Raw genomic sequence first — 63,623 nt, forward strand, 5'->3', positions numbered from 1 at the left:
TAGGTAAAACGTACAAGATTTCCTTCTGAGGTGATGAAAGCGTTATAAAATTGACTCTGATGATGATTATACTTATCTGTAAATATACTACAAATCATTGAATTATACAGTTTAAATGGGTGAATTTTATTTATGTGATTTATATCTCAGTAAAGCTTTTTTTTTTTTATTTTTTTTCTTACTGTACTGAAAGCTGTTTTTAAATTTTTATTTATTTTATTTTTGAGGGCACACCCACGGCATGTGGAAGTTCCCAGGCTAGGGGTTAAACTGGAGCTAGAGTGGCCAGCCTATGCCACAGCCACAGCAATACCAGATCCGAGCCACGTCTTCAACCTACACCACAGCTCTTGGCAATGCCAGATCCTTAACCCACTGAGCAAGGCCAGGGATCAAACCCAAGTCTTCATGGGTTCTAGTCGGGTTCATTAACCACTGAGCCATGACGGGAACTCCTAAAGCTGTTTCTTCTTCATTGAAGACACTTTATGTGTTCATGGTTTTTTCCTCCCAACCTATACCCTCTTGAACCTAGAATTCTAGTGAATTTAGAAAAATTATTATTACATAAATTATTATATTACCTGTAGTTACTTTCCTTGTCAAGGTTTGGTTTGTACTTTAAAGAATACATTTTTGTTTTGTCACAATGGGAGTATATTTAATGCCCTAACACGAATAGTAATATTTGTATATAAAGTAGGTGAGCCCTACTTTTTGTTTTTAGAACTAAGGAATTACTATTGGATTAAGACATCGAATGTATAATCTTCATGGATCTAGTATTCTATTATGAAATACACATTTTCTAAGTCTAAAAAGCTAGAAATGCCCTAATGTTCCATTTAAGTCTCTCTAGGACATATTCTTCAGGTGTCACCATTCTGGTTCCTGATCTGTCACACCAAGAGGCCGTTCAGGGATAACAAAACCAAGCACTAAATGCCACTATCCTCTAACCTACAAATAACCTCCTGTTATCTCCATGTCAACCTGCTGTTGGGAGTATATTTAATCCCCTAGTATGAATACAGTAGTATATGTATTTACTTGTCTAAAAGCAGGTGTGTCCTAGTTTTTTTTTTTTTTTTTTTTTGTCTTTTTGCCACTTCTTGGGCCGCTCCCGAGGCATATGGAGGTTCCCAGGCTAGGGGTTGAACCGGAGCTGCCAGCCGTGTCTGCAACCTACACCACAGTTCACGGCAATGCCAGATCGTTTAACCCACTGAGCAAGGGCAGGGATCGAACCCACAACCTCATGGTTCCTAGTCAGATTTGTTAACCACTGCGCCACGACGGGAACCCCCTGTCCTACTTTTCGTACTTAGAACTAAATAAAGAATTACTCTTGGATTAGGACATTCAATGTGTAATTTTCCTCCATGTCTTCTATTCTAGTTACGTCTGTTGCAACAATGACTCACAAACACACCTAGTGCTTTTCATGGCTCTGTGCTTTGGCTTACCCTGATGTGAAGTCCACTTCCTCCCTTTCATCCTTTAAGACTAAGCTTAAACAACTTTTCTCTCAGTAACCTATCCTCCCAGTCCAGTGTACACCATCAGTTCATCCTCTGTGCTCCCACAACCTGTGACTTGTACCTGTTTTATACTGCCTCATATTAACAATAATTGCTTTACAAACATGGTATCTCTTAAAATCGTAGGGTGCTTGAGAGGAAAAGGCGATTTTTATATTTTACAATTTAAAATTTCTTTAGCTAAGAGTGTTATATTCAATAACTTGCTTAGAAATTGTGTATCACTATATTGTATACTTGTAACATATAATATTGTACACCAACTATACTTCAATAAACTTTAAGAAAGAAATGTCTATGAGCCATCTTACTAGATGAACGAATTACAGTTGTGTAAATATTACAGGATGCCCAGTCCTTCCCTCTACACCAGCTCTGAGACAAATGGCAGATGCCAGCAGACTGCCAGATAGGGGTGTGTGTGTGTGTCGCACCTATGGCAACATGGAGGTTCCCAGGCTAGGGGTCGAATCAGAGCTGTAGCCACTGGCCTACACCACAGCCACTGCAGATCAGGATCCGAGCCACGTCTGACCTACACCACAGCTCACGGCAATGCCAGATCCTTAACCCACTGAGCAAGGCCAGGGATCAAACCTGCATCCTCAAGGATACTAGTCAGGTTCCTTAACCACTGAGCCACGACTGGAACTCTGCCAGATAGGGTGTAGATACAAAGAACCAAGGAAAGGAAGAGTGGTTACAGGGTCACTCCAGGCTGCTTTACTCTGTGCTGGGCTCAGCTAAGTAGGTCAGCTACCAGACAAAGGATGCTTTCAAAGAGTTTCCAAAAGCTTTCCTTCCAAGTGCCTCTTCCATATTATACTACTACTAATTGCAAAGTTACCACTGTTAGAGCTCACCCAGCTCTATTTAGAGCTCACCCAGCTCTATCCTCTCTCAAAAGGCAAACAGGCCTGTGGGGGTGGGGTGGGGGTATGGCTTTCAAACATGCCAGCCAGCTGAATGCAGGCTGATAAGCACAAATAGTGCAGTGAGCCAACAAAGGGCAATGCCTGGATTCACGTCACAGGGAAGTCAGGGGAGGTTGTGACCAAAGCCCAGTGAAAAGAAGACTAGAGCCAGAAAAAGCAATAGGAAAGAAGGAGGTGCTCCAGGAGAAGCAGCTGAGTAAGAGCCAAGTTCACAGGCTCTGGCAAGGCTCTAATCAGCAGCAGAGTGGCTGGCAGTAGAGACGGGGCCATCTGCCACTGCACTGTCAGAATGGAGTGAAGGTGTGTATGGCTGCCACTAATTACGGCAGATGTTAGGGTGGGGGAACTGAAGAAAACCAAAAGGAAATAGAATTAGGACTTAACAAGGAAGTGGCGATGATGGAACAGAAGCTGATATCAATGAACTAATTCAGACACTCCTGAGAGAGGAGACAGGTAGGGAAACAGCCAGAAAGCAAAGGGACAGAAGATAGACTGGTCCCAGGGAAGTGGCCATCATGTGCCAGAAGTTAGCCTTTCCTTATCTCCTAACACTTTATCTTTCACCTCTTTGCCTTTCCTTCATCCTTTCCTGCATCCACATACCACTTCATCTCAATTCTTAGCTGTCTGAGAGGCAGAGTCAAATAAGACATGTGGTCTCATGACTGGCTTCATGCCAGTCTTGGCCTGTGCCTCAGCCTTATCCCAAATTACACGAAAATGAAGAAATGATTTCATTTCTTTCTTTATTCTCAAAATATGATAGTATAAAATTCTAAAAGGAGCTATGGGCTGTTCCTTGTGTGGTCTCCGGTACTTTGAGGGGGAACAATGGAGTCCTCAGGAATGTGAGAGGACCATCTCAAAAAGCTGGCAGTAGTCCGATGACCCCAAGTCAAATCCTGGGCATATCTGGGGATGTGTGGTCAGGCTTGAGCTTCAGTTCTTGAAGAGGAATAGGGGTAGATATCATTTTTGAGGTGACAATTGAGAAAAAGAGGACCCAGCATCAGAAAAGTCTGGTGTGAGAAGTAGGAAAAGTGATGAATAGGAATCTTCCTCTCCTTTTTGCCACTACCTAAGGGCAGAGGCCTGTGACCACAGTAAGAGGCCAAAGTAGGTAGCACCTCCTTGGGTCCCCTAAGGGAGAGGCCAGACCACTCTAGGGCTGGTTAACTGGCCTTAGGCGGTGGAATGCCAGCTATAAGGATGGAGACAAACTGTTCCAATTTCTGTGCAGCTTGTTTCCCAGCCTCTAGCACTTCCTCATGATTGGCCTTCTTCTGGCATTCATAATCCAAGATGACCTTGTTAGTGATGAGAGAGAAGCCAAAGACTCGAAGTCCACAGTGCCTTGCGACTATAACTTCTGGTACTGTGCTCATGCCTGATGTAGAGAAAGATGGAAAACAACCATCAGGGTCTGCAAATGACTCTCTTCCTCATTCCTTATTTTTTTACTTTTTTGTTTTTTTGGGCCACATCCATGGCATAGGGAAGTTCCCAGGCTAGGGGTCAAATCAGAGGTGCAGCTGCTGGCCCACACCACAGCCATAGCAACATGGGATCCGAGCCATGTCTGCGACCTACACCACAGCAATACCAGATCCCTGACCCAATGAGCAAAGCCAGGGATTGAACCCGCATCCTCATGGATATTAGTCAGATTCGTTTCCACTGAGCTACAACAGGAACTCCCTTCTTCACTCTTTAGACTCGCCTCCATCCATCACTTCATTGAAAATTTATATCAAGAAAACATCCAAAGACGTTAATGTCTAGCTTTGCCTAAAAGAGTTGGGCCTCAGAGGGCTTTAATGTAATTTCTTATAAATATTGCCATTGCAATGTTTTCTTTTTATATCTGTTTGTGGTCAGTCTCAAGTCAGTTCTAAGGATGCAGTTCTATCCTCCAGCCAGAGGTATAGAAGGTGGCTATAATATTTGTTAGAATAATCCTTAGAAACAGTCATCAAATTATGTTGACTGTCATCAAATTATATTAGGTCATTAGCATTACAGTGGTTAAAAGCCTTGGTGCAGGGTGGTGGGTTAATGCTACAAAGCACAAGACTTCCCACCACCTTTAAAGTCAGTTTAATTCAATCTTCCCTTAAGTCAGACCCTCTTTCGATTTACGGTTTAGGTCTATAATCTTCCCCTCCTCCACATCCTATTTTAACAGAATAGCCTCTTTAAGCCTCCCTCTTTAAGCCTCCAGCCAAGTTCCCCTTCTCACCAACAGCATCTGCTCCCAGCTTCTGCAACAGACGACACTCTGCCACAGTCTCAAAGCTGGGGCCTGCCACCATCACGTATGTGCCTTCCTGTAACTCCCTCTGCTCCCCCATTTCTTTCCAGGTACTGTGAGCCTTCTGTCTCATGTCCCGGTCATAGGCATCAGACATGGCAGGGAAACGAACTCCAAACCTAGGGCACAAGTTGGATTATCTCAGATTGATGGAATACAGTGAGTGCTCGCCTAACCCTTGAACAAGTCCTTAAAGCCTACCTAGCTATACAAAAAGGAACAGGATAGGTACCTTTCATCATTAGGCCCTCTGAGAGGGTTCTCACCGCAGAAACCGGGCAGGTTAATGTGATCGCGGATCAGCATGATATCTCCAACCTCGAACCTGGGGTTCAGTCCTCCAGCTGCATTGGTGACCACCAGGGTGTCCACACCCAGAAGCTGAAAAACCCTTACTGGGAAAGTCACCTTAGAAGCAAAAGATAGAAGATCAGGGAGTATTCTTTAAAATTTCACTAATCCACCCATGCAGATGAACATGATACGCACCATGAAAGAAGAGAAAGGAGGGGACCAAAACTCTACCTCAACCAGGTAGCTAAGTAACAAAACAGGATAGAGAGCTCTCTCTCCCCTCTTTCAGATGCAATCACTCAGGTGCAGGATTTACCTTCCAGAGCGGGTAGCCTTCATACAAGTGGAACCTGCCCTGCATCATCACACAGGCTCTTCCATTCAAGATCCCAAACACCAGTCGACCAGCATGACCTGGCACTGTACACACAAAAAAAAGAAAGGGAAATGAATGGAATGAAGCTTCCCGATAACATGTACATACAATATAATCTTGAGCACCTCCTCTGAGCCAACTCACTGTGCTCAGCATGTGAGGGTACAATTATCAAAAAGAAAACATGGCGTTCCCGTCGTGGCGCAGTGGTTAACGAATCCGACTAGGAACCATGAGGTTTCGGGTTCGGTCCCTGCCCTTGCTCAGTGGGTTAAGGATCCGGCGTTGCCGTGAGCTGTGGTGTAGGTTGCAGACGCGGCTCGGATCCCGCGTTGCTGTGGCTCTGGCCGGAGCGTAGGCCGGTGGCTACAGCTCCGATTCAACCCCTAGCCTGGGAACCTCCATATGCCTCGGGAGCGGCCCAAGAAATAGCAACAACAACAACAGCAGCAAAAGACAAAAGACAAAAAAGACAAAAAAAAAAAAAAAAAAAAAAAAAGAAAACATTATTATTTCCACTCTCAGAAAATTTAAGTCTGGCGGGGAAGGCAGAAATTCATCATAAGCATACCTACTAGTACATCCTGAGATTAGAGCTATGGGGGTAACAACATTCAATGTGAACATACACCAATTTCTTTTTAAAGAAATTTCAAAAGCATGGGAAAACCATATTGCAAGAGAATAAAATGGGTGAAAAATAGGATAAGTGGGCATAATTATAGACCTCTTTTTCAAAAATTTCAAATTTCTTATATTTATTCTCCTAACTAAACTATACGCTTCCTCCCCCGGAAAAGGAGCTCATGGTATATTCTAGCTTCCTAAAAGAGGTAAAGGGGCTGAGGTTGGATTCCCACAAAACAGTCCTGTGGGAATACATGCCCTCGATGGGGGGGGATGCAGAGGCGTGGGAGTGTAAAGATAGCTCCCCACACAGATACGGTAATTATTATTATCATATCGCATATGTGGCATTTATCTTTTAATGGACAAGGCCAACCTATCCCTTAGGGAATGGATGGTCTGGGAGAGGGACTAAAACCAAGAGGAAAGAGTTGAGAGATACTCAGAAATTGAGGAGTTTATTTAAAAAATTACCAGTAATACAGCAGAAGCAACATAGTTAGGAAAACCCAAATGGAGTATTAAAAAAAAGTTGATAAAGTTAAAAAAAATTAATCCACTTATCACTTAGTGCAGTGCCCTTCTCCCTGGGGCAGGAGTGGCAGGTGGAGCCAATGTCACTGCTATCACCCTCAGAAAACTTTTCCTTCCCTCTTATATTTTTAGTATTTTCTTCTCCAACCCAATTCCCAACCTCCCTGCTCTGGTTTCCCAGTCTCACGCCAAAGGGTTTGAAAAATATCTGTTAAAAGTCTTAATTGTCCAAGGAAAAGAGGAAGGAAGGTAGAAATCTGAAAAATTAATAACTAAACCAAGGGAAGTAAGTTATCTGAGAAATTAATAAATAAGTAAACCAAATAAACTGTTCTTGTCCTTAACTTGCCCTTATTTCACCTCGCCCTCTTCTAAGCTTTGGCCTCAGGGCTTTTGGCTGCTATTAGAATGCTGGTTACACTATTATTTGGATCTCTCAGAGCTCCACTATACAGAGAGGGTCCTTTCCCCCTCCAAAGGGTCAATGAGAATCAAGTCTTGTGTGTTCGTGTATTATCTGGGTATTTGTCAGAACACGGTCGTCTGTATGTTCATTTGTTGCTGTGCACCAGTGTGTGCCATATCCTAGGACTGGAGCTAGAGCTAGAAGAACCGGGAATGGCAGGAACACAGAGGACAGGGGAGGCTGGACTTTGTCCTGGGAGGTTATAGGCATTGCTTTTTCCACTTAAGCTTCAGATGGAATGAGATGAGAAGGGTGTGTGAGGATGTGGTGACCTGGGTGTGTATGGGGAAACGGTGTATGAGGGAAGTGCTGTAGGCTGTTAAGGAGATGAGTCATTATCACAAAGGAAACATGTCATCATACAGTACCATTGACACATACATGTCCTGTCTATTTGAAATGTTCTACGGGGGAGTGGGGGGGACTTTCCTCGTAAAGTCATATAATTCTTGGTGGGTATCTTTTCCCCTCTGTTACAACAGCTGTCTCTAGTCAAACGCTATAGAAGATAACCAGGATCCGGTGGAGAAGCATTGTCTTCCCATCAGAATCCCATCAACAGACATCCCCCAGTCCCATTGATCCTCCCCTTTGCCAGTACCTGTACTTCTGGGAAAGTTCGGTATTTCACTGTAGTTAAAGATCTGAGTCTCAGTCAGTCTGTCAGTCAGACCTCCCAACCCAGAACCACAGATCACTGCCACTTGAGGTCGGTGCTTGGTGTGAGACAGAAGCCATTTTGCAGTGTTCTGATAATCTTCGAATGTGAATCTAGGAAAAAAAGGAAAAACCAAGGTGAGTTTCCCTTCCATCCCAAGGGCATCATAAATTAGTGACCTTCAGTGTAAAAAGGCTGGCAGGGGTACCAAGGTTGACAGGGGACAGAGAAGCTGACCAAGAAGCTGCCCCAGAGGGGAGGCTCTTCTCTCTCAGAAGAGGTCACTCAAAGCTCACCCACCCATTCCTCTTCCTGAATCAGACCTACCAGACCTACTCAAAGTCTGACATGAAATTCCCTCCTCATTTGAGAGCCTGGTGAAGTTAATAATGCCTACTTTTCTTTTTCTTTTTGCTTTTGGGGCTACACTCCGTGGCATATGGAGTTTCCTTGGCTAGGGGTTGAATTAGAGCTATAGCCGCTGGCCTACACCACAGTCACAGCAATGTGGGATCCGAGCCGTGTCTGAGACCTACACCACAGCTCACACCAATGCCAGATACTTAACCCACTGAGCTAGGTCAGAGATCAAACCCTCATCTTCATGGATCCTAGTTGCATTCCTTAACCTCTGAGCCATGAAGGGAACTCCCAGATGCCTACTTTTCCATCACCAGATCCAACTCCAGTTGTTTTTTTTTTTTTTTTTTTTTTTGTCGTTTTGCCATTTCTTGGGCTGCTCCCACGGCATATAGAGGTTCCCAGACTAGGGGTCGAATCGGAGCTGTAGCTGCCAGCCTATGCCAGAGCCACAGCAACGCAGGATCCGAGCCGCGTCTGCAACCTACACCACAGCTCACGGCAACGCTGGATCCTTAACCCACTGAGCAAGGGCAGGGATCGAACCCGCAACCTCATGGTTCCTAGTCGGATTCGTTAACCACTGCGCCACGACAGGAACTCCTTTTTTGATAATTTTTTTTTTCTCCCCAACTCCAGTTTTGCTACTACTGGCAGGTTAATATCTGTAAGGACACAGTTGGGGTTTTTTGTTCCCTTTTTTTTGTTTTAAATTATTTATTTATTTGCTTTTTAGGGCTGCCCCGACGCATATGGAGGTTCTCAGGTTAGTGGCTGAATCAGAGCTACACCTGCCAGCCTACACCACAGCTCATGGCAACACTGGATCCTTAACCCACTGAGCGAGGCCAGGTATTGAACCCACAACCTCATGGTTCCTAGTCAGATTCGTTTTGGATTCATTTCTGTGTTCCCACTGCACCATAAGGGGAACTCCTTTATGACAAAGATTTAGAGAGAAAGGGATTACAGTCTACAGAGAAGTACAGTGAAATAATCAAATTGAGGAGTGTGAAAGGGCTGGGCCAGAAGAGGAAAGATTAGGAGTACACTCAAAATGGGATTAAGGCCCTTCTTGGGGCAGCCTGATAAGCCCAATACAGTCTTCCTTAGTACCCTACCTATTTGCTAGAAACACTCAAAATGTAATCCTTGAGGGCAGAGATAAACCTAATTTTGTTTTGGACCCACTACTCAAATACTGAGAGCTAATAACTGTTTTGATTGACCGGAAAAAAAAAAAAAGGCAAACCCAGGCCACAACTCTGGTTGTCCATGGCTGGAGCAGAACTGACTGCATGTTTCTCAGCAGCAACTTGTGGAAAATACAGACTCTGGAGCCCATCCTTACAGATTGAGAATTCTGGGCAGAAGCCCCATAATCTCTATTTCTTATGTAAGTCTGATTCAAAAACAAAGTTTCAGAATTTCTGGTCTACCGGGAAGCAGAACTCAGCCTGGATTCTATTTCCAACTTTGTCTTTTTAGGCAAATAACTTGTGCTTTGAAGTCTTTCCTCTGGTATAAAGCAAGGGCATGTAATAGGCTCAGTCTGAAAATGAATTAAAAACTTGCTAACAAGCTCCAAAGACTTTGACTCCTTAAATCATGGTTCAGGTCCACAGCACTTGAACCTTTTTTGCAACTTTCCCTTCCTCCTTTTTTTTTTTTTCTTCCCTGCCTTCTTCCATCTTTCTTTCTCTTCGCCAAGGTCCAAGGTTCTTTGCCCTTCAGAGACCTAAGGCATACACTTACTGAGAACCCAGACATCCCCAAAAATCAACCAGGAATTTTTCTCACAATTTCAGCCCAATTCTCTCACACCTACCTGGAAAAACCAAGGAGAAGGGATGGGGTGGGGTTAGAAAGGGGGAGACTGAGAGCTGATCACAACTAACCAAGCCTCCTGAGGAAATCTTTTTCTTCAAAACACTGTCTTTGAAACCAGATGACTCTACCATACACCAGGCCACCCTCAGGGATGTATCTGGGTAAGGGGATGGGTGGTGGCAATAGAAATGAGTCACAGAATGATGGACAAGAGAGGAGCAGTGAGATGGTAAAAGTTAATCGAATAGCATCCCCAAGAGGTGCAACGGAAATGATGGAAGGGTGAAGCCCTGGCCACCCAGCAGATCTAACCACAGCTTACAGGACCTCCTCACAGGCCATCAGTCTCCCAAGAACACCTTAAATCCCTGGGCACCCCAAAGCCACTGTGCTCCCTAATGCTGGAGACTGGGGCTGGGATTTCAAGAACCAAAGCATTTAATAGGGGTTTTCAAAGGTGAAGTGGGAGGGAGAGGTCAAGGTCTTTGCTCAGTTCGATGAATAAGAATTTCCTTCTCCTTGGAGTCTCCATCCTCGACTTGGGCCTCCACCGTGTAGAGAAGTGACAAGGACGTGAGTAATGTCTCCTTGAAAGAGGAACTCTAAATATGGGCTCCAACAATACCTTGGGGATTTACCTAGACTGTGTAATGGGAATCTGTGATGACCACATGGGTTGAGAAAACCTCTTCTCTTTACGTGGGTGGGGGAGTATGTTCCCTCTATACTCACACCCCGACGCGTGCGCGCACGCACACGCATACCGGCTTTTTCTGAACAGACTATTCTCTACTAACCTGTTCTCTTCCTGCTTTGATGGCGCCACCCCTGCTCGATTCCCGCGCGCGCCCCTGCCAGCGCCGGCTGCCCCGCGGCTCTGTCGCCTTGCCCCTGATACCACGCTCCAAGCCAGGCCTCTTTACATCTCCGGGGCACTCGCTCCCTCTCCTGGCCCGCTCGGGGCCCAGAGTGCGGGGGTTTGCAGGTCTCCATGACAGCCATTTCTCCTCCCACGAGACCTCTGGGATTCCCTGGGCCTGGTGCCCGCCTCACCCGTTCTCCATGGTCCCGCTGACGCCCTCGCGATGAATTTGCCCTTCTCTGCTTTGATCTGCTTGGCTGAGCTGATCTGCTCGGCTGAGCTGAGCTGTAGTCCCCGGGCGCGGTCCACACAGTTAGTGTACTGTTTGCAACGCGCCGGCTTATATCTCCAGCTCTGGAGTGCTCAGCCAATGGCAGGCGAGTAAGCGGCCGGCCCGTCTCCATGGTGACACGCCCAGACTCAATCGCCTGAAGCTAGGCTGTAAATCTAATCGGAGTTCCTCCCAGCTGCAGCACTTTCCTGCAGCTCCACCCTATCCCTCGGTTGGGAGGGGTGGGAGCATCCAGCATTTCGCCTCTGCACCCATTCCCTCACGGAAGCCCATGCGGGAAAAGTGCTATAACTAGGGAGGGGAACCCTCAACCATCTATCTGCAGTCCCATTCCTGTTTGTGTCTACAGCGAACCGTGAAAGGGTTGAAAAGAGAAAATTTTAAACCTTAAACCATGCAACCCCAGAATAAAATTAAGTGAGCCGGTGTCTGAATTGCTTCTTGGACAAAAGAAGGGGGGGGGGTGCTCTAAGAATAGTGCTAATCTGGAGGTTACAGGTTTGGGAAAACATCAGGGATCTAAATCCAGTCCCAGATGGGGAGAAGAAAAAGTTCTAGGGGCAAGAATTCCCGGACTCTTGCAGCGGTTAACGAATCCGACTAGGAACCAAGAGGTTGAGGGTTCGGTCCCTCCCCTTGCTCAGTGGCTTAAGGATGTGGCGTTGCCGTGAGCTGCGGTGTAGGTTGCAGACGCGGCTCGGATCCCGCGTTGCTGTGGCTCTGGCGTAGGCTGGTGGCTACAGCTCCGATTCGACCCCTAGCCTGAGAACCTCCATATGCTGCGGGAGCGGCCCAAGAAATAGCAAAAAGACCAAAAAAAAAAAAAAAAAAAGTATTCCCGGATTCCAAAAAAAAAAAAAAAAAAGAATTCCCGGATTCTTGTGCAAGGATGCAGCAAATCCCCTTCTCCGGGTGTTTCCAAATTCTTTATAGATATTAAACTTTGGGATTTGTGAATGAGAAATGGGAATTTCTGGACATTTTCCCAGAATTCCAATTATGAGTTATTTATAAAATACTTCCATACATCCTTTACTCTTTATTATGGATATCAAACCATGCTAAATCAAAAGAAATAAACTCAATAGCATTTACAAAGGATCATAGCCTATAAAAAATATTCAAATTCTTGAGAAAGTCGGTAAGCATTATTGGGTATTATTCCAATATCAAGCCAAATCCAGGCCACAGTCTGTCTGGGTAAATAAAAGGTTTTTTTTGTTTTGTTTTGTTTTTTGTTTTTTTTCTTTTTCGGCTGCCCTGTAGCATATGGGGTTCCCCGGCCAGGGATCAGACCCCAACTGCAGGTGCAACCTAAGCTGCAGTTTAGGTGCTGCCAATTTTGTTGCCGTCACAGCAGGAACTCCAAATAAAAGTTTTATTGGAAAACACACATACACACACAACTCCTGGATCCTCGACACAGAGAAAGGATGGGGAAAGGGTGGGGAAATGAAGACAATTCCTTGATTAACACAATACTGGGTCCAAGCAATTCGGATAATGAAATGAAAATTTCTGTAACAGAACTACACAATATAACATCTTTGTAATAATTCAGCTATTTTCTACCCCTACTTTTACAAGTTTAACCAAATTCACACGAAATCACAAGTCAATGGTCTTTGCTTCTATTCTTCTGAACACTGCTTGCTGTGTTACCCTATTTCCCAGCCCTGTTTCTATCTCATTCACATAACAAATACTTCAGCTATATACCAGAACTGATCTAGTGTTAGGGACAAAAGAGTAATAACGATATATGTAAGGATGAAAATAATATATATAAATAACTGAGTCTGGAGTTCCCATTGTGGTTCAGCAGGTTAAGAACCCGATATAGTATCCATAAGGATGTGGGTTCGATCCCTGGCCTTGTTTAGTGGGTTAAGGATCTGGTGTTGCTGTGGTTGTGGCATAGGCCAGCAGCTGCACCTCCAATTCATCCTCCAGCATGGGAACTTCTACATGCTGCAAGTGCAGCTATAAAATGAAAAAAACAAAAACAAAACTGAACCCAGTGCCAAATGAATGGTTTATTCTATTGGTATTATAGAGTTTTATTATTATTGTTGTTATCCTTATTCATCTAGTAATTTTAGCAAAGGCAAAAGTAAGGTTTCACCTTAGCAATGTGACTGTACAATTGAGACATTGAAAGCATGTTTTTTTCTTTTTTCTTTTTTTTTTTTTAGGGCTGCACCTGTGGCATATGGAGTTTCCCAGGCTAGGGGTCCAATTAGAGCTACAGCTCCTTGCCACAGCCATAGCCATAGCCACAGCAATGCAAGAGCCAAGCCATGTCTTCGGCCTACACCATAGCTCACCATAACGCCAGATCCTCAACTCACTGAGTGAGGCGGGGATCGAATCTGCAACCTCATGGTTCCTAGTCGGATTTGTTTCTGCTGCACCATAGCGGGAACTCTGAAAGCATGGCTTTGAATGAAGGATGAGTTCGGCCATAAGTAAAAATCAGCCCGGATAATATCTTTTAATATTTAATTGCTGAAAAGTTCTTTTTAAACACCAAATCCAAACCAGTTTACACAAAAATCAAGATTAGAACATGATCACATCTTTAAAAGTACAAACTTAATGAATTTTAATGGACTCTTGTCTAAACTAAGTATATGTAAACCAGAAGATGTTCTGTAATATACCTGCAAAAGGAAGATTGGGGGACAAGGCTCAGTCTTCTGTAATGTTTCTCCAGTGTTATGTGGGGAAGAGTCTGCAGTATATATAATCATTCTGGGCTCTACAAAAATGCACTGTTATAAGAGGCAAGAATGGTTTACTAGACTGCACTTGGGCCAGGGTGACCTAACCTTGATAACTATACAACATACTTTATTCTGAATTCAAGTTTAGCAACCAAGCTTTTGCACATTCATTTGGTATTCAATACTTAATGGTCAACTATATGAAATGTCCATTATTTCTCTTTAGGCTATCTCAAGCCTAGTCCCCGTACTCTATGTCTTTGTGGCCATTTCAATCTGTTTTCAACACCCCAGTCCAGAGGTTCCCAGTTTCTTAGGGAACTGAGGATCTCAGCAATTTTTTCATAGCACTCTTAGGTCAAGAGCAATACCTAAGAATTTTGCTTTTTAGGTAGCTGGTGCCTAATAACTTAGTAACGATTAAAAAAACAGACAGATGTTGAAAGGAAAATTGTTTTTTTTCCCTTAACCGCAAAGAATTACTCATGGACTGCGTTCCTGTCGGGCACTACACAACTTCTCAAGCCTTGGAATCCAGCACTGCTCATATCCTGTTCTGTGCTGGAACTTACTTTTTTTTTTTTTTTTTTTTTTTAATCAGAGGGACCTCCTAAAATCCAGCTGCTTTGCAAAGACATTTTGTCATCAAAAGCAATGTAGCATAATCTAATATTCAAATTGTGAATAATCTTGAGCTAGCAGTTCACAGAGTAAACAAGAGATATTGAATATTGCATTCCCTTAAATTTTTTTTTTCTTTCTGCCCTTCAGCATATGGAGTTCTCAGGCTAGGGATTAGATCTGAGCAGCAGTTGCAACCTATGCCCCGGCTGGGGCACCACTGGATCCTTAACCCACTGTGTGGGGGATCAAACTTGCACCCTAGCACTGCAGAGATGTTGCTGATTCTGTTGCACCACAGCTGGAACTCTTCCCTTAAATTTTTAAATATCTCATGGTACCCCTGTGAATTTGCACCGTGGCACAGAGTTTGGGAACTACAGCCCCAGGTGCTCCAGATCCATGCCACCTCATTCCTAAATCTGTGTAATGTAACTGAGTGGATGCTAATCAAACTACCTGTGAATGAATCCCACCTGCACCCCTTAGCTACCAGCTGTGTGATCCAAAGCAAGTAAAATTCTTCCTATGCCTTGGTTTTCTCATCTGTAAAATGGTGATAATAATAGCACTTACTGTTGTTGCAAATATTATATAAAATGCCAGTTAAGTGTTTAGATAAGTGCCTGGATTTTAGTAAGCACACAGAAAGTGTTGGCTAATTATTATTCCCCATTGTCTCTTTTTCATTTTGATTTCTCTAGACTCAGCTAACTGAATTGGATCAGTACAAAAACTAGAGGTACACCTAGGCCATCAACACCAACTCTAATTCTGCATTGTTTAAAACAGTGGCCTAAGGAGTTCTCCTGTGGCTCAGCAGATTAAGGATCCAGTATTGTCTCTGCAGTGGCTTGGGTTGCTGCTGTGGCACAGATTCAATCCCTGGCCCAGGTACTTCCACATGCTGCAAGCTCGGCCATTTAAAAAAAAAAAAAAAGAAAGAATGGCAAGTTGAAAAAACAACAAACAAATAAACAAACACTTGTCCTGCCAAATGAAGCTATTTAACTTTAATAAAGCTGAGATAAAATTAACAATAAAAATTCAGTTCTTAGTTATACTAACCACATTTCAACTGCTCAATAGCCACATGTGACTAGTAGCTACCATACTGCATAGCACAGAAACATTTCAATCATTACAGAAAGTTGTATTGCACAGCACTGTTCTTATCTTTTCTAGTCATTGCTACCCTGTACCCACAGTTTTAAAAGCTGGAACTACATTTTATTCTGTACTTGTAGGGGTCCTATAGTCAGGAACCAAACAATCCTCAACCTTAGGGTGATTATAACACATGACTGCCTTATTACCCTTACTTCTATCTTCTTTTTGCCCTTCTTCAGGTTCTGAGGGACTCCCACATCCAGGTATACCCTCAGTAACACATCCATCCTCTACACTCAGTATCAAGGAGACTAAAGAACAGAAGCCACAGGCTCTAAGTCACTAAGTATTGCCTTATGGAGCAAGAAGATGTCTTGAGATAGTGACTCCCAATGGCAACATTTATAGAAGCAGGCTCAGCCTCTTAGTATTCTTTAGGCAAAGAATCTATTTTATTTCTGCCCTCTGGACTGAGATTTCTCATTCTCTCTAGACCACAACTATTTAAATTCTCCTATTTAAATACCTACTTCAGAGTTCCCGTCGTGGCTCAGTGGTTAAGGAATCCGACTGGGAACCATGAGGTTGCAGGTTTGATCCCTGGCCTTGCTCAGATCCGGCGTTGCCGTGAGCTGTGGTGTAGGTCGCAGACACAGCTCGGATCCTATGTTGCTGTGGCTCTGGCCTAGGCCAGTGGCTATGGTTCCGATTAGACCCCTAGCCTGGGAACTTCTGTTATGCCGTGGCAGCGGCCCAAGAAATGGCAAAAAGACAAAAAATAAAATAAATAAATAAACACCTACCTCACTGTCACCAAGAATCTTTGACTTTCCATTTTCTCCAAGTCCTGAAATTAAAATATTATTTAGTTTAGTTTTTTCCCTTCCCTGGTTTTTTTTTTTTTTTTTTTTTTCCGTCTTTCCTCGGGCTGCACCTGTGGCATATGGAGGTTCCCAGGCTAGGGGTCTAATTGGAGCTGCAGCTGCTAGCCTACACCACAGCACAGCAACATGGGATCTGAGCTGCGTCTGAGACTTACACCACAGCTCACGGCAATTCCAGATCCTTAACCCACTGAGTGAGGCCAGGGATCGAACCCGCAACCTCATGGTTCCTAGTTGGACTCGTTAACCACTGCATCATGATGGAAACTCCTTCCCTTCCCTGTTAAAAGGATCATTTTCATTTTTCTTCTCTGCATGAGATCCCTATTCGTGCCTCACTCAGTGAAGGAACAGAATGAAGACAAACAGACTGATTCAATACCTTCAATTCTCAGATAGGAAAGCTGACTACACCCTAAAGGAAGGTGCATCAGAAATGAATCCGACTAGGAGTTCCCGTCGTGGCGCAGTGGTTAACGAATCTGACTAGGAACCATGAGGTTGCAGGTTTGATCCCTGGCCTTGCTCAGTGGGTTAAGGATCCGGCGTTGCCGTGAGCTGTGGTGTAGGTGGCAGACGAGGCTCGGATGCTGTGTTGCTGTGGCTCTGGTGTAGGCTGGCGGCCGCAGCTCCGATTGGACCCCTAGCCTGGGACCCTCCATATGCTGTGGAAGCGGCCCAAGAAATGGCAAAAAGACAAAAAAAAAAAAAAAAATGAATCCGACTAGTAACCATGAGGTTGTGAGTTGGATCCTTGGCCTCGCTCAGTGGGTTAAGGATCCAGCATTGCCATGAGCTGTGGTGTAGGTCACCAACATGACTCAGATCCTGAGTTGCTGTGGCTGTGATGTAGGCCAGTGGCTATAGCTCCAATTCGACTTCTAGCCTGAGAACTTCCACATGCTGCAAGTGAGGCCCTAAAAAGCAAAATAAATTAAATTAATTAATTAATTAATTAAAAAAAAAAGGAAGGGGCCAAGCACTGGGGCATGGACAGGACATGGATCAGAAGGGATCAAAGGCTCAGAGTGATAAATAGAAATCAATCCCTTAAAACTAGACTACACACTATCCCACTCCATCCAACCTCCCACACTACCCCTCATCTTGGTTAATTCACTCTGCATAATAGCAAAAATTCTTTGCCTTAGAAATGGAGTAAGGAACCATGTTATTTTCATACAGATGGTAAACTACCACTTCAGAGAAGGGTAAAGAAAAAAATAGGATATGTGGAAAGAGAAATCAGTTGGCGACATTAGAGAGTTCCCTTGTGGCAGAGCAGGTTAAGGATCTGGCATCGTCACTGAAATGGTTTGGGTCACTGCTGTGGCACAGGTTTGATCCCTGGCCTGGGAACTTCCACATGCCATGGGCATGGCTACAAAAACAACGACAGACAAACACACAAAAAACAAGAGGTCACTGGGTCACAGAGGCCAGGAAGGTGTCTCCCACCACGGCCCCATTCTCTGCCATCTACACAGTATGGTAGTTGCCACTTGATTGGAAAGTTGAAAAAAAAAAACCTTCAAATCTTTGCAGTTTCCATCTTTTTTTTTTTTTTTTTTTTTTTTTTGTCTTTTTGCCATTTCTTGGGCCGCTCCTACGGCATGTGGAGGTTCCCAGGCTAGGGGTCGAATCAGAGCTGTAGTCTTCGGCCTACGCCAGAGCCACAGCAACACGGGATCTGAGCCGAGTCTGCAACCTACATCACAGCTCACAGCAACGCCGGATCCTTAACCCACTGAGCAAGGGCAGGGACCGCCCGCAACCTCATGGTTCCTAGTTGGATTCGTTAACCACTGCGCCACGACGGGAACTCCTGCAGTTTCTATCTTTATATCCTCCTGTTATGGACTCTTATGGACCATCTCAAAACTCATATGTTGAAGCCCTAATCCCAGAACCCCAATGTGACTATATTTGAAGACAGGATTTTAAAAGAAGTTAATGAGGTTAAGAGAGGTCATAAGGGGCCTTAATTCCCTATAAGAAGAGGAAGAGACAGCAGGGACGTGTACACACAGAGAAGAAAAGACCACACAAGGACACAGTGGAGAAGGTGGTGGCTGCTTACAAACTAAGGAGAAAGGCCTGCTGACATCTTGATCGTGGGCTTCAAGGCTCCAGAACAGTGACAAAATACATTTCTGCTGTTTCAGCCAACCAGTCTGTGATATTATGGCACTTCTAGCAAACTAATATACCTCCATAGCCTGATTTTTTTCAATCTAAGTGAGAAGACACTCATGCCTTAAGTAAGACCCTTGGGGGTAATATTGAAATTATTTACCTGGAACAGTTCAGGAACCAACTAATCAGAACCAATGCCAGCCATAAACAATTGTCAGCCACACTGGAGTGAACCAGCTGAATATCCACTCTGCTTAGAACTACAGGTGACAATATTGCTCAGTATACCAATTTACCTCATGGTGGGCCTTAAGTTAATTATTTAATTAATTTAACAGTCACACCAGTCAGAATGGCCATCATCAGTAAGTCTACAAATAGGAGTTCCCAACATGGCTCAGCAGTTAACCAAATTGACTAGGATCCATGAGGATGAGGGTTCAAACCCTGGCCTGGCTCAGTGGGTTAAGGATCTGGCATTGCTGTGAGCTGTGGGGTAGGTCCCAGACAAGGCTCGGATGGATCCAGCATTGCTGTGGCTACGTCATAGGCCAGCAGCTGTAGCTCTAATTGAATCCCTAGCCTGGGAACCTCCATATGCCACAAATGCAGCCCACAAAAGCAAAAAACAAACAAACAAAAAAACCCCACATTTAAAAAAACAGTCATTTATAAAGCAACTTTCATGTGCCAGGCACTGAGCATAAAAAGGGCTCCAGGAATTCCCGTCGTGGCGCAGTGGTTAACGAATCCGACTAGGAACCATGAGGTTGCGGTTCGATCCCTGCCCTTGCTCAGTGGGTTAAAGATCCGGCGTTGCCATGAGCTGTGGTGTAGGTTGCAGACACGGCTTGGATCCCGCGTTGCTGTGGCTCTGGCATAGGCTGGCAGCTACAGCTCCAATTCGACCCCTAGCCTGGGAACCTCCCTATGCCGTGGGAGCGGCCCAAGAAATGGCAAAAAGACAAAAAAAAAAAAAAAAAAAAAAAAAGGGCTCCATTCAGATCCCATGCATTCTGCAACATCTGCATTTCTGCCCTTTTTATTTTATTTTTTTTGCTTTTTAGGGCCGCACCCTACAGCATATGGAAGTTTCCAGGCTAGGGGTTAAATCAGGGCTACAGCTGAAGGCGTATACCACAGCCACAGCAATGTGGGATCCAAGCTGCGTCTATGACCTATACCACAGCTCATGGCAATGCTGGATCCATAACCCACTGAGCAAGGCCAGGGATCAAACCCCAGTCCTCATGGATACTAGTCAGATTCTTAATCCCCTGAGACACAGCAGGAACTCCCACTTCTGCCCTTTTTAATCTGCTTAGTAGATGATGAGTGCAAAAGCATTAAAAGTGAGTCAGAAGACATGGACTTTTAGTCCCATTTCAATCTTTCACTTAGCTTGTGTCTCTAGCTTGTGGAGTCTCAGTTTCCATAGCTGCAAAATAAAAATAGTCATGCCTTCCCTGTCCATCTCATAGTGGGTTTTGAAATCAAATGAATATGGATAAAAAGGGCTTTATTACCTGTGAGCAAACTACAATTATTATTACCATTTGCATTTCTCTGCTTAGTGACCTACTTAAGTCAGAGCTTACATACAAGTAATCTATGCATAATAATATAATAATCCTTTAAGTTTTTAAAGTTTTCTCTGGCAGTTGTGGCTCAAAGTGATTTCCTTTTTCCTAGAACTTTTACTCTGTTTAACTCATTTGCTATGAAGCATGTACAGCATTATGAATTTCTAGTATCGATATTTTTTCCCATTTAATAAAAGACTGCTAGTGTTGATATTCTATACTGTGAATTTTCATATTACTGTGCCTCCCTACCCAGAGTTTAAGTAGGAAAGAATTTATGCTAGTGATGGAGCCTAGGCCTAAAGATGCCTTGCAGCTTCTCTTTTCACTCTCTTGGATCATTTTCCTAAGTACTATAAAGAAGCCCAGCCAAGCCAGCACATACAGTTGTCATACATGTGAATGTGGTCATCTTGGACCATTCAGCTGTTTTCATGAATGAGCCTGAGTGAGACCAGTAAAAGAACTATTTAGCCCACCCACAGAATCATGAAGAAATAACACATCATTTTGTTTGGGTATTGTTCATTAAGCAGCAATAGATAAAGGAAGACCAGAAGAGGTATTGCTCTCCTTCACGCTGACAGGATTTTTTCCTATCTCTTTTGTGGACCTTCTCACAAACACCTTGCTTTCTGGGTATGTATATTCTGAGCACTACCAGACTGTAATGTCACTGAGGATGAGACAATTTGTCGATCTTAGATTTCTTCTAAATTACTGTGCCCGGAAAAGGAGGTAGTTGGTAATGAGTCAATTTGCAAAGTGATGGCTCCTTCTAAGGGCATCTTGGAACTCAAGTCCCAAAGGAGTTTACTATAAGGCAGTTTCATAAGAGAGCACTTACAAAGTCACCATACTTCCCTTAACCCTGTGTCACACCTATATGGGCGGGGACTAGTCTGACCTTAGAAGGGACATATTCAGGGATTATTCCATCACACCTTTCCTTCAGCCTCACATACCAGTCAGAAAGAATATTCTTCCTATTGGTTAACATCCACTTCTTCATTTACTTCTCTAACCACACACCCATATATTTAACCTCTAATGACAACGTCACCAAGAGACCAAACTACTAAAAAAAATAAGCCATTGTACTCATCCATAGGATCCTTCGTACTGTATCCAATTCTCCATCTCTCCCACATTTTTATAAGAATAAAACTAGATTGAAATGAAAATCAAATATGACTTTGGTGAGGGTGGGGAGAGTCACAAAAGGATAGGTTTTAGAATGCGCATGTTATCGAGGTGCAAATAACGAACGCTACTCCACCCTAGAGTAAACACTTGAGCATCTGTGTGCCAGAAACAGAAGAAAGAGCAGCAGACTGGCCTGTCCCCTTGTAGAGCTACAACTCCCTCTCTATATTTTGTATCCAGAGGTTCCTTGATTCTTAAGTGTCTATGGAACCTACCTGGCCTGGAAAAGCTGTGTCTAAAAATCAGAACCCAGGTGAAATCTCCAGCCTCTGTAGCAGCCACAAGTGCCAGGAAAGTAACAGTTTCTTTAGTATTAAATATTTGGGGTGGGCTGTACTTTCCTCAATGTTAGGCTCACTGGAGAGGCTTCTAACTAAACTAGTCATGGTCCTCGGAGTTGTTTCTTCAATTCCCTTTTTTCTTTCTTTTTTTTTTTTTTTGTCTTTTTAGGGTCACACCTCCAGCATATGGAGGTTCCCAGGCTAGGGGTCTAATCAGAGCTACAGCTGCCAGCCTACACCACAACCACAGAAACACCAGATCCTTAACCCACTGAGCAAGGCCAGGGATTGACCCCGCAACCTCTTGGTTCCTAGTAGGATTCGTTTCCTCTGTGCCACGATGGGAACACCCTGTTTTTTCAATTCCTGTTGCCTCCCAGATGTAGAAGTCACAATTTGGGCTATAATATGGGGACAACTCAAATGTGGTTCAAGCTCCTATAAAGATCACATGAGGCTGAAGAAGGAGCTGGCACCCAAAGATTGGGCTCAGAGGTTACTGATAGACCCTTAGGGTTCTGCTTTGGTTTCTAGGAGTTCTTTAGAAAAAGGCAGCCATTTCAGCATTATTCTCCATCAAGGTGTCTCTACATTTAATAGACCTGAGCTAAAATGTTCCCATTTGTAGAAATCAGGTATTTCCCAAAAGCATGAGCTGCACCTCTGTGTGCTCCCTTCTGTGACAATGAGGCCCTTCCATTCCTGAAACTGCTTAACTAAAGGAAATTACTCTAGTAACACTGGAAAGACAGAGATATCTTTAAGGTGACTCACTTTTACTCTATCATCCACCATTAATTCCAGAATAATAGTTTGCTCATCCTACACTTACATGACTAGGGAAATCCTTCCAAATCATTGCCTAACTTTGTCATCTTTCCTGCTCTATCCTGAAATAATAAAAAAGTTCCTTTCAGCTGTGGGAGGGGATCCTGCACATTTCATCTCTGAGTACCCATTTAGTAGAGCACCTTGATTGATTTGAAAAGTAGTCTTATCTGCTATGCAACTTGAATATAGATGAATATAGATGAACAGGAGAGTGGGTAGGTGGGTTAGCTGGATGTTTAAATGTTTGAACTGCTTAAGATCTTTTCCATTACCTGTCAGAATAACCTCCACTAGCTGCCTCGCGGCTGGGGGCAAAGCTGAGACAAGTCTAAAGACTCTCATATCACAAAACAAAGTGACCAAAACATCCTTGGAATTGATTGTCAAAAAACTCTTACCACGCATATGTCTAGAACTGGGCGTCACAAAATAAACGATGAGATAATTGTAGTGATAGACAGGCTCATATAATTTCGTAATTTAATCAGGGACGAAGGGAGGGTGGAGTCTGCAAGGCAGCTTCCTGGGAAAGCCAGTCCTGTGTTCTGTGACTCCAGCGAGAAAGGCTGGAGTGACAATCTTAACATTTTAATCCACTGCTTTTTTACACATCTCCACTGACTTTTTACCGGTATTCCTTTGAATAGAGTGGCTAACTGTTGCCTACCGTTCCTCCTGCTGGTGCTTAGAAGAGTCCAAACTCCCGCACTCTTTCATTGCTGCTTTTTGAGCCACGCCCCCGGGTTCCGGCGCCAAGTTCGGGGCAGTAAAGTTGCGCCCCAAGGATCGCAGGGCCAGGGAAGGGAAGCCTTAAGCCAATGAGAGGCCAATTATAACCGCGACAAGGAGAAAAGTTTTTTAGTGATATCTTTGGACGGATTCGGAGCAATGATTGTCTGCCCCCACTGGGCGACTAACACCGGGATGGGCGGCTTTCTGAAACACGTGACCACGGAGAAGCAGCAGTCCTGCTCCACCTCCTGGTCTGGAGGTAGCGCGATGGGCCATGCTTCCAATGGCTTGAAGAACTTCTCGTCACGTGCAGTTTTTGCTGGCCTAGCTGCTTCCTGAAGGTCATGTGACAGTTGATGTTGGCGCGATGCTGCCCAATGGAAAATAAGAGCTGCCTTCGCCGGACCAGAAATTGGTTTATCTCCGCAAATAACAGCACGGCGGGGGCGGGCATAGCCTATCACGTGCGGCGGGGCGGAGCGGGGCGGGGCAGGCCACTGGTTGCGGGGCGAGCGGGGCGCGCGGCGCGCAGGCGCCCTGGGGACCCGGTAGCGGCGGCGGCGGTGGCTGCGGCTACAGCAGCGGCGAAGGGAGCCAGATCCCTGGCCGAAGCGGGAGACGGCGGTGGCGGCCATGGCTGCAGATGGAGAGCGATCCCCGCTGCTCTCCGAGCCTATCGATGGTGGCGCCGGCGGCAACGGACTAGTAGGGCCGGGCGGGAGTGGGGCTGGGCCTGGGGGAGGCCTGACCCCCTCCGCACCACCGTACGGAGCGGGTAAACATGCCCCGCCCCAGGGTAAGCTGGGGCAGGTCCGAGGTGTTCCCGGGGGTACTCTACGGAGAGGCGGAGGGGGCGGGTCCGAGGGCGGAGGCGGGGCCCAAGCGCCAGGTGCGGAGCTGTTGCACCTGTGACCGGATGAGGTTTCCTTTCTCCGCAATCGCTACCGGACCTTAGGAACCGAAGGGGGTTCTGAGGGATGTGATCGAAGCACTGATTATGAGAATCCCGCTGAGCTTGGTCAGAAGGGTTGAGGACCAGAATGAGTTGCCTTACCTCGTGGGGATGTCTGCAAGTGATGCCAGCCCATCTTTTTACTTCCTCTCCAGCATTTCCCCCGTTCCCCGAGGGACACCCAGCTGTGTTGCCTGGGGAGGACCCACCCCCCTATTCACCTCTGACCAGCCCGGACAGTGGGAGTGCTCCCATGATCACCTGCCGAGTCTGCCAGTCTCTCATCAACGTGGAAGGCAAGATGCATCAGCATGTAGTCAAATGTGGCGTCTGCAATGAAGCCACTGTGAGTTATACATACCTGTGAAATGGGCCCTGTTTCTTGGATCCTCTTTCTGATCCCTTGATTCTAGACCCTGACATTCAGGCGTTAGCCAAGTGCTTTCATGAAACCCAGGTTTCAGTTCCAGGAGTCTCAAACAGCCATTTCCCCAGAAGCCACTCACTAAAGCTAATGTTGGCCATCCCTCACCTTCATACCTATCCTGGATACTTAAGCCTAGTTTTCATTTGCACATCTCATGTTATATGCTTTTCATTTGTCTGTCCTGGCTAAGACTTTATCTCTCTGATCTTTTCTCAGAAGGTGTTTTTGAAAGAACTGGAAGGGATTGGGATTAGAAGTTTGCTTACCGATGTCCCCATTATTCTCTAGCCAATCAAGAATGCACCCCCTGGGAAAAAATATGTTCGTTGCCCCTGCAACTGTCTCCTTATCTGCAAAGTGACTTCCCAGCGGATTGCCTGCCCTCGGCCTTACTGGTGAGAGGCGTAGTTTGGGGAAGGGCATCAGTGGGGAAAATTGGAAAGCCAAAAATGGATGAAAGTTTATAGAGAACATAAAGGTGAGGGAGCCTGGTTTTTATTTAGATGGAGAAAAAGCTAAGGACTGTTGTCCCTCTAGAATGTAGCATCTGAGAGTTCCCTTCGTGGCTCCATGATTAACAAACCTGACTAGCATCCATGAAGATGTGGCTTCAATCCCTGGCCTCGATCAGTAGGTCAAGGATCCAGTGTTGCTGTGAGCTGTGGTGTAGGTCACAGATTCAGCCTGGATTTGGCATGGCTGTGGCTGTGGCAGAGGCCAGCAGCTGTACCTCTGATTGTACCCCTAGCCTGGGAACTTCAATGTGTTGCAAGTGCAGCCCTAAAAAATCGGGAAAAAAAAAAAAAAAAAAAAAAAAAGCAATAGTCTGTGGCAGCCATCTTTCTCATCTTTCAATAAAAAGATTAGGATAAAAGTGGTGTGCTTCAGGAAGTCGAAGAGTCTCAGAGACTGGGTGAATTATCCTAGGGTTAAAGGGAAGTTAGCTACCTCTGAAGTTTAAGTGGTGTTCTTCCTTAAGGGTTCTCTGGGGAAGGGCTGGGGGGCAAAGTATCTTTTTTTTTTTTTTTTTTTTTTTTTTGTCTCTTTAGGGCTGCACCCACAGCATATGGAGGTTCCCAGGCTAGGGGTCTAATCAGAGCTACAGCTGCTGGCCTACGCCGAAGCCACAGCAGTGCCAGATCTGAGCCATGACTGCGACGTACACCACAGCTCATGGCAACGCCTGATCCTTAACCCACTGAGCAAGGCCAGGGATCAAACCCCCGTCCTCATGGATGCTAGTCGGGTTCATTAACAGCTGAGCCACTATGGGAACTCCAGAGAGTGCAAAGTATCTTAAATGTACAGAGAAGTAGAGCAATATAGAAAGGCAAGGAGTGGGGGATGTGAAGGAGGGACAATGTGGGGATCCTTAAGATTAAAAACTTGTAAAACGTAGTCTTTTTCTCCTGTATAGCAAAAGGATCATCAACCTGGGGCCTGTGCATCCAGGACCTCTGAGTCCAGAACCACAACCTGTGGGTGTCAGGGTTATCTGTGGACATTGCAAGAATACGTTTCTGGTGAGGAGAGGTATTGGGCAGCCCTGGGGGGGCGGGTGTGGTGAGGGGAGTGGTAGTCATGAATATATTACTGAGTTATGATAATGAATCCTGAAAAAGTCTGTTCTATGAGGATCCCTTCCCCACTCACCACTGCCTCAGGGCCCTCTTTGAAGATGGCCCTATTTCTACTATTAATTGATTTCTCCCTTTTTCTTTCTCCATAGTGGACAGAGTTCACAGACCGAACCTTGGCCCGTTGCCCTCACTGCAGGAAAGTGTGAGTGATTAGAGAGTGACATGGTTGAGCTGCTGATCCAATAATGTATAGACTAAAAGCTACAGGGCCATTGTAAGCATGCATTTCTATTTGCCTCCCCACAGGTCATCTATTGGGCGCAGATATCCACGAAAGAGATGTATCTGTTGCTTCTTGCTTGGCTTACTCTTGGCAGTCACTGCCACTGGCCTTGCTGTGAGTAACTTTGATCCAGCTTCTTTCATTCTGCAGCCTCATCTCCATAGGCTAAGATTGGGGAAATGGCTACCCTCAAAAAAAGTGAAAGAAACAAAAGAGTTTTTGGTTGCTTTGTCTTTTTTTAAATGTGTAGATGAAATTCATAGTCTTCATTGTTACTATAGGAGTAAAAGAGCTATTTTCTTTACGCAGAGGATAGAATAATGGAGAAGTGGCTTAGATTGAGTTACTATTAGGAAACCCGGCTCAGTTGTCAGATATGAAGAAAAACTGACTGATGTCTGGGATTGTTTGAGTATATTCCTGCCTACCAGAAGGGAGCTGAACAACTGGGCCTTTTCAAAGGCCCCTAGGAGTACCCGTAGTGGCTCAGTGGTTAACAAACCCGACTAGCACCCATGAGGTTGCTGGTTCGATCCCTGGCCTTGCTCAGTGGGTTAAGGGTCTGGCATTGCCGTGAGCTGTAGTATAGGTTGAAGACGTGGCTTGGATCCCCCATTGCTATGGCTGTGGTGTAGGCCGGCAGCTGCAGCTCCAATTGGACCCCTAGCCTGAGAATCTCCATATGCTGCAAGTACGGCCCTAAAAAGAAAAAAAAAAGGGTTCCTTAAAGGTGGCCACAGTGGGTATTGGAGAGACTGAAGCTTGAGTTCTGTATTACTGTTACTAGGGCCTCTGTTAAGTGTCGAGAGATCAACAGTAACCCCATTTTTCTTTTTCTTCATAATCAGTTTGGCACATGGAAACATGCACGGCGATATGGAGGCATCTATGCAGCCTGGGCATTTGTCATCCTGTTGGCTGTGCTGTGTTTGGGCCGGGCCCTCTATTGGGCCTGTATGAAGGTCAGCCACCCTGTCCAGAACTTCTCCTGAGCCCCACGACGACCCACAGACTGTGCCTGTCCCCTCCCTGGTGGGGACAGTGACACTATAAAGGGAGCAGTGGTAAAAGGCTCCCTGGGCTTCTATCGGGGAGCCAAGCAGCTGCCTTTCTTTTCCCTGGGGAGAGGTAGGAAGGAGCCAGGCCCTCACCTAGGTTTGGAGGAGTAGGTAAGACCACTACTAGCCATCTGCTTCTCTCCAACAGTTGCCGTGTTTAGGGTGAAGTAGGTGAAATATTGTCCCTAAACCTGGGTCCTAAAAGATGGTTCTTAGCCTTGTCCTTCCTATATGCTCCCTGAGAGCCATTCCTGTCCCTTACACATTCCAGGGCAGGGTGGGGGTGGGTAGCCCTGGGGGGGTCTCCCTCCCTTGTGTGCACCATTAGGACCTTGCTGCTGCTATTGCACTTCACCAGGGGCTGGCTCTGGTCTCAGCACCCTCAGTCTCCTCTCCCCCCATTCTGTGTCCTGTGGGGGTGGGGTCAGCCGCTGCTCTGTACAGAACCACAGGAACTGATGTATATAACTATTTAATGTGGGGTATGGTCCCCTGGTCCTGAATTTCCCATAATTCCTCCTTTCAGCCTTACCCCCCAGTTGAAGTATTTAACTGGGCTGGGTAGGGTTGCTCTGTCATGGGAGAGGTTAGGGACTCATCCTGTGCTTGTAAATAAATAAGGTCATGACTGTCTTTTTCCAGTTGTTAAATCTGTGTGTATGAAAACATGAAGGGAATTTGTAGCCCCACAAAGGGGTAGAATACAAAGACAGCAATGCTGAAACTATGGCTTTTTATTTTCACATGGGCATTTCAAAGGAACTCATCAGTAGTTTTTAATATTAAAAAAAAAAAAGACATCCCAACACACACAAAAATCCTTGGGTTTAAAGGAAACCTACATCTGTTACTAGAAGCCTGGTTAAAAGCTGCAGTTGAGAAGGAAAATACAGTGCAGATTTCTCTAGAGAGCAGTTTTTAAGAAGTTTGGGCGTAAGAAGTTTAAAGCTAGTTTGATTGGCTTATATCCCAGGCTCAAACTGATTTGGGGAAAGGTCACAGTGCTAGGTATAGAGTAATGGGACAGTGGTCACTACCCAGAGCCTTGGAACGGATCTTGCTGTCACACAATGCAGGCAACAGAGAGTGAGACAACAAAAAATAATCAAGCCGCCATCCAACATTTTTAGATCGCGCATTCATCATGTAGGTCCAAAAGGTGTAGGCATACGCCGTGTTGGGGTAGAGGTGCCGGAAACTGTCAGCCAGTGGCACAGCCTGCAGCAATTCCCCAAAGCCTTGACGTTCCTGTGGAGTGAAGCCAGCATTCTTTTTGTTTCCCTTTGGGTTGCGAAGGTCAATTTCTTCATGAGCCACATTAAGGTCCCCACAGAGCACAAGGGGCTTGTGGGAGGCCAGACCCTTCAGGAATTTGCGAAAGGCTTCATCCCAGCGCTGGCGGTACTCCAGGCGTACCAGACCTCGGCCTGCATTGGGTACATAGGCTGTCACCAGCACAAATGCATCAAATTCAGCCACAATCACTCGGCCTTCCTGATCATGTTCCTCCTCACCTACAGAGATGATAAAACAATTAGCAAAAAAGGAGCTTAAGAAAAGGCACAGCAGAGAACAAAGGAATGAAGAACTGGGGCTGGAACAGGATACAAGCAATTGGTTTAGAAGAGCTTGGGGTTTAGAAATCAACAAGGTCTCACCAATGCCATAGGAGACTTTGAGTGGGCACTGGCGGGAGAGCAGGCCCACACCACTGTACCCTTCCTTGTCAGAAGGAGCTGACCAGTACTGATGGGGTAGTCCAGACAGCTCTTGAAGTTCAGCTGGCAGTTTGTTCTCTGAACATTTGGTCTCTTGGAGGCACAGGATATCTGGGGCTTCTTCCTTTACCCACTGTGAGCAAAATGAAAGGTATTATCAATTCAGAAGATTTACTAAAGAATCTATGCTAAGTACTAGAGGTACACAGGTAAGACACAGTCTCTGCATAAGGAATTTAAGTCACAATATTTAAACAGTTATTAACTGCATAAGTGGCAGGGAGGCAAGAAAGTGTTACATACAACACTGAAAAGTTTGTTTTCCCTTATAGGCACTGGAGAGCTAGCTGAGGTTTTCTAAGCCTTAGTTATGGAAGAGATGACATTAAACAAGACAATGACAGTAGAACTGTCCTAATGACATTTAAGAAATACAAGTGGTATGACTTGGTGAAAACCTTGTACCTCTCCCATAAGAAAACTACCGACAGAATTAAACCTAAGTGCTGGGGACAGAAATAGGAGAAGGTAATTAAACCCCAAGATCGGTTTCTACCCTTCCCTTCATTCCACTTACATCTAAACCTTTTTTCTTAATCCAAGCTCGAAGCCCATCCACATTCCAGGAGCAGATTTTGAGTGTGGCTGATTTGCCACTGGGTGAGGTTTTCTGATCTGGGGGGTCCTCATACAGGACTGCCCCATCACCTGCTGCCTCTTTTTCGGTTTTCTTTGCTCCCGCCTTACTCTTCTTGGCTTCTGGCTCTATAAAATAAGATAAACGTTGGCGGTATTTTAACTTTGATCCGGAGCTAAATATACAGTTACTGAGAACCTGCAGTTGCCGCGACTTCTTCACAAACTGCAAAAATGAATCAAATGGTCTGTACTTCCCGCTCATCAAGGGAATTACGGAGATCTCCACCGCCGCTTAAACGGAGAGGGGGCCCATTTCACTCTCTTACCAGACTTGGGCTCATCCCCATCTTCTGCCACCGCGGCTTTTTTCCCACGTTTCGGCATCACTGTAATAAACGCCCTTCTGTAGCAGTTCCACGTCGCCCACCGAAGCAGTGTTTCTACCGCGTTGCCTACAGACGCAAAAAAGTCGTGAAACCTGCTAGGGCTGGGGAAAGACTCCTCTCTAGAGCGCCCCCGCACCAGGTCCCGCCCTTCAAACCACGTTATCTCCGAATTCTTTCCCCGCCTCCATGCACTGTCCGCCTTTCGGACCCTCACCCTCAAGACTAGATCATTTCATACTGCCTTGTACCCTCCTCACGATATTGGGCCTCAGGACAATCCAGGGACTTAATTAAAAATCCTGACTCAGGCTTGCCGATCAGACGTCCAGAGAAGCCCCTATGATGGGTAAAAGAAGAGCACCTCTGTAACTGACCTGCTTGAGTCTAGTCAAGCTCCTCCTCACCCCAGCACAAAGAATGGAACACGCTGTGTCCCCACGTGGTAACTGGTGTGGTCACGTGATCTGAGATGCGTGTCTGGAGGCGAAGGAAGGCGGATGATTGGTCTGTTAGTGCCACGTGGCCGAAAGCTCAGCCTTGCCTCAGTTCTCTGTGTCTCCAGGGCACTGAGGGCCCCAGCTCTCCGTTCTCGGGCTGTTTATCGATGTGCCAGATTCTTGACTCCTACTGCCGCCCCGACCGGAGATCCCAAAGCTGTGCAGGAGGGAACAAAATCAGTGGAGAAGGCTGGGTTGGACCATGGGAGAGAGGCAGAGAAGCAGAAAGGAATTTAACGAGCAGATGCCGGCTCAAGGTCCCTGGCAATTAAGAGAACAGGCCCTCGAGGGGACCTTGATGCGAGGGGAGGGCCCGCGCGCTAAACGCGGGACTTGTTTGGTGTCCTGGTGCGCGGTTGGTAGCCGCGAACTCGTTTTCTTCCTTTGAGACCTGGCTTCTGCATTCCAGCGCGGATTGGTGAAGGCTCTACGGCTCCAGTAGTAGCTAGGGGCCCTGCCGGCGTTTCCTCCCAGGCTCGGCCATGCCGGCGGTGTTGGGTTTTGAAGGCAGCGCCAACAAGATTGGCGTGGGAGTGGTGCGGGATGGCACCGTGCTGGCGAACCCTCGGCGCACTTACGTCACGCCTCCGGGTACAGGTACGCTAGTAGGAAACTTGTCATTTGCGGCGAGCTTCTCCGTCACCGTCCATCTTCCTGAACGTTAGTGAAGCAGGGCGTGGAGCGCATTGTCCCCTCAATTTTTGATCCGACTCTGAGATTGTGTGACAGTATTAGCATTACAAGGCTGATGGTTTGAGGAGTCACAGACACTTGGATCTGGATCTTCTGAGTTCGTTCAGCCTTTATTGAGCTCCTTTTATGTGTCAGTTGTAAACTGGCTGCTGAATACAAAAATAGATGTATAATCCTGCTGTGGAGCTGGACATAAAAGCAGAACTTACACTACGGTGTTATAAACAGTATAACGTAGATGCAATCAAAATATTCTAGAATGAGAAATAATGTAAAGATTCCCAGCTTAAGTACCAGAACTGGCTTGCTTTTCAATATTCAGTCTTTGGTTTTGGACTTCTTTTCCTTATTCTTAAAAGGGAATGATAATATGTTTCTTTGTGTACTTGAGAATTAAAACACCAGACACATTACCACTTTTAACTTTTTTTTTTTTTTTTTTTTTTTGGTCTTTTTGCTATTTCTTGGGCCGCTTCCAAGGCATATGGAGGTTCCCAGGCTAGGGGTCGAATCGGAGCTGTAGCCACCGGCCTATGCCAGAGCCACAGCAACGTGGGATCCGAGCCGCGTCTGCAACCTACACCACAGCTCACTGCAACGCCGGATCGTTAACCCACTGAGCAAGGGCAGGGACCAAACCCACAACCTCATGGTTCCTAGTGGGATTCTTAACCACTGAGCCAGGATGGGAACTCCCCATTACCACTTTTAGAAATGTTATTTGTAAGTTATGTTGTGTCTTGCATAACCTCCCCCCAAACACCTGCATACATGGGAGGTTTGCATATACCGGAAAAGTCTCTCTGAAAGTCGGGTGATGTTGTGACAGATTACTCATTTGAAATATATATGTATGTTTTTGTTTGTTTTTTGTTTTTTGGTCTTTTCTAGGGCCGCTTCCTGCAGCATATGGAAGTTCCCAGGCTAGGGGTCCAATTGGAGCTGCATCCACCGGCCTATGCCAGAGCTACAGCAATGCAGGATCCAAGCCACGTCTGCGACCTACACCACAGCTCACAGCAACACCGGATCCTTAACCCACTCAGCAAGGCCAGGGATCAAACCCAAAACCTCATGGTTCCTAGTCAGATTGTTAACCACTGCGCCACGGTGGGAACTCCAAATATATACGTGTGTTTAACACTCACTCTTCTAGACATTTTGGCACCAAGTGTACAAAAATAAAGTAGCTAGTGCTTTGAGATAATTGTGGTTAAACTGGGAAAATTACAAATAATAGTAATGCTGTGATTACTGTGTTACATGTAGTGTGTTAATACAGTGATGTGATCATGCACAGGCTTGTAGGGTCACAAGATCACCAAAACATATGAGGTAGGCATCACTTGAATTGAGTACTAAAGGCTAAGTAGGAGTTGGGTATGAAGGAGGGCATTTCTGAGAGCTGTAAGTCTAGCTGAACAGGCTGGAAAAACTATCTGAAAACATAGAAGACAGGATGCTTGAGGAAAGTGAAAGGGACTCTTCCTACCCTACTAAAATGTCTGTTTTTTTCTTTTTTTTTTTTTTTTTTTTTGCTATTTCTTTGGGGCCGCTCCCACGGCATATGGAGGTTCCCAGGCTAGGGGTCTAATCGGAGCTGTAGCCACTAGCCTACACCAGAGCCACAGCAACACAGGATCCGAGCCACGTCTGCAGTCTACACCACAGCTCACGGCAATGCCGGATCGTTAACACACTGAGCAAGGGCAGGGACCGAACCCGCAACCTCATGGTTCCTAGTCGGATTCGTTAACCACTGCGCCACGACGGGAACTCCAAATGTCTGTTTTTGACTTCTACCTACCTTTCTGTAGAAGGACCCCATGATTTCTGACTTATGTCCATCTTCTAGGATTCCTTCCAGGTGATACTGCCAGGCACCACAGAGCTGTTATCCTGGACCTGCTGCAGGAGGCACTAACAGAGGCTGGATTAACTTCACAAGATATTGATTGCATTGCGTATACTAAAGGTATGGCCGGGAGAGTGGTCAACAAAAGAAGGATATACCTGGAACCTAGCATGGTCAAAATAGGCTGCAGCCTCTATTACTGCCACCATCTCTGCTACTGCCACCACCCCACCCCACCTCTCACACCTCCTTTTCTCCCAGTTCTGTTTATCCCGATCCCTATTGGATTCTAACTCCCATTTTTATCTCCCTAGGTCCTGGTATGGGTGCCCCATTGGTTTCTGTGGCTGTTGTGGCGCGTACTATTGCCCAGTTGTGGAATAAGCCATTGGTGGGTGTTAACCATTGCATAGGCCACATTGAGATGGGCCGCCTCATCACTGGAGCCACCAGCCCAACTGTGCTGTATGTCAGTGGAGGAAATACACAGGTATTTAGAGTACTTCATTATTCCTTCTTTTTTTTTTTCTTTAGAGATTTTTGGTTATTTTTAAGATTGAAACGAAACACGTCTAAAACCACGTGTTGTAGAAAGGTTCTGGAAGAACCTTTTGTTCTGGCTGGTCTTGTATCTTTCCTCAGACTTAACCTTGGCGTCTTGTTGGGCCATGCATTTAAGAGCAGGGTCTCTGAAAACATCATTGTACACAATAGGTTTTCCAAGGGAGTATCCACAGAAGACCTGGTGGAGATGAGTTGATTATAGTTATGAACTCTCACAAAAGACTTTATCTTTGATCTCTTGGTGATTTTCTTCTTGTCTGTGGTGGATATCACTTTGTAAGGATAGCAGTCAGTTGCAACCACCAGAGCATGGCTGTCGGATTAGTCTGAGATGCTATCATCAGTATTTTCATGATGTCCAGCCAGGAGCAGCACCCCCTTCCCAGGTTTTGTGACAGCAACCACTCAGGACTACAGCACAAAAGCTCCACCATTCCTTCTTAATTTCTAAGGCACTGTATGTACCAACAACTTTCACATTCTACCTGAGTGATGGGAACTGCAGCAGCAAAGCTGGGCTCCTCTGAATCTAAAATGTGATATACTAGAAAACCCACAGCAGAGTTTGTAATACTGCGTATGTGGGCATTGTGATTAGACTATTAGCTGACTTTTATGTGTATGGTTATGTAGAGATGAGTAATTTCCAATTTAGAAAAGGAGAGAACGGTAAGGATGGAAGTATTTAAAATAATGAAAGAATTTTCATTATTTTGAAGCTTTTTTTCCTATGAACCTTAGCAGTTAAAACTAAGGGGCACTATCCCATATGTTTCTTTATGATAACTGCATGTTTGTTTTATTAGTTACTGGTGGTAAGCATATAGGAGTTTTTACTCTAAGCATGTGAAAATAGAAATAATGTTAAAAAACATTGTATGAATGGTAGAAGATATTTTAAGTTTATAGGTGAGTCCAGAGTTGTTTGGGATACCTTACAAGATCTTTTTGGGATTGGAGAATTCTAGCCTTCTTTTCCCACATAACACCTGATGAGATTATTGCCGGAAATGGTCATTGTCCCCAGTTTATGAAAGGGTTATGTTCTGAAACTTTACTTTGTGAAGTAGTTATCAGAGATAGAGCATACATTCCCATGAAAATGATTTGGGAACTTTAACGAGTAGAAGGCAAGTAACTGGTTGAGGCCTGAAGGATGTCATACAAGGTTAGGGACTTGGGGTGTGGAAAGTAGCAATGGAAGCTTACAGGAGTTAATAGAGGGAGTAGTGATGGAGTTTTCTTTTCCTCTTCCCTTTTGAAGCCTGCTTTGTTATAAAAAACGGATGATTGGGTTGGGAGGAGTGGATGACAGAAACAGAAAGGCAGGATTTTTTTCTTTCTCCGATTGTCACCAGCCTTTGACAGTAGGGTAAAATCTATATCAGAATGGAAGAAAAATCTGTAGCAGCACCAGAAGGGGAAAGGGACTTATCCTTAGGAAGTGCTGACTCTCAGAAGTACAGACATTTATATGAGTGGGTGGTAAATACTCTCTGCTAGAAGTTGGTCACATATGAAGAATGGTCATAAACTGACTGCCATTGCTGAGTTGGGTGGGCCATTAGTCTGAACCAATATGGGATTTGGGTTTTTTTGTTTGTTTTTGTTTGTTTGTTTTTTGTTTTTTTGCATTTTCTAGGGTGGAACCTACAGCATATGGAGGTTCCCAGGCTAAGGGTCTAATCAGAGCTGTAGCCACCGGCCTGCACCAGAGCCATAGCAATGTAGGATCCAAGCCACATCTGTGACCTACACCACAGCTCACAGCAATGCCAGATCCTTAACCCACTGAGCAGCCTCGCAACTTCATGGTTCCTAGTCAGATGCATTAACTACTGAGCTACAATGGGAACTCTTTTTTTTTTTTTTTTTTTTAACTCTACCTCTTGTTCCCCAATACCACTGCCCTAGTAGAATAATGTAGAACTTTGGTTCTCCGCCTCCAAGAAGGAAAGCCTGTTCTCTAGTCCACACTGTCTAGCCTGCTTTTAAAGGACTTATCAGGAACCTCCAAGCTAGAAAAGTGTGTCTAAAGTGACAGCTTGCTTCTGCCCTGACCTGGACTACCTTCTGTAGGTTAGGAATCTGCTCTGGGAATCTTTGTAGTATATAGGCTTCTCAGATCTAAGAGCTAGAAAAAAGTACCATCAAGGGTTTAGGAAAGTACTTTTTTCCTTTGCTTATTGGAAGCTCTAGTGTCCATGTTGATCCTCTGCTATGTTCTTCCCCAAAGCCAAATACTCCTCTTTACAGACTTGAGGTTTCATGGACATCCTCATCACCCTTAGGTGATTGCATATTCAGAACATCGTTACCGCATCTTTGGGGAAACCATCGATATTGCTGTGGGTAATTGTCTGGATCGTTTTGCTCGAGTCCTGAAGGTGAGCCATTGGAGTTACCGAGAACATAAGATGTGAATGAATTTCTGGGGAGCCAGGGAAGAGGAGGGAGAAAGTAGTAAACTAGCTTCTTACGATTCCTAGATATCTTACTTCCTCCTGTTTTTCCTTGTGCTAGATTTCCAATGACCCAAGTCCAGGCTACAACATTGAACAAATGGCAAAGCGGTAAGGGGAATAAGGTAGAAGGAGGCTGACTGGCGGGGTGTCAGGGATTTCCCTGTTATGTGTATTAACAAGGTTTGGGAGGGCTTTGGAGGGCAAGCAGCCAGCTGACTATAGGCTTAGTGCCTCATATACTCACTCCCACTTAGAGGCAAGAAGCTAGTTGAGCTGCCATACACTGTAAAGGGCATGGACGTCTCATTCTCGGGGATCTTGTCTTTCATTGAGGTGAGTGTGGGAGAGGTGAGGAGATGGTCACTGTGATGCTTTTTAACGAAACATATGTGTTTTGCTCACCATTGTATTTTCTGCATATAGCATAGTACTGACGCATGTTAGATCCTGAATAAATTCAGGTAGCAAATATTTATTGAACATATTCTGTGTGCCAGGCACTGTTTGAGGCAGTGGTGGTACAAGATAAAGCAAAAATCCCTGCTTACTTGGAGCTTGCATTCTTGTGGTGGGGAGATAAACAAAAACAAAAATGAATGAAAGAAAGGGGGAATATAATAGTATAAAAAGGGTCAAGTGGTGACAGGTGCTGTGGAGAGAAAATAACCAAGGTTGGTGGGGGAGTTGCCAGAGCAGACATTCATAATTATTGACTCTAGAAAGAATGTTGCTGGTTTTATAGCTCAGTGCCAGTGAAGGGCAAGGTGTCTTATGGGATGTACTAATAAGTTGAGTTGTGGTGGAACACAGTGATCCTCCAAGTGCACTGTTTTTTTTTGTTGTTGTTGTTGTTGTTGTTGTTTTTAGCATTTTAGGGCCACACCTGTGGCATATGGAAGTTCCCAGGCTAGGGGTCAAATCAGAGCTATAGCTCCTGGCCTGTGCCACAGCCACAGCAACTTGGGATCCAAGCTGTGTCTGCAACCTGCACCATAGCTTACAGCAACAGTGGATCCCCACCCCCCTGAGTGAGGCCAGGGATCGAAGCCAAATCCTCATGGATACTAGTTGGCTTCATTTCCACTGCACCATGATGTACACTAATATGCACTCCCCAAGTGCACTAATTTTTTGCTCCCATGTCATCCCCAAACCAATGTTCATTGTTTTATCTGTTTTCCCCTTTAACTATAGGATGTAGCCCAGCGGATGCTGGCCACAGGCGAGTGTACTCCTGAGGATCTATGCTTCTCCTTGCAGGTAATGGAGTAAAACACTGGGACAGAAAATTGGAGCTGGAGAAGCTCTTTTGTAGTAGACAGAACTAAGCCGAGATCACCTCTGATGTTTCCACCTTGTCTGCCCCCCCCCAGGAAACTGTGTTTGCAATGCTGGTAGAGATCACAGAGCGGGCCATGGCACATTGCGGTTCCCAGGAGGCCCTCATCGTAGGAGGAGTGGGTTGTATGTATCCTTGAACTGTGCTCTTTCCTATTGTGGGGCACGTACATCTTCTTCCTGATATTCTAAATCCTTAAAAGTTTAGAGAAATTACTAGTTCTGTCTCTTCTATGCTTCCCAGCCTTTCCTCCTAGAACCCCTACTTCATTTTCCTAAGTCAGTGCACATGAAGTGTATGGCTAAACTGGAGAAATGGCTGAAACTAGCTAACCCTACCCCTGCCTCTTTGTAGGTAATATTAGGTTACAGGAAATGATGGAAACAATGTGCCAGGAACGCGGAGCCCGGCTTTTTGCCACAGATGAGAGGTAAAGGCTCTTTCCCTTTCTTTCTTTTTTTTCTCCAGTTACTGTGATTTTCCACCCTTAGATCATGAATATCATACCTTTTTTTTCTGTCCCAGATTCTGCATTGACAATGGAGCCATGATAGCCCAGGCTGGCTGGGAGATGTTTCAGGCTGGACATAGGACCCCCCTCAGTGAATCTGGGGTCACACAGAGGTGAGTGGCCCCTTTCAGGAGGTAGACAGGATTGTATGAGAAGCAGGCCAGAGTCATTATTAGCAGGGAAGAGGATTCAGAATCATGAGGTCAGAGAAGAGTATAAGGTGCTAAGGGATAACTGTCCACCAAGTTTTTCCCATTTTTTCACAGGTATCGGACAGATGAAGTAGAAGTGACCTGGAGGGACTGACAAGGTGAACAGGATCAAGTAGATAGCGCCCTAAGTGGAGCCCCAGGGACCCTGGGCCTTAACCTCATCCTGACATAAGACCCTAGCAAGACTGTGGACGCCCCTCTCCCATCATTTGAACCTCAAGATGACTCTATAATAAAAATATTTTTGGTTTTATGTGTTAGTGATCGGCTTGTGTTAAGGAACATAGTTGGCACTGGATAAATTCTTGTTAATGGGGTGGTGAGTAAGGAGGCAGGGATTAGAGAAGCATCCTGGCTGACCGTGCAGGTAGCCTTGGGAGCTGCAGCTCTGGAACCCATGCACTTCCATCATCAGGTTTGAGGGGGTCCCAGGTACACATTCCTCCATGTCACAACCACCAGAACTAATCTCTTCATGCCTTTTCTCTTGTTTTTATGTCAGTCACCAAAGAAGTCGCAAACCACCAAGTCACCTTTCATCTTTTAAACACTAATAACCATTGCTTTCCATTCTCTTTTTTTGTCTCCACCTACCTCTGTCTTAACTCCTGAAATTCTGTTTTAATTTTTTTTTTTTTTTTTTTGGTCTTTTGTCCTTTTAGGGCCACACCCTTGGCATATGGAGATTCCCAGGCTAGGGTTCTAATTGGAGCTCTTGCTGTGGGCCTGTGCCAGAGCCATAGCAATGCCAGATCCAAGCCGTGCCTGCAGCCTACGCCATAGCTCCTGGCAACACCGGATCCTTTAACTCACTGAGCGAGGCCGGGGATGGAACCTGCAACCTCATGGTTCCTAGTTGGATTTGTTTCTACTGCGCCAAGATGGGAACTCCAGTAACTGTCATAAGTCTTGATGATTTGAATATCTAGGTAGATGACCTTTGTAACACTGGTCTCAGTTCCTTATTCCTTCAGTGATCTTGTCCTCCATCCCTATATCAACCCTCATTCCCTTGGTCATGTCTAGACTTGTAGCTTCTCCATATCTCAGTCATCCCACTCTCCTATAATTACTTCCTATTTTTCTAGTTTATTCTATGTGTCTTAATTTCCTTCCTCTAATTCCTGTCACAAGCACTTCACTGCAAACACTTCATCCCCTAGCCTATCTCACTTTTTGTCACAATCGGCTCTTCACCCACTTTATGCCCTGACCCATTAAGCTGAAAGGGCTGGGATAAAACAGCCAGTCCAGGCTGACTTGTCTTACTTTCAGTTCACTACCATGAAAAATAAGTGGGTCCTTATTTATTTATTTATTTGTCTTTTTGCCATTTCAAGGGCTGCTCCCATGGCATATGGACGTTCCCAGGCTAGGGATCTAATCCAAGCTGTAGCCACCAGCCTATGCCAGAGCCACAGTAACTCGGGATCCGAGCTGCGTCTGCGAACTACACCACAGCTCACAGCAATGCCAGATCCTTAACCCACTGAGCAAGGCCAGGGATCGAACCCGCAACCTCATGGTTCCTAGTTGGATTCGTTAACCACTGAGCCATGACAGGAACTCCCGTAAGTGGGTCCTTTATGCTACTAGCAATATTCCCTAGTCCTTTTACTTGCTGTTTCTTTTAGGGCCACGCCAGTGGCATATGGAAGTTCCCAGGCTAGGGGTCAAATCAGAGCTGTAGCTGCCAGCCTACTTCACAGCCACAGCAACTCGGAATCTGAGCCACGTCTACAACCTGCACCACAGCTCACAGCAACGCCGCATACTTAACCCACTGAGTGAGGCCAGGGATTGAACCCACATCCTCATGGATAATAGATTCGTTAGTCCCTGAGCCATGAAGGGAACTCTGCTGCCCTATTTTCTGGTCACCGTTTTATGCCTTTTGATCCCTCAAATCTTCACCATTTTCCCCTAGTCTCACTTTTACATTGGTAGAAAATAGAAACAAATAGAATTCACAAGCTCCTACAACTACACCTACAATACCTTCCAGCATTTTTTTTTTTTTAAACAACTCAATGACTTCCAGCATTTATACCCAAACACTCTGCTTTCTCTTTTGTTGCTATATTCCAGTCTGATTTTGCTCCCAGAGGACATTTGGTTGTCACAACAGGGAGGTGGTGCTACTAGGTGGAGGCCAGGGATGCTCTAAAATACCCTACAGTGCACAGCACAGTTCACAACAGACTCTGGGCTTACATGCTATTGGTGTCAAGGTTAAGAAATGCTGTTCTGAACAGGCTGTCCAGGCACCTGTCCAAATCCTTGGGCAGCTGGTTTTATCCTCTAGCTTTCAAGGACATCTCTCAACAGTTCTCCCTCCTTTTTCTTTACTTTTTTTTTTTTTTCTTTTTTTGTCTTTTTAAAGGCTGTACTCTCAGCCATAGCAACACCAGATCCGAGCTGCGTCTGTGACCCACACCACAGCTCAAGACACTGCCAGATCCTTAACCTGCTGAGTGGGGCCAGGCATCCAACCTTCGTCTTCATGGATGCTAGTCAGATTCATTTCTGCTGAGCCACAAAGGGAACTCCTCTCCCTCCTTTTCTGTAGGGTCATTATTTCCCTTACCTGGAGCATTCTGTCAGCATACAAGTATGCTGTCATTTTTCTCATTTTACAAATATATTAACCTCTCTTGACCCCATTTTCCCACCATTTGCTTCCAATTTTTCTGCTCTATTTTTTTTTTTTGTTTATTGCTGGGTTTTTGTTTGTTTGTTTGGGGTCTTTTGGGCTGTATCCACAGCATGTGGAAGTTCCTGGACAAGGGATTGAACTTAAGCCACTGCAGTAACATCAGATCCTTACCTGCTGCACCACAAGGGAACTCCTCTAGCACTTTTTTTTTTCAGCCACAGTAACATGGGATTCAAGCCAAGTCTGTGACCTACACCACAGCTCATGGCAATGCCCGATCCTTAACCCACTGAGCGAGGCCAGGGATTGAACCGGTGTCCTCATGGATACTATTCAGGTTTGTTACCCATGAGCCATAATGGGAACTCCTCCTCTAGCAGTTTCTCTCCCCCTCCCTTGTTTTATTTCTCATCATAGCACTTATCACCTTGTAATCTAACAGTTGTATTTATTATGTTCATTGTTTGTTTCCTCTTGTTGGAATGTAAACTCCATGAGGGGAGGCGTATCATTTGTATGTCATCTCCTGGTACTTAAAACAGGGTCTGGCACATAGTGAACATTGAATTAATTTTTACCAAAGGAATGAATAAGTTGATGGGGAGGTAAACCAAAGAAATAATCAAATGACTGTGAAGTAAGACTTGGGCTGGGAGTTTCCATTGTGGCACAGTGGAAACGAATCCGACTAGGAGCCATGAGGTTGCAGGTTTGATCTCTGGCCTCACTCAGTGGGTTCTAAGGATCCCTCGTTGCTGTGAGCTGTAGTGTAGGTCGAAGACACAGCTTAGATCTGATGTTGCTGTGGTGCAGGCCAGCAGCTGTATCTCTGATTTGACCCCTAGCCTGGGAACCTCCATATGCTGTGGGTGTGGCCCTAAAAAACAAACAAACAAAAAAGACTTGGGCTAAAGATTTAAATTGGGATTGCATGAGCTTGGGAAAAGAGTAAGTTTCTGATTACTTACTAAGTAGAAAGTGATGATAAATACCTTTTTTTTTTTCATTTGCAAAGGATAGACATAAATGGGTTGAAACGCATTGAGATGTGGAGATTTAAATAAATAGATAATAAAGTGGAAATTTTGAGATGGAAGATAGAAGATAAGTTCTTGACTATATTGAGAACAGGAATGATCTGTTTCTTTAGGCTTGGGGAGATTTCAGGTCTGTTATGCATTAACCTCGGGTACTTAGATTTTTTATTAATATTATGGGATGGGATGGATCTTAGCTGGAGGACTCTTTGGCACTGTAGCCCCGGTTGGTATTGCTTAGTAGGAGAGTTCTTTCCTTAGGAAGCTTTGGGCTCTCATAAAACCCTGGCGTTACCAAAGCTTTGGGCTACCCAAGGGTAGGATTAACGGTTGTGGAGCTAGGAGACTGAAATCATGGCTCATTGAGTCCTGAACTATGGATTCCTCCTTTTAGCTGTCTCCTCCTGAGTCTCTTAGTAGCAGCCTAGAGTCAGTGTGCCCTGCTGATTTGTTGTAGTGGAAGAGGACCTTCATTTTCACAAATGAAGGCAGTAGGGGATGTCAGACCCCTGAGAGCATTTCCAGCTGGCCCTGGGACAGACTGACTGAGAAATCACAGGCCCCTGGAAGGTGATGTGAGAAATGGAACCTGTTCCTCAGTTTCTCTAGCCACTGGACCAGTCCCACCTTTGGGCTCAATGCTCCTGCAGTTTGGAATCTTCCCAGACTCACACCTTGCCTCCTCATTTCATCACCTAGTCCCTCAGAGAAGCAGAAACCGGGGTTCCAGTCATTTTGCACTAAAGGCAGGAGTGGAGGGCCTTACTGATGCTGGCAGAAATGCCCAGATAGGAAAGTGTGGTCCACATGATGGCAAGGAGGGTTCCACTGGGGATAGCAGTAGCAGGGTCCTGCTAACAAAAGTTGAACCATTAGTCAAAAGAAAAGAGGGGTAATAGTGTACTGTGTTCCTGGACATCCTTCTCACCTTGAAATCCCCAGAGATAACAGATCTGGTGAGTACCGCAATGGCTGAGGGAAGATAGAAAACATACCAGGGAAACTGCCCTCTGGACCACACCATTGTGAGACCAATTTTTCCAAGAAGATGCTTCCTACATAAAAGAACAGAGGGAAAAGATGAGGTTTTGAGGAGCACTTCCTGGCTTCCTTCATTCAGCCTATAGTATTACCCTTCTACCCTGTTTAGTGTCAGTGGCTTAGGTTAGGTTGAGAAGCATAGGGGAATTTTTGGCCCAGGGACTTTAGGACTCAGAATGGTCTGATAGTCAACTTGTAAATGACAGACTATCAGAAATCAAGGGGTCTTAGGAGAATACATTTCTCCGTCAGCTTCCCACTGTCTCACCTTGATACTCAAAGAAGCCAGTGGCTTGTTGGTTAGGGTTTGTGAGGAGGAGGAGGGTCCCCAGCAGGTAGTTGACAAAAGGGGAGGATTGGGAAGAAGAAGGTAATTTGGGCCCGGAATGCCATGGCTGACTCCTCCCCTGAGACAGAGGGAGGGAGAGATGGAGAGGGAGGGAGGGAGATGAGTGAAAGGGAAGGAGTAACTCCACTCTCCTTGTCTCATCCTTACTCTCCTCTCTAAGCCTATAGTTCCCTTTCCCACCAATCTCTTTCCATTAAAGGATGTTGCTAAATGGGCGTCCTTTTCCTTCTTGCCTCAAACTGCAAAGTGTCCCTTCCCATGCCAGAGGGGTGAATCTCTGTAAATATCTGAGGGCAATAAACAAGGCATTTCTCATCCAGTAGTCGCATCTAGTGCTCATCCCAACTGATCCTTAGGAGTCTTCCTTACTTTCCCGCTCAAGAACTGGCATGTGGAGTTTCTCCCGGCAAAGCTAGCTAGTTTCAGGTCTGGGTCCCTGGAAATCTGCTCTATCACACACACACACACACCCTGGTCCCTGGAAATCTGCTCGCGCTCTCTCTCTCTCTCTCTCTCTCTCTCTCTCTCTCTCTCTCTCTCTCTCTCTCTCTCTCTCTCTCACACACACACACACACACACACACACACACACCTTCATGATCTGTCCACCTCTCACTACATCCCATGCTCCTGGAAGGACAGAACACAGGTCATGGATCAGAGACTTTATTGGCTGATTTGATGCCTCCATCTGACTCTTAAAATGACTTTCCCAGCTTGGAGCCACAAAAGTGCAAGCTTGCAGGGTTGGGGGGTGGGCAGCCGACTTGAGAAAAGGACATACCAAGGGAAGAGATGGGCATTACTTGGAACAGCTCCACAAGGGTCTGCAAGAAGAGTCTCTGTTCACAGCCATGGCTACTGCATTGGTGAAAGGAAAGATGATTCCAATGGAACTGCCAAGCTCTGTATCCAGGTTGTGCAAGGTAAGGAAGTAGATGCCACCTTAGAAGAGAAGAAGGAAGAGTCAGTCTGTGGTCTCAGCAACTCATGACAAGTCTGGGGCCCCTGAGAGATCATGGAGTCACAACAGACTCACCAGCCTTGACTTTGCCATTGATGGAGACTGCTGAGATAGACAGGCTGGAGACAGTAGTGATGAAGCTGAGAACAGGATAATGAGCCATGTGAGCCCTGGACTGGGATGGAAATGAGGCTCCTTTCATTCACTCAGACCATGTCCCACATCCCTTTCTATTGTCCAGCAGAGCCCTGAGCTCATACATGTGCCCACCTGAGCAGTGACCTAATGTAGCTATAGGTGGAGCATGATGCCCTAGATGTCCAGCATGCAGTGGATCAGGGGAAGCAGGGTAGAGGGGGAGGAACCAAGGTCACCCTTAGTTCTCTCCTCTCACCCTCACAGGTACTCTTGAGATTCTCCTTAGAGCAAAGATCTCTTTCCCTGACTTGATCCCCGACTTTTGGGAACCCTGAGTGCTAATCCATTACCATGAATCCCATGACCCAGCTAAAGCATGCTGGGGGGCTTTACCAGGACTGGTCCCTGGATTCTCAGGATCCTCTTCTTGAGACTATGGCTCTGCTCAGGGCTCCTCAGTAGAAGTGGAAGCCACACTGTCCCCTGGTTGAGATGGCACAGATGTGGCTGGGATGCTAAGACCTCTCCCCAGCCAGCATGTCAGCAACAAAAAGAAGAGCTAATAGGCCTGGAGGTGCTATGGGGAAAGGTCAGTCCCAAGGATTTTAAGGGAGGGTGAATGATAGCTCAAAAGAGAGGGTTTCATCCAACTTTTGGGGTTCACTGTAGGGTTTGGGTTTCACTGTGGCAAAGCAGAGCAGACATGTGGCTATGGTGGAGCCATCTCAGGACCATGGGGTTGGCTGAGAATTCAGAGCGGGGTCTAGTGTCCTTGTCTTTGTAGATGGGGCCAACCTGAGGTTTGTCTCTGAAGAATAGCAGTTCTTCTTCTTCCTGGTGGGGCCCAAGGTGTTGGCTACCTTGTCTCGCCAAGGGGAGGCAATAAGAGGATGCAAAATGTCTGAACTGGGGGAGAGGGTGCAGAGGCTGGTCAATATCACCCATTTCAATCATGGGGTGCCTCTCTCCGTCAACCCATTTAGGGGAGAGCAGCCTGGGCTTGCCCAGGGAACACTACCCTGGTTGGTGAGGGTACCCAGGCGGCAAGTGGAGAACAGGAGCATCCCTGAAAGCCTAAGGAGGTGCTGTGCAGAGCAATCCACCTTCCCGAACCTCCCCCATACTAACACCACTCATCTCACAGGAGTCCTAAGGAACAATCCAGCTTGGCTCCCGGTTGTCAGCTTGTTGGGCAATCTATTTAGCCCAGATCAGGTTTTTTTATAGGCCAGGAAACTCACACTCAACAGCCCTTGGTCTGCTCTACCTTCCTGGGAGAAGGGAGGGAAGGAAAATCGCTGCCCCTTCTTTAATTTCTTTTCCCTTGAGGGTACCTGGAACTGCAGTGAAGAATGACTGTGCAGATTTAGGGGATCTCAGGATGAGCAAGGGTGTTGTCCTGGGCAGAGAGAGTGGCTGTTGGTGTTCTTTTTGAAATAGTGAGAATGCTTGTACACACCCAGGCCATCCAGTCCAGGACACTTGTCCCCATAGCAGCAGAGATCAATCCCATATTGCACTGTCTCACCCTCATCCCAGCCACTAGCAGGATTAGACCCCTCCAGATACTTCTTAAGTCCCGGTGTTGAGTGTCTCTCTCTCACCACAGACTCCACACGGAGCAGGGATGAAACCCCTGGCCGGGAGTGGGTCTCCTATGGTCCACAGCCCTAATCCCCACCCCTTTACCTCTCCCACCCCTTTGCCCTCATTGAACCAGATGGATTATGTTTGAGTTTCACACCAGTATTGTTTGCTCCAAGGTCCCAGCTTTATCTAGAAAAATCAGCACTCAAAGACCAGGACTGACTCAAAACATATGCCCCACTCTTTCTTCCCACCTTCCCATGGGTCTGCACAGTCCAGACGTGCTTCACCCACCCCTCCATCCCAGTCCAGTGAATGTAGCCTTTTTAGCCTTGCTCACTACCTGATCCCCCGCATCCTTCCTGGCTCCTGAATTTGCCTAGCTCAGCACCAGGCTTGGCCTACAAGTGGAAGGGGGAAAGGAGGTCATCTTAGGACAGGCCCAGGGGATTGGGTGTCTGAGTTTGGGCACCAGGAGCCCAACCCCTAGTCCTCCAGCACCAGCTATAATTAGCCTGGTGGGGCCACTGACAGGGAAGCAGGGTGAGTTCCCTCTGCCATGCTGTCCAAAGTAGAGCAGGCTCAAGAGAGAGGACAAGCAAACGCTGGTGTCTTAGGGGGGTGACAATGGGATGGGGGCAAGACCGGGTTGGGGGGTGTACAGTTCTGGGTACTGGATCTTTACACATGCTTCTTGCCGTGCTTCACTGCACCTTGTGAACCTCATTAGTTGCGCTGTGTATCCTAGATGTTCAGGCCTTGGGATGGGCGGGGGCGTGTTGAAATAGGGAGAGGGACTGACATGTTGGGGGACAGGAGGCAAAGCTTCCTCTGGCCTCTCTGGGTCCAGCTCTAACCCTCTCTTCTCTTTGTTCAACTGCAGCAATCCAGCGAACCTGCGCCATGAGTGTCTCGGACTCAGCACATCGTCCTTCAGACCCAGAGCATGTCTCTCTTCCTGTCCAGAAGGATGGTCTTGGCTTCCCTTCGCCTGCCCGGAGAACCCCCTCCTGGCCTCCGTCCCCAGATGAGGATCCCAGTTTGCCCCCCTTTCCTCTGGAAGAGCCTGGCCCCAGACTTATGGCCCCAGGGAGCCTTCCCTCTCCAGCCTTGTCCCTAGAGGAAGAAGAAGAGGATGAGGACGGAGAAGACGCGGCGGAGCCCGAGGGGCTGTGCAGTGAGGAGCATCCCAGCCAGTTTTTCGCGGAAGCGCAGCGGTTGCGGGAGCAGAGGCTGCTGCTGGATGAAGAGGTGTCAGTTGGGGGGCGAATATATGGGGTGCATCGGGTGATCTTGGCTGCTGTTAGCAGCCTCTTCAGAGGCAGGCTGCTGGGCAGTGGAGGTCCGCAACCCCCCTTCAGCCTGGACGTAACCCCCAGGGCCTGGGAGGCCGTGCTGACCTTTGCCTATGAGGGGGTGCTGGGCCCCGCCCCGCAGGAGGATGTGTTGGTAGCTGCTGAAACCCTGGGAGCGCCCCGGGTGAAGGCCGTGGCCCAGAGGGGACGCCAAGGGGCTGGAAGCGCCGGGGAAGATGAAAAGCAGCCCAGCCAGGCCGAGGAGCTGAGAGAGAACCTGCGCAGCATTGAGCTCCTGTACCGAGAGGGCATCGGGTGTGACCTGGAGCTGGAGGCAGGCGGTTGCCGGCTGCGGGGTGAGGGCCTGTGGGGCGTTATATTAATGCAGGTGCATATGCTACCTGGAATTGTGTGTGCAAGCAGCAGGTGGTTCCATCCCTACCATAGGAGTTTTGATCCCCGCTGCAGACAGAATTTCTCTGGGGTGGCTTTTGGTGTCTCTCCTGAGCCATTGAAAATGGAGCATGCGCAGTTGAGTTGTTTTCCTCTGAGCACTGACAGATTTATACTGTGGCTTTTCCTGGGCCCAGTAACAAGGGATTTCCAGCCAGCTGGAAATTTTCTCCAGCTGGCGGGAGGGAAAGTTATAGTCCATGGCAGTAGAACAAGCAGGAGGTGATTAAATAGGGAGTAACCAAAGGTCCTTCTTGGTATCTTCTGTTTAAGAGACAGGAAAAGCCAGAGGAACACAGTAGAAAAATTCATAGTGTGTCCTTTTCTCTAAGTGTGCCTGACACCATAGCAGACGTGGACCCTACAGCTAATGAGCAAGATCTGGTACTGTTTTGCCATAATCTTAAGGCTACCGGGTCATGGGACTTTGAAGTTAACTCTGCTCATCACCAGGAAAGCTAAGGAGGTTTGAAAAAGTTGAGTGTTATTCAGATTCTACTAACATTTAGTGAGGTACTGGGTTCCAAGAATTTTTACACGTGCCATCTCACTTAATCTCACTGAAAACTAGTGAGTTAGATACCATTATGCCTAGGTGCAGTTAAAGAATATTAAACTCAGAAATATTAACTGGTGAGAACCAGGATACAAATCCACATCCACTAGCCCAGTCTGCTTTCACTAGGCCATGCATTGCCTCCTAGGCAGCCAAGCCAAAGACACACAGGACGGGGCAAATGGAGTCAGAGTGCAGACACGTACAAGTTTAAAATTAAAGGGCTTAGTTTCAATATTATCTAGTTCAGCTCTTTATTGATAAGGAAATCAGACTTTAAGACATTTCCAAAGTCATATATCTACCACTCATTAGAGGAATGACTGGGACCAAAGTGCTTCTGGGGCTCCTAGAAGGAAAGGAAAAGCATCCTATCTTGTCGGCTTGGGCTACTATAACAAAAATACCATAGGCTGGCTGGTTTAACAACAGAAATTTTCAGAGTTCCCTTCGTGGTGCAGTGGAAATGAATCTGACTAGGAACTATGAGGTTGCAATTTCGATCTCTGGCCTTGCTCAGTGGGTTATGGATCTGGCATTTCTGTGGCTGTGGTGCACCCGCAGCTGTAGCTCTGATTTGACCCCTAGCCTAGGAACCGCCATATGCTGCAGGTGCGGCCCTAAAAAGTGAAAAACAAAACAATCAAAAAACATCCAGAAATTTTCTTCTCATGTTCTGGAAGCCGAAGGGTGCCAGGTTCTGGTTAGGGCCCTCTTTCTGAAAGTAGATGGCTACTTTCTCACTGTATCTTCACATGACAGGAAGAGAGAGGTATTATTTCTCTTATGTCTTTTCTTATAAAGGCACTAATCCCTTTCAAGAGGGTTCCACCCACACTTAATTACCTCCCAAAGGCCCACCCACAGATACCATCGCGTTGGAGATTATGGCTTCCACATATAAACTGAGGGGTGAAGGACATAAATATTCAGTTCATAACACATTTCTAAAGGGTTTTTATTTCCAATAGCACTAGATGGAGGGGAAATTTAAAACATAGCTTTGGAGTTCCGGTCATGGCTCAGCGGTAATGAACCTGACTAGTATCCATGAGGAAGGATGTGGGTTTTATCTCTGGCCCTGTTCAATGGGTTAAGGATCTAGCATTGCTGTGGCTGTGGTGTAGGCCAGCAGCTGCTGCTCTGATTCAACCCCTAGCCTGGGAACTTCCCTATGCCATGGGTGTAGCCCTTTAAAAAAAAAAAAGAGAGAGAGAGGCAGGAGTTCCCATCGTGGCTCAGTGGTTACTGAATCTGACTAGGAACCATGAAGTTTTAGGTTTGATCCCTGGCCTCGCTTAATGATTTGGCATTGCCATGAGCTGTGGTGTAGGCCAGCAGCTATAGCTCTGATAAGACCCCTAGCCTGGGAACTTCCATATGCCCTCGGGTGCAGCCCTAGAAAAGACAAAAAAAATAAAAAATAAAAAAGACAAAAAAATAAAAAATAAGATTTCATAGTTTTAAAATTCTCACTAGGGTTTGGAATTTAAGCATTCTTCCATCACTGCTTTCCCTTCCTTCAGAAACACTCCAACTTAATGATGGGAACCTGTCACTTAAAATTCTAGGGAAGAATGATGAGCAAGGGTGGTGTGAAATACAATGGTTGTCAGTCCTTTGACAGTTGGCTCTGAGCTATATAGGCTGATTGATGATATGGAAGATGCCTCACCTGCTTTGAGGAAAGCAGATTTTCTCAGGCACTCTATATGCGAAAGCTGTCGCTGATGTTTACAGCTTAGGAAATACCGAGCCACTACCTACTGCTTAAACAGACAATGGAAAGCCATGTCTTATCACCTGCCCTTCGAGAGAGGTGGAGGTAAACATGCCACAGTTGGTCAAAGCAGCCTGAGGTTTTTAAGCCTCACTGGGACTTGAGCCTGTGTGACCTGCCTGAGAGGACTTCCAGTAGCATTTCCCCTCTTTTCTAGTATGGGGTATTTCAACACATAACAAAGAAAAGAGAAATTAAGATGAATACCCAAACACCCATCACCCGGACTTAAAAATTAACATTTTACTATATTTGTTCATTTCTTTATTTATGTTTTGCTGAGGTTTAAAGTAAATCTCAGGCATTTCACTCATAAATACTAGGGTATATGTCTCTCTAAAACAGGACATTTTCTCATACAATCACAATATTTTTATCGTATCTAAGAAAATTAACTGTGATTTCTTAGTATTGCCTCATCCACATTGAAATTTTCCTATTTGTCCAAAAAATGTCTTTTAGAGCTGCTTCATTCAACTCAGGAGCCAATCAGGGTTTATGTAAACTCAAATGTGTGTCTCTTAAGTTTCCTTTACTCTTGTACAGTCCTCTCTCCCTTTTCTTATGACTTGATTTACTGAAGAAACAAGATTAGTTATCCTATAGAATGTTACATTGTCTAGCTTTTTTTGTTTTTTTTTGTTTTGTTTTGTTTTTGTCTTTTTAGGGTCACACCCGAAGCACATGGAGGTTCCCAGGCTAGGGGTCCAGTCGGAGCTGTAGCCACTGGCCTACACCACAGCCACAGCACCTAGGGATCCGAGCCGCATTTACAACCTACACCACAGCTCACGGCAACACCAGATCCTTAACTCACTGAGCAAGGTCAGGATCTAACCCGCAACCTCATGGTTCCTAGTCGGTAACCACTGAGCCACGATGGGAACTCCTCATTTTCTAGCTTTGTAGGCATTTTCCCTTATGGTTTTATTTAACATGTTCTTTTTAATTTGCTGTAAACTTGAACTTAGATCTAAAGGTTTGACCTTTTTTAGATCTAAAGGTTTGGATTTAGGATAACAATTTTGGCCGGAATACACTGTACTTCATGCCAAGTGCCTCAGATTGAGTTACATTAGCAGGCACATGAGGTCTAGTTATTTAACAGTATTTGTTAATGGGACAGTTTCAATGTCATGAGGGCTATGCAGGTGAGGGAACTGACACACAAGTATGCTCATTGCATCCTGGCATCAGGCACAGTGTATAATGATCTGTCCCAACAGCCGCTGCATGGAGATAGAAAATAAATCATTCCATTTCACTGGGATTCAGTTTCTTTATCTTAAAAGGAGCAATTGAACAGGGTGATTTGAAGGTTTCCAGTTTCCAGTGTCACAATTTCATGAATTATACCAAGATGGAGAGGTGGGTAGGCAGAGAAAATCTAGAACACATGAGAAATATTAAGCACTAAATCTTGGGTACGAGGAGATGGCAATTAGATGAATTTGAGTCACAGCCATTCCTGAGTGTTACCACTTTCTGAGTAAAATATGACCAGCAGAATGGCAGGTGTCTGTGGCTCTTGCAATTGTAGAGAAAAGCAATTTATTCTGTGCATATCATAGAAAGACCCATCTATGTATGTTGCACATTGATCTTTGCAGTTTATTTTGTGTCCTCTTTTAGCACATGTTCTCTATAGCACCTTCTCCACTTGATTGATCAAGACTCTTTTTCTAATTGACCTGCATCAAAAAGGCTCAAGCAATGCTTATCAAAGTATCTTCAGGCCACTAACATGAAAATTATGCAGGGTGCTTGAAAATGTTAAAATGCAAATTCCTAGGGCCTCCGTCTAGAGCTAGTGAATCAGAATCTCTGGGGGGTGGGTCCCTGAAACCTGCATTTTAACAAGCACCCCATGGTATACTGGTGCATACCATAGTTTGTCCTGTGGTCTTGGGTTGTTGGCTCCAAGTTAGGGTTGTGAAGTTGGGAGAGTGCCTAGCAATTTGCAACACTTTGGTTCCTTCTGCTTCTCCCTCTTGCAGTGCACCGAGCAGCCCTCGCCTGTGGCAGCGAGTTCTTTGGGGCCATGCTCCTGAGTGGGATGAGGGAATCCCAGGGCACAGAGGTGTCTCTGCACACCATCTCTGCCCAGGACCTACGACTCCTCGTCTCTTTTGCCTACTCAGGGGTTGTACGGGCAAGGTGGCCAGGACTGCTGAGAGCTGCCCAGGCTGCTGTGCAGTACCAGAGCTCTTCCTGCCTGACCCTGTGCCAGAGAGCCTTGGCACAAGGCCTCAGCCCTGCTCGTTGCCTGGCCCTGATCCCCATGGCTGAAGCCCCTGGGTTGAGAGGCTCTGGAGCAAAGCCCGTCACTACCTCCTCACCCACCTGCCCGCTGTGGCTTTGTGCTCTGCCTTCCCTTCTTTACCGGCCATCTGGCTGGCAGAACTCCTGGATAGCGATGAGCTACACTTGCAGGAGGAGTTCGAGGCCTTTGTGGCTGCACGGTGTTGGCTAGCTGCCAACCCTGAGACTCAGGAGTCAGAGGCCAAGGCCCTGCTTCGATGTGTCCGCTTTGGCCGTATGTCCACCAGGGAGCTGCGGAGGGTACGGGCGGCTGGGCTGCCTCCACCCTTCACCTCAGACTTGCTGCATCAGCTGCTGGTGGAAGCTGAGGTACCAGGACAAGAGAGGCGGAGGGAGCCTGACCAGGCACTGGTAGTGATCGGTGGGGACGGGCTCAGATCAGACATGGCCATGAGACAGCCATCCCGAGGAGTGTGGTGGGCCCGGGCCTTTTGCTGCGGAACAGGACTGGTTCGAACTGTGGAGTGGGGCCGGCTGCCTGCCTTGCCTGCCCCTGGGCGCTTCCGGCATGGGGCTGCGAGCCTAGCAGGAAGTGAACTCTACGTGTGTGGGGGACAGGATTTCTACAGCCACTCGAACACCCTGGCTTCAACTCTCAGGTATGGGCCCCTGAGACTGGCAGGTCTCCAGGTGGGCAGCTGAGGGAGGTTGCTGGCCCAGCCAACCACAGACTCCCAGGCTCACTCTTCCCATCTCTTGTCTCTCTGTGCTCAGGTGGGACCCCAGTCAAGAGAACTGGGAGGAGATGGCACCTTTGTGCCAGGCTCGGAGTTTTTTCCCCCTGGTGGTTCTGGATGGACTGCTTTATGCCCTGGGTGGACGAAACAATGGTGTTGCCCTCAGCTCTGTGGAGACTTATAACCCTAAGCTCAATGTCTGGAGGTGAGCAGGGAAGGGGGTGTTTCAGGCATCAGGGAGAGGTTTGGAGAGTCGGCAGAGGATAATTGAAGATGATTTTTGCTTGACCACGTGCCCTCTTCTCCCTCAGGCCAGCACCTGCTCTTCCAGCACCACGCTTTGCCCACGCAGCTGCTGTTTTGGAGGGCCAGTTGTATGTGAGCGGTGGCTGCAGTGGGACTGGCCAATACTTGGCTTCGTTGCTGCACTATGACCCCAACCTTGAGAAGCCAGGGACACATCTGAGCCCAATGGGGGTGCCTCGGGCTGGCCACGTCATGGGTGCTCTGGGTAGCCGGTTGTATGTAGCAGGTGGGCTAGGGGAGACCGGGGATCTGCTGAGCTTCGAGGCCTATGAACCAAGGACTGATAGCTGGACTCAGCTGCCACCCCTGCCCTGCCCCCATGTAGGGGCTGCAGGTGCCGTGCTACAGGGGGAGCTACTGGTGCTGGGGGGCTACAGCCATCGTACTTATGCCCCCTCCCACCTCATCCATGCCTATTGTCCTGGCCTGGGCCGATGGCTGTGCCTGGGAACTCTGCCTAGGCCTCGGGCTGAGATGCCTGCCTGCATCCTGACACTGCCCCCTGTGCAGCACAGAGCTTTGGTCTCCATGGGGCACCAAACCAAACCTGCTGGGTGAGGGGGGAGCAGCAGTGGATTGGGGGAGGAAGGGGTAGAGACATTGTGAGGGAAGGATGGAGATGATCGGGGTGGAGCAGAAAAAGGTTTTAGTCATGGTCGTATTTCATTCTAGCTCAGTGCTTTACAACTCAGGAACTGCTTTTTATACATGCTCTTCATTGAGGAAAGTGTGGTTTCAGAATTCCTGGAGCAAGAGGAAGGGGAGGGGAGGCTACTGAATACTTAAGTAAGGAGAGGAGACCCAGGGGCTACTCTACAAGGTTTAGGGACCGTGGCATGATTCTTGGTGGGGAAAGTGCATCTGGCTGGGAAGACAGTCCAGAAGTGTCAGTCGCCAAGGTGAAGGGGCCATGAGAGGACAGTCAGGAAAATGATGATTCTAACCAATGGATGAGGAAGAAAGTGGAACGGCTATCCATCAAAGAGTTGAGGAGTGTAGGAGACGGACCGTAATTGTTGCTTCTCTTTATTCTCCAATCCCTGGGATACCTAAACCCTCTTGACAATATTCTATCTCAGGTTATTTGTAGATCCAGTCTAGCGTTTCCTCAGTCACCCACTGCAGGCTGCCCCTAAGGGCCTCTTGGTTTTCAATCTGAGGCAGAATTCACATCCGGATCCGGCACAACACAGGGGCCCTAGATGCCAGGGCGACAAGGTGGGAGTACTGCACGTGGGGAGGATGAGCGGGCAGAGAGGAGGAGGGAGGTGCCTATGGTGGGAAAGGGATGAAACAAGGTGTGAGGTTGTGAGGTGGGAGAAGTCAGGAGCCTGGCCTGGCTGTTTCCTTCCCTTTGCGGTGAATCGAGGGATCAGGAGGGAAAACAGTGCAGTCGTGGTGTGAGGTCCTAAGCCATGAGAGGAAGTGGCCGAGAGAAGAGGAGAAGTAGAAAAGACTTAGAAAAGAGGTTTTCTCCTCTGTCCATTTCCTCCAGAGTTCTTTGACTCCATTTCCCTTTTTCTTAGTCAGGGAAAGTCTAGTCAGATGTTTCCTCTCTCTCTTCCTCCACCCTGCTTTTCCTTCCCCCCTTTTTTTCCCCTTTCCTTTCTTTTCTCTTCTCTTTTTTCCCTCACAGTTATTATCTACTATGTGTCAGGTCCTATAGGAGGAACTAAGGATCTAAGGACAGGGAGCTCCTGACCAGCACACAGATTTGCAACCAAATACAAGTTTTACTGTAGAGTTAAGAAGTATGGATGCTTGCCTCATGCCTCTTGTGAGAGCTGTGTACGAACACTCAGAGGATGGAGGAGGGCAGCTGCCCAGAGAAGGCTTCTGTTAGGAAGGCATCAGCAGATGGGTACAGTGTGGACTTTTTTTATGGCCACATCTGCGGCATATGGAAGCTCCCAGGCTAGGGGTCAAATTGGAGCTGCAGATGCCAGCCTACACCACAGCCACACTGAATCCGAGCCACATCTGCAACATACGCCACGGCTTGTGGCAGTGCTGGATCCTTAGCCCACTCTGTGGGGCCAGGGATTGAACCTGCATCCTCATGGATGGATTGGGTTCTTAACCTGTTGGGCCACAATGGGAACTCCTGGACTGGATCTTGAAGGCTGCCTGGAAACTCACCCATCAGAGGAGGAAAGCATTCCAGTCAGATGAAAGAAGAAAGTGGGGTGTGTGGGGCCCCGTGTCTCCACAGCAAAGGGAAACTCAGCACTCCACGGGTTCTTCAGAGAATTCTGATGCCTTTGCCAGCCTTCTCTCTTCCCTGGAACCTTCCTAAGGACAATGGCTTTCAATTGTCCTCAATTAACAATTGTCTATTCCCTCCCTCCACAGCTCCTCTAAATCTTTCTTGTCTGGTATTTCCACTTCTGACCCCTGAGCAGCACAGGGCAAAGAAGGGCCAGTTCCTTGTATAGGTCAGTTTTCTATCACCATTGCTTGTTAAGGTTCTCACACTGCTAAGGATGAGCTAGGGAGCCTCCCTTGCATCTTCTTCGTCATGTCCAGGAGGGACTTGATGTGTTTTTTGTTTACTTTTTGAGATTTTATTATTTTATTAAGGTTTTTTTCTATATCTCTGTTTAGGAACATAGTTGAAAATGAGGAGGGGTAAGTAGGCTATATAAGAGAAGAAAGATTGAAGAAGATAGGAAAGAAGGAAATTGGAAGCATTGAGAAACTACGAGGATTGAGTCATTAGGGTGAACGTCTGTGAAGAGGTTCTTTGTGATTTGTATGCAAAGATGGGCTTAAATAAATGTTTTATCATGATTGAATCATTCTTGTCTGAGCTTCTCTGTTATAAAAAGCATTCAGTATCCCTGTATCCCCTCTAATTTGGTTTCTGTCTCCACCTCCCTACTGAACCCACCCCTCCCTCATTGTCACCAAGACCTACTTCTCAACAAATCAAACAACCTAACACTGTCCTCATTCTCCTTCATCTTTCTGCAGGAAGTTGATTGGCTTAAAAAATGGCTTTTAGGAGTTCCCATCATGGTGCAGTGGAAACGAATCCGACTAGGAACCATGAAGTTTCGGGTCCGATCCATGGCCTTGCTCAGTGGGTTAAGGATCTAGCGTTGCTGTGAACTGTGGTGTAGGCCGGCAGCAACAGCTCTGATTAGACCCCCTAGCCTGGGAACCTCCATATGCCGACGGTGTAGCCCTAAAAAGACAAAAAAGACCAAAAAAAAAAGATGCGGCTTGGATCTGGTGTTGCTGTGGCTGTGGTGTATGCTGGAGGCTATATCTCTGATTCCACCCCTAGTCTGGGAGCTTCCATATGCAGCAGGTGCAGCCCCAAAAAGAAAAATAAACAAACAAACAAACTGGCTTTTACCCTTAAAATGTCTCCTTCCCTGGCTCCAGAGATAGCACCCTCTCCTGGGCCTACTCTTATTTCTGCAATACAAATAGGTGGCAGAAATTCAAATCGTGGAGTCCAAGAGGGTGTGAGTAACGCAGGTGGAGCTGACAGCCAAGGTCCAAAAGTATGCAGATGGGGGAGTTAGTTGCAGACGTCTTTAGCTTTGGTTATTTAGTTTTTAAATTATGGTTGGAAGAAGTCTCTGATTTGAAGCAGGACACTGACCAATGGTCCAGTCTTCATTGGGAGGGGCCTGATCTAGGCAAGGCAACAATTTGGGGCCCTGCCCAAGTGCACTGAGATTCAGGGTAGTATTTCAGCCTCAGAAGGGAAGTGGAGTGAGGATCAGGAATTGGGATGGAAACATTTCCAGCAGAGCAGGCAATCATGGCAATGCAGGGATTAGGCTACAGTTTGGTGAGTGCCTAGAGGTGCAAGATTCTAATCTTTGGTAAATCAGATAATGAGCCAAGGTGTTTAAGATTCTCCCCTACTAGCTGCCCCTTCCTCTTCCTTCAACCTCCTTTGTGAGTGAGGGTGAAATTCCCATATCAATCTCATTTTTCAAGGTTGACTCAGGACTGGGGGTTCAGGTTCAGTACCCATAAGTGAGTTGGACTATGAGTCTCTTATGCCTAATTCTGGGTTGTCCAAATTCTCTAACCTTGCTTCACGCTCCTCTTCAGAAAGCTCACCTTTCTTTTATCCAAAGCTTTAATGACCCACTTGGTTCTAGTCAGATTTTTCTTTCAGCAGCCCTCACTTTCTCTTGAATGTATCACTCTCATCAGTTCAGACTCATCAAGCTTTGTTGACATTATCATTTTTCCTTTTTCCTAGACGTAAAGTTTCATAATCAGCGTTTCCCTTGTGGCTCTGTGGAAACAAACCCGACTAGTATCCATGAGGATGCGGGTTCAATCCCTGGCCTCAGTCAGTGGGTTAAGGATCCAGCATTGCCATGAGATGTGGTGTAGGTCACAAATGCTACGTGGCTGTGGCATAGGCTGGCAGCCGCAGCTCTGATTCAACCCCTAGCCCAATAACTTCTATATGCCTCAGGTTTGGCCCTAAAAAGCTATAAATAAATAAATAAATTGATAAATAAATAACATAGTCTATAAAACATCTTTCTGTAAACATCTCGAACTTGTTCTCCCCTTATCTTTTTCTTCGCTTGAGTCATCATGTAATTCTGAACTCTTGAAATGGGAACTCAATTGGTCTCTCCTCTCAATAGTTTCCCTGTCAAATATATATATATATTATGTCCTGGACATCTGGAAAACTGATAGCAGAAAAGGCTAAAAAATGGACCAAAAAAAAAAAAAAAAAAAAAAAAAAACGAGGGTAAAAAAGTCACACAAAAATCCTAGTAGTAGCTACAGTTGCCAGCCTACACCACAAACACAGCAACACCAGATCTGAGCTATGTCTGCAGTCTATACCACAGCTCACGGCAATGCCAGATCCTTTACCCACTGTGAGGCCAGGGATCAAACCTGTATCCTCATGGATACTAGTTGAATTAGTTTCCACCATGCCACAACGGGAACTTCCTGAACATCTATTTAAACTCAAGTAGAAGGACTTCAAACCTGCTTTCTTTAAAAAACAAACAAACAAAAAACCAACCTATCAGTATTATTATCATTGTTTTGGCCACACCTGTGGCCACAGCAGCAATGAGTGACAATGCTGGATCCTTAACCTGCTGAGCCACAGAGGAACTCCTAAACTTGCTTTCTTTATTATGTCACATCTTCAATGTAGATTCACCTCCACAGAGTGATAGGCTTTATTCAAGAAATTCATTCTTGGACTCTACAAAGGGGAGAAATTAAAGAATATCAGTATCTTGAAACCACCTATAACAGAAAATAATCCAAAGCTCTTCTGGGATGCCAAGTGCTACCGAATAGGCACTTGTCTATAAATCATCGCTGGCAGTGGTTCGACTGAGCAGAAGCACAGGCTATGAATCTAAAGGTAATTATTCACAAAAGAGAAAAAATTCTGGTGAAACAAACAGCCTCTACAGTCCCCAGGCACTCATCCCCTCTCTCTCAACTTCTCTGAGACCTGCCCTTCCCGGTTCAAAGTCTATTCCCTCCAGGGAGTGGCTCATTGTCCCTGCCCAACAGAATCCTGCGGTTTGCTCCTTAGTAGAATATAGAATTTCTCATAATCTGCCTTGTATTTCTGCGACTTCTGCATGTGTCTCCCTCCTTCATGAGACCACGAAGCCTGGAGAGGACGGCATGTTTTATATATTTTACATGCTATCCTTGTATGTCATACACGCTTAACAAATGTTTATTGACTTAAAGTGATCGAGGATAAGAAGTGACTAGAACTGACTAGAAGAGGTGAGCAATTTTTAAATTTTAACTATAGTTGATTTACAATATTGTGTTAGTTTCAAGAGTACAGCTTCAGATTCTTTTCCATTATAGGTTGTTATAAGATACTGAATATAGTTCCCTGTACTATACAGTAAATCCTCCTTGTTCATCTACTTTATATATAGTGGTATGTATCTGTTGGTCCCATGCTTCTAATCTATCCCTCCCTTTCCTGTTTATTCTCTGGTAACCATAAATTTGTTTTCTATGTCTGTGAGTCTGTTTCTGCTCTGTAAATAAGTTCACGTGTATCCTTTTTTTAGATTCCGCATATAAGTGGTATCATATAATATTTGTCTTTCTCTGACTTACTTCACTCAGTATGATAATCTCTAGGCCCATCCATGTTGCTGCAAATGGCATTATGTCATTTTTTTTAAATGGTTGAGTACTATTTCATGTATGTATGTACCACATCTTCTCAATCCATTCATATGTCGATGGATATTTTGGTTGTTTCCATGTTTTGGCTCTTGTAAATAGTACTTCAGTGAGCATTGGAGTGTATGTATTTTTTCAAACGAGAATTTTCACCCATTCTGGATATATTTCCAGGAGTGGGATTGCTGGATCATATGGTAGTCTATATTTAGTTTTTTAAGGAGAACTTGACACTGTTTTCCATAGTGGTTGTACCAATTTACATTCCTACAACAGCAGAGAAGTCTTCCTTTTTCTCAACACCCTCTCCAGCATTTATTATTTGTAGGCTTTTTGATGATGGCCATTCTGACCAGTGTGAGGTGGCACTTCATTGTAGTTTTGATTTGCATTTCTCTAATAATTAGGGATGTTGAGCATTTTTTTCATTTGCTTGTTGGCCATCTGTATGTCTAGAGGTGAGCAATTTTAATAGGTGGTAATGCCCTTAGTATAGGGGCTTCTAAGGGCTGAGAAGATGGAAATTTTCCCCCCCAGAAAGTAGTGATAAGTCTGGACACTACACTCATCTGTTGACTATTGCAGCTCAATGCCAATGATTAACAATTAGGGATGCAAGTTATATATGGAAGTGAAAGTGAATCATTCTCTAAGGACTTAGAAATAAGCTCTGTGAGAGTTAACCCAGTGGTGAACAGAGTGCCTCCTCAGCTTTGGTGGAGTTATTTGATTGGCAAAATCTCCTGATTTAATCAATATTAGTAATCTGAAGAAAGACTGTTTCAACCCAAGGGAGAGGCTAGTTTAGAAAAGCAGGACTCAAAGGAACAAATATTCCAAGGTACATTTAGCACTATCTACTGAAAAGAAAAGCTGAGTTGGACTTTGTAAACATCTTGTGAGTTGAGAGATTTCCTCTGTTACAAGGCAAAGACAGTTTATTTTGCAAACTCAAAATCCAACTGAATTTTTTTTTTTAGGGCCACACCTGTGCTATATGGAAGTTCCCAGGCTAGGGGTCTAATCGGAGTTGCAGCCGCCATCCTACACCATAGCCACAGCAATGCCAGGTGTGAACCTCATACATCACAGCTCAGGGCAATGCCAGATCCTTAACTCACTGAGTGAGGCCAGGGATCGAACCAGCAGCCTCATGGTTCCTAGTCGGATTCATTTCCGCTGAGCCATGTTGGGCACTCCCTGAAATATCTTTTGAAGACCGACTTTCCTGTTTCTCTGTTAGGGAAATCATTCTACACCAGTGGTTTTCAAATGGTAATTAGAGATCAAAATCACCAATACCTGAGAGTTTGCTAGAAACAGAAATTCTCAGGTCCTATCCTAAATCTACTAAATCAGACATTTTCAAGGTGAACAACCATCCTAGTTTTGTTTTGTTTTTTGGCTATGCCCATGGCATGCAGAAAGCCTGGGGCTAGGGATTGAATCCATGCCACAGCTGTGACCTGAGCTGCAGCAGTGACAATGCTGAATCCTTAACCCATTGTGCCACCAGGGAACTCCAACAATCCCAGTTTTAATCAGGGGTTCCTAACCTTTAGCATGTATCAAAATTGTCTGGAGAGCTTATAAAATACAGATTGCTGGGCCTGGCCTCTTGTGTTTGAAAATGCAGAATCCAGGCCCCACTCCACTTGTCTGGATCAGTGCTCCTCAAAGTTTAATGTGAGCAGGAATAATCTGGGCATCTTTAAACTTACAGATTCTTATTCTGTAGGTCTGAGGTGGGGCCTGATGATGCTGGTCACAGCTTACACTTTGATTAGCAAGACCCTAGGGCAGAGATTCCCAAACTTGTCTGCACATTAGTACTAGCTGGGGAACTTCAGAAACTTTTAATGCCCAGGTCCTGCTCTGAAGATTATGATTTAATTAGTCTAGGGTATGACTTGCGTTTTGGAATTTTTTTAAAGATCTCCAGTGGTTCTGGTGTGTAGGCCTTGCTGGCCTTGAATTTCTTTGCTGTTGTAGCTAACCAGAAGGTAAACTCTAGGTCCTCCTAGTTAACCAGGAAGCGATGGTCCTCAGTTGCTCTTCTTCCTGTATCACCAGTATCCACAGATTAGATGCTTCAATGTTCTTTGCACTAGCATGGAAGGGCTTGCATATGCTGTTCTTTCACTAGTGGGGCAGGTAGTTCCCCCACAGAGCTGTAGGAGGCCCTGAAGTTGGCACAATTGTTTAAGGTACATTCCAAGGGGAGGGGGCGTTATAGATTTAGGCCTTTGGAAGGAGAGCCCTTGTGGGACTCCCCTCTCTTCTTGCCTTCTTTTCCTCATTATGCTGCCGCTCTGGTCTCCTTGTACATACAGCCTCTTCTTTCAGGTTTCCCAGGACTTGTGTTCCCGCCCTCAATCCCCCCACCACCACTCCCCTATAGACAGACCTCTAATGGAAGGTATTACTTCAGAAATTTGTGGTGACTTTTCTTCTTTTTTGGCTCTCAACATGATTAGGATTATCCGTACACATTTAATGGGCAGATCCCAGATGGCTAGACATTCAGCAGCTATGAGGGGCACTCCCACACACTTAGGGTCATTATTGAATCTCTGACAAATTTGAATGACTAGCCAGTCACCCACGTAATTTGAAAAACCACAGCTAACCTAATTTTAGGATCTAAATTTATTTTGTTTTATTTTTTTGCTTTTTAGGGCCACACCCGCGGTATATGGAAGTTCCCAGGCTAGGGGGCCAATCCAAGCTGCAGCTGCCAGCCTATGCCACAGCTGCCAGCCTATGCCATGGCCACAGCAACCCCGGATCTGAGCCAAGTCTTCGACCTACACCACAGCTCACAGCAACGCCGGATCCTTAACCCACTGAGTGAGGCCAGGGACTGAACCCTCGTCCTCATGGATCCTAGTTGGGCTCGTTACTGCTGAGCCATGACGGGAACTCCTAAATTTATTTTAAACATAAACACAAGGCATTTTATGCATAGTTTAATATACACTGAACCTCCTAGGTATGCCACCATGTGAATATCATGGGATGATTATAACTTGTTTTGCGTGAAAATTTGCCAAAAGTTATTTTGGAAAATCATGCCACATTCCCAGCTCTATTGGTGGTATTTAAATCACCGTCATGGAGTTCCCGTCGTGGCTCAGTGGTTAACGAATCCGACTAGGAACCATGAGGTTGCGGGTTCGGTCCCTGCGCTTGAGCTGTGGTGTAGGTTGCAGACACGGCTCGGATCTCGCATTGCTGTGGCTCTGGCGTAGGCCGAAGACTAGAGCTCCGATTGGACCCCTAGCCTGGGAACCTCCACATGCCGCGGGAGCGGCCCAAGAAATAGCAAAAAGACAAAATAAATAAATAAATAAATCACCATCATAACATCCCTGTATCACGTTGCAGTTTTAGCTGTTATGTTCGGGGTAATTCTATAGAGAAATGTATGCATCTGAGTACTTCATTGTATCTTCCTGTTTTGGCCAACTATTTACAAATATAAATGCATAGTATTTTATAATAAATCAGCTTCCTTCTATTCTTTTATATATCTTTAGACATTTTACACTTTTTTTTTTTTTTTTGGCTGCGCCCGGGGCATGTGGAATTTCCCTGGGCCAGGCATTGAAACTGCTCCACAGCACCGAACCATGCCACTGCAGGGATAACGCCAGATACTTAACCTGCTGCACCACAAGAGAACTTCCATAAATTTTTAAGTTGTGTGTCTAACATTAGTTGTTTATAATTTGTAGTACAGGATTTTAAAGGGGACAGAAAAATATTTCTTATAAAAAGTGTTGAGACTGAAGGGGTAGGTGGTAAAGGAGGCAGCTAAGGAAATTAGGTGGGATCTGGCTCAATAAACTGGATGACCCGGATTCTGAGTTGAAGCTCATTTGTTATCTGAGAATGAAGGGTACTCCCC

The 63,623-nt window shown here is 45.9% G+C and overlaps 5 protein-coding genes across 11 annotated transcripts; 3 read left to right on the forward strand and 2 right to left on the reverse strand.

Moving 5' to 3' along the window:
* Positions 3,209-23,400, reverse strand: PNP (purine nucleoside phosphorylase). Of its 3 annotated transcripts, XM_021099322.1 has the most exons (7): positions 23,135-23,365; positions 16,350-16,393; positions 7,689-7,858; positions 5,401-5,504; positions 5,023-5,198; positions 4,719-4,909; positions 3,275-3,866 (listed from the first exon to the last, which is right to left on the reverse strand). In XM_021099322.1, exons 2-7 carry the CDS (start codon positions 16,379-16,381, stop codon positions 3,652-3,654), a joined length of 888 nt encoding a protein of 295 aa, XP_020954981.1. In that variant the 5' UTR covers positions 16,382-16,393; positions 23,135-23,365; the 3' UTR covers positions 3,275-3,651. The 3 variants fall into 3 exon arrangements, with proteins under 3 accessions (XP_013844518.2, XP_001929258.1, XP_020954981.1); XM_013989064.2 differs by lacking the exon at positions 16,350-16,393 and having other exon boundaries at positions 3,209-3,866; positions 23,135-23,400; XM_001929223.4 differs by lacking the exons at positions 16,350-16,393; positions 23,135-23,365 and adding an exon at positions 10,989-11,175 and having other exon boundaries at positions 3,209-3,866.
* On the forward strand, positions 23,694-28,132 carry TMEM55B (transmembrane protein 55B). Of its 2 annotated transcripts, none has more exons than XM_003356721.5 (7): positions 23,694-23,974; positions 24,307-24,497; positions 24,867-24,973; positions 25,996-26,101; positions 26,308-26,360; positions 26,465-26,555; positions 27,290-28,132. In XM_003356721.5, exons 1-7 carry the CDS (start codon positions 23,833-23,835, stop codon positions 27,431-27,433), a joined length of 834 nt encoding a protein of 277 aa, XP_003356769.1. In that variant the 5' UTR covers positions 23,694-23,832; the 3' UTR covers positions 27,434-28,132. The 2 variants fall into 2 exon arrangements, with proteins under 2 accessions (XP_003356769.1, XP_001929264.1); XM_001929229.7 differs by having other exon boundaries at positions 23,696-23,995.
* APEX1 (apurinic/apyrimidinic endodeoxyribonuclease 1) lies at positions 28,216-31,309 on the reverse strand. 3 transcript variants are annotated; one of them, XM_021098038.1, is made up of 5 exons: positions 30,617-31,309; positions 30,183-30,308; positions 29,795-29,982; positions 29,158-29,350; positions 28,216-29,013 (listed from the first exon to the last, which is right to left on the reverse strand). In XM_021098038.1, exons 2-5 carry the CDS (start codon positions 30,238-30,240, stop codon positions 28,496-28,498), a joined length of 957 nt encoding a protein of 318 aa, XP_020953697.1. In that variant the 5' UTR covers positions 30,241-30,308; positions 30,617-31,309; the 3' UTR covers positions 28,216-28,495.
* On the forward strand, positions 31,038-38,631 carry OSGEP (O-sialoglycoprotein endopeptidase). 2 transcript variants are annotated; one of them, XM_001929250.4, is made up of 11 exons: positions 31,042-31,336; positions 33,288-33,407; positions 33,602-33,777; positions 36,143-36,238; positions 36,375-36,424; positions 36,571-36,649; positions 37,511-37,576; positions 37,690-37,780; positions 38,010-38,085; positions 38,181-38,279; positions 38,433-38,631. In XM_001929250.4, the coding sequence occupies exons 1-11, from the start codon at positions 31,222-31,224 to the stop codon at positions 38,470-38,472; spliced, it is 1,008 nt and encodes a 335-aa protein (XP_001929285.1). In that variant the 5' UTR covers positions 31,042-31,221; the 3' UTR covers positions 38,473-38,631. The 2 variants fall into 2 exon arrangements, with proteins under 2 accessions (XP_013844520.1, XP_001929285.1); XM_013989066.2 differs by lacking the exon at positions 36,143-36,238 and having other exon boundaries at positions 31,038-31,336; positions 38,433-38,629.
* On the forward strand, positions 46,621-56,334 carry KLHL33 (kelch like family member 33). Its single transcript, XM_003356720.4, is given in 6 exon segments — positions 46,621-46,693; positions 47,034-47,801; positions 52,232-52,531; positions 52,534-53,155; positions 53,271-53,438; positions 53,545-56,334. Coding segments are annotated over 5 exon segments (2,391 nt in total). The 5' UTR covers positions 46,621-46,693; positions 47,034-47,053; the 3' UTR covers positions 54,098-56,334.

Source organism: Sus scrofa, chromosome 7 (genome assembly GCF_000003025.6).
Source record: "Sus scrofa isolate TJ Tabasco breed Duroc chromosome 7, Sscrofa11.1, whole genome shotgun sequence".
NCBI classification, from domain to species: domain Eukaryota; kingdom Metazoa; phylum Chordata; class Mammalia; order Artiodactyla; family Suidae; genus Sus; species Sus scrofa.

Excerpts from the sequence above, each read along its gene's own strand:
- PNP (XM_013989064.2), bottom strand. The coding sequence starts at position 23,184 with ATGAAAGAGTGCGGGAGTTTGGACTCTTCTAAGCACCAGCAGGAGGAA. Across the intron at positions 5,199-5,400 it reads AAGGCTACCCGCTCTGGAAG|GTGACTTTCCCAGTAAGGGT; the intron begins GTAAATCCTGCA and ends TTTGCTTCTAAG. Across the intron at positions 3,867-4,718 it reads GCTGGGAGCAGATGCTGTTG|GCATGAGCACAGTACCAGAA; the intron begins GTGAGAAGGGGA and ends TCTCTACATCAG.
- TMEM55B (XM_001929229.7), top strand. The coding sequence starts at position 23,833 with ATGGCTGCAGATGGAGAGCGATCCCCGCTGCTCTCCGAGCCTATCGAT. Across the intron at positions 24,498-24,866 it reads GCGTCTGCAATGAAGCCACT|CCAATCAAGAATGCACCCCC; the intron begins GTGAGTTATACA and ends ATTATTCTCTAG. Across the intron at positions 26,556-27,289 it reads TCACTGCCACTGGCCTTGCT|TTTGGCACATGGAAACATGC; the intron begins GTGAGTAACTTT and ends CTTCATAATCAG.
- APEX1 (XM_021098038.1), bottom strand. The coding sequence starts at position 30,240 with ATGCCGAAACGTGGGAAAAAAGCCGCGGTGGCAGAAGATGGGGATGAG. Across the intron at positions 29,351-29,794 it reads TTAAGAAAAAAGGTTTAGAT|TGGGTAAAGGAAGAAGCCCC; the intron begins GTAAGTGGAATG and ends TTTTGCTCACAG. Across the intron at positions 29,014-29,157 it reads CAAAGTCTCCTATGGCATTG|GTGAGGAGGAACATGATCAG; the intron begins GTGAGACCTTGT and ends TCATCTCTGTAG.
- OSGEP (XM_001929250.4), top strand. The coding sequence starts at position 31,222 with ATGCCGGCGGTGTTGGGTTTTGAAGGCAGCGCCAACAAGATTGGCGTG. Across the intron at positions 33,778-36,142 it reads TCAGTGGAGGAAATACACAG|GTGATTGCATATTCAGAACA; the intron begins GTATTTAGAGTA and ends CATCACCCTTAG. Across the intron at positions 37,577-37,689 it reads ATCTATGCTTCTCCTTGCAG|GAAACTGTGTTTGCAATGCT; the intron begins GTAATGGAGTAA and ends GCCCCCCCCCAG.